Source organism: Marmota flaviventris, chromosome X (genome assembly GCF_047511675.1).
Source record: "Marmota flaviventris isolate mMarFla1 chromosome X, mMarFla1.hap1, whole genome shotgun sequence".
NCBI classification, from domain to species: domain Eukaryota; kingdom Metazoa; phylum Chordata; class Mammalia; order Rodentia; family Sciuridae; genus Marmota; species Marmota flaviventris.
Window position 1 is genome coordinate 133,907,598 of NC_092518.1, and position 51,107 is coordinate 133,958,704.

Sequence of the window (51,107 nt, forward strand, 5' to 3'; positions counted from 1 at the left end):
AATGATGCTCCTGAAATTTCCTCAGAAATTTCATTTCACTATGGATGAAATCACACGGGTGAAATGATGCTCAAGTTGAACTCAGAAGGTGAACTTGCTCTGAGTGCAAGTGCTCCCAATAGAAGGGAACTAGCCTCAGAGCATCTCACTGTGTGCAAGAGATTGTGAGGTTACTGGGCTGTGAAGCAGTCTTCAGCCATGAGTTGGGAGGCCATGGACTCCCTTGGATTGTGGAGAGCATAAGCTGAAAGGCAGCTTCATGCACTGTCACATGCCTTTGAGAATTGACTTGCTTTGTGTCTGCCTTTCAGCCACCCTACATCATGCAGCAGTGCTGCCGAGATCATGTCTGTGCTTTTCTTCCACACAATGAGATATAAACAGTCAGACCCAGAGAACCCAGACAACGACCGATTCATCCTCTCAAAGGTACGTCGGCAGGGGAACCCTGGGCCTGTTCTGATGCTTGCTTCTTAACCAGTTTTTAAGTCATCATGTGGCAACAGGCCTAAAATGGGCCCTGTTTATCATGTTGGTTCTTTGTGTACATCATAAAATCCTGCCACCTGAGGGGGGCTCTTGTCTCCATCAAACCTAAAAAGTGAAGCCTTGAGGAAGTGGGCTCACTTGCCCCACACTTCATGGCCAGAAGGCAGCAGAATTGGTCTGAGTGTTGAGCCCAGGCTTGGTCCATGACATTGTAGGTCATCAACTCCAAGGGCATGCAAGGCAGCTAACCAGAGCTTGTTAAAGGAGGCAGGAACCATAGAGAGGAAGACAAACCTAGAGACATGATCAGAAGAATCTTCAGCGGCACAGTTCCACTAGGTGAGAAATACAAAATTGAAAGGGAATCTGAGGGCACAAAGCATGTGGAGAATTCCAGGTAAGGTCAGAAAGTCCCAGAGAGCAGTGGAGAATGGGAAACAGGAAAGAGATCTGAGAATGACAAGTACCATTCATTTATTCATGGTAGTGATGAACATGGCACTGGTCTGTGAATGAAGCTGGCATTTGGACAGAGGAGACAGACGAGATACAAACCTGGAAATAGATAGCAAATCTGATGAGGCTAAGCATTCTGGAACAAAGTAAGGTGGAGGGAGGGGGTAGAGGGCACTGGTTGAAAGAGAATAATCCAGAGACCATGATACTGATGTTTGAACAGCAATTTATAAAGTGAGAGAGTGAACTATGCTCATATCTAAGCACAAGCACTTGGGTAGCAGCAACTACAAGTGCTAAGGCCCTGAGGCAGATATGTGCCCATTGTGCTTAAGGGACAGCAAGAAAGCTAAAGTGCCTGGGGTAGTGAGAAGGCAAGTAGGAGGTAAGGGGGCTGAAGTGGGCAAGCTGGTGTAAGAACTTGGGCTGTTAGCATAGATCTGTTAACCTGGTTTAAGTTTTTGTTGTTGTTTGTTTTTGTTGTTTTGGGTTCTGGGGGTTTAACCCAGGGAAACTTTACCACTGAGCCAAATCCCCAGCCCTACTTATTTTTGATACTTTATATCAAAAATATTTATTATAAAAATATTTATATTATATTTTTATATTTTGACAGTTCTCATTAAATTGCTTAGGGCCTCAGCCTCTGAAGTTGCTGGGATTACAGGTGTGTACCACCATCCTGGCTTAGGTTTTTTGTTTTTTTAGTTGTCAATGGACCTTTATTTTATTTATTTTTATGTGGTGCTGAGAATAGAACCCAGTGCCTCACATATGCTAGAGTACTTGCCTAGCCCCTGGCTTAAGTTTTTTTTTAATATTTATTTTTTAGTTGTAGTTGGACACAACAACTTTATTTCATTTGTTTATTTTTGTATGTGGTGCTGAGGATCGAACCCAGGGTCTCGCATGTGCGAGGCAAGTGCTCTACTGCTAAGCCACATCCCCAGCCGCTGCTTCCCTCTACCTTAAGTTTTAATAGACTCCTACTGGTGGCTGGGTTGAGAATGTCTGGGTCGGGGAGGCAGAAGAGGCCACTGCATTGACAGGCAAGGGATGTCAGTAATTAGGCTGAGATGGCAGCAGCAGAAGCTATTAAATAAATTCAGTATATCTGGAAGCTCAGGAGTGGGGCATGTCCCGCCAGAGCAGCAACCCTTTTTCATGGGTCACATTCTCTTCATGGCACAGGGATTTTGGTACATGCAAACTGGATGTTAGCAGAGGTGTGGCAAAGTAGTAGTGGAAAGTGATCTGCTTATAGTAGTGGCACTTCTGTATGACCAACAGTTCACCTGAGTTTTACAAACCAGGAAACTCACAAACTTTAGTGTTGGGGGTTTCTATTTAAGAACCCATATTTTCTTTTTTTATATATTTATTTTTTAGTTGTAGTTGTCTTTATTTTATTTATTTTTATGTGGTGTGAGGATCTAACCCGGGGCCTCGCACGTGCTAGGCAAGCGCTCTACCTCTGTGCCACAATCCCAGCCCCAAAGAACCCATATTTTCTAAAAGATTGCACATGTGGTTTTTGCATGGCTGGAACAAAGGCCTTGGGAAGATGCCTTACATTTTCTGCTTTGCAGTTAAGTTCCCTCCTCTGTGTTCCCAAAATTCTAGTCACCCTCCCCATGCTGAATTCTGTGGTTACCTGGGCATGGCATCTTTTTTGGGGGGCGGGGTCCCTGGGATTGAACTTGGGGGCACTGGACCACTGAGCCATATCCTAGCCCTATTTTGTATTTTATTTAGAGACAGGGTCTCACTGAGTTGCTTAGTCCCTCACTTTTTGCTGAGGCTGGCTTTGAACTCTCAATCCTCCTGTCTCAGCCTCCTGAGCAGCTGGGGTTACAAGTGTATGCCACCATGCCCAGCTGGCATCTTTTTTTTTTTTTTAAGAATTAAAAAAAATTCTTGGGTTGTAGATTGACGCAATACCATTATGTTATTCATTTATTTTTATGTGGTGCTGAGAATTGAACCCAGTGCCTCACACATGCTTGGCAAGCACTCTACCACTGAGCCACAACCCCAGTCCTGGGCGTGGCATCTTTGTCACTCCAGTTTCCAGCCCAGACTGGGTGGGGCTCAACCCATAGTCCTCTTATGACATTGATCTGAGACTCAGGGTGCATGTGGGCGTGTCAAAGAGGAATTCATTTAGCCTGGTGGGATGGTCAACAGGAGTGGCTTACATTCAGCACTGGAAATCTGCTTGACATTCTTGTCCTACAGCTGCTCCTAGGTTCATTGGGTCCCTTTTCTCTTACAGAGACTGTCCTTTGTTGATGTGGCAACAGGATGGCTTGGGCAAGGACTGGGGGCTGCGTGTGGGATGGCATATACTGGCAAGTACTTTGACCAGGCCAGGTAAGGCACTTACCCATATTCACTCCACTGCCCCATCTTCTCACTTAAACTTTTCAGTTCAATAGTTTGGGAAGACAAATGGTTTTTAAAGCTCATGTTACCAAGTATTGGAGCAGTAAAGAAATCAGGTTTCTGGAAACTGTCTTACCATTCCTGGTTGGGGTCTAAGTGGTAGCTGCAGTACAGGTACCTCTGTATTAGCACATAGATCTTTCCTAAGTAACAACTTTGTGTTTTCCATCTCTGGTGATCTTTCCTCTAGAATGAACTCATTAGTGGGTTTTTCTTTGCATAGGGCCCCTGAATGCTAATAACAAAGGACGTTTTTCTGGGTTGGTTCCCCCTTTTTCTTTTGTTTTAGTTGTAGATGGATGCAATTCCTTTAATTATTTGTATGTGGTGCTGAGGATCAAACCCAGTGTCTCACACATGCTAGGCAAGTGCTCTTCTAGTACTGAGCTACATCTTTAGCCCTGGTTCCCCCTTTTCAAAGACAAGAAAATCAGTCTCTTTCTTGAAAGGTTGCTGTTGCTGATGTGGGAGCAAAGCAGTGGTGATGTACCTGGTCCAGTTCCATGAGCACCCACGTCCTCTGCTGTGTATAGCAGGCCTGAGTCCAGAGCCCCTCGGGTTCAATTTCTCCAGGGTGGGGAGCTTCTGTCTCCTTGGGAAAACAGCCACCTAGCTCCTCAGATGGGGAAGAACCCTAAATGATCAGTTCCCCTGGGCTCCATGGCGACTCTGGAAGCATTTCATTGTGCTTCCTCTAGTCCTTAGGCTACCCTGCTCCATTTCCCATAGGTCTGAAATTTTTCATTGGTGACTGTTTCTCTTTTTCTTATCCTGGAGTTAACTTTTTTTTTTTTAACTTAGAGCATTTTAGTGAGATCTGAGGTACATACCCAGCCTTTTTTTTTTTTTTTTTTTTTCAAATTTTGAGACACGGTCTTGCTAAATTTATTAAGGCCTCACTAAGTTGCTGAGGCTGGCCTCAAACTTGTGACCCACCTGTCTCAGCTTCCTGAGTTGCTGGAATTATAGGCATGCACCACCATACATGGAAGAATGTTTTGATTGTTATAGTTATTGTAGATAAATTGTAATATCAGAAATAGAAGGAAGTGGTACTGGGCGTGGTAGTGCATGCCTATAATCCCAGCAGCTTGGGAGGCTGAGGTAGGAGGATTGTGAGTTCAAAGCCAGCCTCAGCAATTTAGGAAGGCCCTAAGCAAATTAGTGAGACCCTGTCTATATAAAATATTTAAAAGGACTGGAGATGTGGCTCAATGGTTACGCACCCTTGGGTTCAATCCCCAGTACAGGAAGGAAGGGAGGGAGGGAAGGAGGGAAGGAAGGGAAGGAAAGAAATAGAAGATAGTGGTACTTAAAAATGGAATTTGCCAAGAAAATTTAAGTGTATATGTTGTTTGGGAATTTCAGGGAACTGCTTTCTTCCCATTCCCCTCTTGCCTTTTGCTTTCTGATTGAGAGAAATAGCAGAAGCAGCTAAAAATAGCCTCAGAGCTGGAATGAGAAAGCTCACCAAAGGTGATGACCATCTCATGAGGCCCAAGCATTTAGAATGTCCTTTCTTCAGCTGCTGAGTATGCTTAGAATTGGTAAGGAGAAAATAGGCATAGGGACCTGATGATCTGAAGTGGCATCTCCAGTCTTGTCCAGTCTGTTCCTTTGTCCCTGTCCCTGAAATGCATTTGTTTGAGTGGTCCAGGTAAGCCCCCAGCAGGATCCTAAACTTTTCTTGGCTTGTTCCAGCTACCGTGTGTTCTGCCTCCTGGGAGATGGTGAGTCGTCTGAAGGCTCTGTCTGGGAGGCATTGGCCTTCGCTTCCTACTACAGTCTGGATAATCTTGTGGTGATCTTTGATGTGAACCGCCTGGGACATGGTGGCACCTTGCCCCTTGAGCACTGCATAGAAGTCTATCAGAAGCGCTGTGAAGCCTTTGGGTAACCATACCTTTTCTTGCCTTACCTTCTTTCTGTCCTGCTTCCCTTCTTCGTTGTAACCTGGTATCCTTGTTAACAGGTGGAACACTTACATGGTGGATGGTCGTGATGTGGAGGCACTGTGCCAGGTGTTCTGGCAAGCAGCTCAAGTGAAAAGCAAGCCCACTGCCGTGGTTGCCAAGACCTTCAAGGGGAGGGGCATGCCAAGTAAGTGTTTCTTTCCTACTTGTGTGTATTCAGAACATTGGTGTGCACAGCAGAAGGATGCAAAGCAAATGCCTTTTCCTTAGTGAACAATGATAACACCTGTAACATGTGCTCAAGACTCCTCTCTTGCCCTCACTAGATAACTCTGTCTGGTTAGGGTAGGAGGCGAAAGCCAGTCAACAGTGATTTATCTACCTGTGTGAAGGAGTGGCTAGGAGAAGAGTTCACTAAGTGTTCATTTATCTACAATAACTATAACAATCAAAACATTCTTCCATGTGTGGTGGTGCATTAATTGGAAGGCTAATGCGAAATGATCTTCACTGTTCCATTCATAGAATGATAAACTGTGCTACATGTATGAGCAGCCCCATGAATAAGAGTATGCATACATGTATACTTGCTTTGGCCCAGGCCATCTAGAAAAACACAGGGACTTGGTGAAGTATCACATCTTGAAATGGCAGCTGTGGAACTAGGATTGGGGGAGGAAGGTAGGGTTTTTTTAAAACACATTATTTTAGTTAGTTAATGGACCTTTATTTTAGTTATTTATATGTGGTGCTGAGAATCAAACCCAGTGCTCACACGTTAGGCAAGTTCTCTGCCACTGAGCTACAACCCCAGCCCAAGGTGGGTTTTTTTTGTGTTTTTTTTTTTTTTTTTGGTTTGGCTGGTTGGTTTTAAAAATTTTTTTTTTGTAGTTGTACATAGACATCATGCTATGCTGTTTGTTATTTGTTTATTTTTATGTGGTGCTAAGAATTGAACCCAGTGCCTCACATGCGTCAGGTAAGTGCTCTGCCACTGAGCTATAGCCCCAGTCCAGAAAGGAGTTTTAAAAGACTAAGTCCTTGCATACTTAAGGCTGTCTGAAATTGTTCAAGTTTAGATTTCTGGTTTCTTTAAACAATAATATAGATATTTTAGAATAAAACCAGTCCACAACTCTTCCCCCAAATATAATCTTACTGTGGTTCCCCCAGTTCCATAAATAACATTACCAGTGTTTCCTTGGCAGAACCCTGGGCACTGTCCTTGACTCTCCCTCTCCCCTATGTTGTCACTCCATATATGTGATCCCTTAGAGTATGTAAGATGTGTTTTCCCCTCCCCATCTCAACTGCCACAATTGTTGCCAAGCCCCCATCATCTCTTCTGAACTGCAACAACATCTGGAGGGGTCTGTCTACTTCCAGCTTGCTTCCTTCCAAGCCAGTCTCCACATTGCTACCACAGTGATCTTTATACAACATGACTAATCATTTACTAATCCAATCCCTTCAATGGTTTCCCAGGTTGTGTTGGATAAAATTCAGACTCTTTATACCCATGAGCCCTCCACTCCACAGTCTACCCTTTCTGTGTTTTCAACGTAATCTCCCACATTCTTCTCTCCATTTACCGAATATGGGCCAATGGCCCCCTTTAAAGTCACATGGCCTTTGTTCAGGCTGATCTCTCTGACTGCAGTACCATACTAGGCCCCTCTATGCCTGGTTCTTAATGGGAGTCCTAGATTTAACATTTTTTAATCGTAAAGCCTTTCAAATGACCTAATAGATGCTCATTAAAAGTTTGGAATGAATGGCTTTTTTCTTGCAGATGTTGAAGATGCAGAAAGTTGGTATGGAAAACCAATGCCAAAAGAAAGAGCAGATGCAATTATCAAATTAATTGAGAGCCAGATACAGACCAACAGGAGTCTTGTACCACAAACCCCTATTGAGGATTCACCTCAAGTCAATATCATGGATATAAAAATGACCTGTTCACCTGCTTATGAAGTTGGCGATGTGGTAAGCAAAATGTGGGTGATTGACTAAATCATGTATATCAACATGCTTTGTTCTCTTTCTTCCTAAATACATAGTATTCTTGATTTATCTTAATATCAATGGATAAACCAATTGTGTGATAATTACTTAATGGTTATAATCAGTAAAGATGGGTTTATTCTCTTTTTTTATTCTTTGCTTTTATACTTACTTAGGTCTGAATTTTCATACTGATCAATTCCTATTTATTACCATCCAGGGCCTTATGGCTTTGTCTTGCTTCCTTAGTTCAATTTTTGCCCTGACAGTCCAACTATGCACAAAACTACCATGATTGTGTGTCTGCCTGAGAAGGATGGGCCAATCTTTTGAACTTTATGCTGGATTACACAAGAAAGCAGTCCAATTTATCAAACAACAATTCTTCAAAAAGGAATCAAGTTATGTGTAAAACCCTAAACATAAAGCCTTATATAAAAGTTTTTGGTGTGTGTGTGTGTGTGTATTTATTTAAGACAAGGTGTTGCTATGCTGCCCAGGCTGTCCTCAGACTCCTGGGCTTGAATGATCCTGCCTGAAGAGCTGAACTGTAGTTGTACACCACCATGCCCAGTGGGTTTTGTTATTTTTATATTCTGCCCTGTGGTATACTATAGCAGACCTAAAAAAGGTTGGGTCTTCAAGACAGAAGAAATAAGGCAGCAGGCCTAGGTGGAAATATTTTTAAGGCATTTAAAAATATTTTTTTTTAGTTGTAGATGGACGCAATACCTTTGTTTCATTTATTTGTTTTTATGTGGTGCTGAGGATCAAACCCAGTACCTCACACCTAATAGGCAAGTACTCCACCACTGAGATACAACCTCAGCCTGGAAGGAAGTATTTTTTGACTCTTCTTTTATTTTCCCTATTTATTTGCACAAATTTTGAGTATTGGTTGTTTTATTTTTATAATATTTATTTTTTAGGTGTAGATAGACACAGACACAATACCTTTATTTTTATGTGGTGCTGAGGATCGAACCCGGGCCCTGCCCATGCTGGGCGAGCACTCTACCGCTGAGCCACAATCCCAGCCCCATTTGGTTGTTTTCTTAACCTGATAATATAGATTAAAACCAGATGAATTAACCACTTGAGAAATTAGGAACGAAATTAAAAAGCAGAAGGGTACTTTGGCAATGTGTCTTAATACTTCAGCTCTTCATACCCTTCAAACTAGCTGTGCAACTTATAGGGATTTATCCTATAAAAACACATATCTGTAAGCATGCAGATATGTCTATTGGAAGGAATGTTGATTGCAGTGTGGGTTCTGATACCAAAATTGGAAACAACCCAGCAAGAGAGGCTGAGCTTGCCTAAATTATTACTAGAAGTTTTTGAATGAAAAGTAACATATGATTTTATTTTTGTGTAGAAAATCTTAAAAGGAGTTAGCACATTATTTATTATAGGACATAAAAGTGTATTTAGAGGAATGACATCAAATTGTTAAGTGTTTATCTGAAAGAAGGGATTATGGGAACTTTTAATTTTTTAAAGAACTTATGAATAGGAAAAATGTATTAGGGAAGCAGAGTAGTTTGTCAAAAATCAGCAAATTAGCTGGATGCAGTGGCACATGCCTATAATCCCAGTGGCTCAGGAGGCTGAGGCAGGAGGATCTCAAGTTCAAAGCCAGCCTCAGCAGTGGTGAGGTGCTAATTAAGCAACTCAGTGAGACCCTGTCTCTAAATAAAATACAAAACAGGGTGGGGAAGTTGCTCAGTGGTTGAGTGCCCCTGAGTTCAATCCCCGGCACCCCTGCCCAAAAATCAGTGAATTAAAAAAGAAGACACATTAATGTGTGATTCTAAAATTGGTCCTTTGGGACTGGGGCTGTGGCTCAATGGCAGAGTGCTTGCCTAGTATATGTGAGGCACTGGGTTCAATCCTCAGCACCACATAGAAATAAACAAATAAAATAAAGGCATTATGTCCATCTACAACTCCAAAAATCAAATTAAAAACAAAAGAAGTTATAAAACTGGCCCTTTGAATTACCAATATAGCAAACAAGCTATTAGCTAGCCTCCTTGATGAGATAAAAGCCATAAATATATTAAATTTAGTCTTGGGGCTGCGGTTGTGGCTCAGTGGTAGAGTGCTTACCTAGTATGCATGAGGACCTGGGTTCAGTCCTCAGCACCACATAAAAATAAAAAAAATATTATGTCCACCTAAAACTACAAAATAAATTTAAAAAAAATAAAATTTAGTCTTTGGGAAAAGGCAATAAACACAGATACAGAGAACACATAAAGAATTAAGAGAGGGGCTGGGATTGTGGCTCAGAGGTAGAGCACTCGCCTAGCACGCGTGAGGCACTGAGTTCGATCCTCAGCACCACAGAAAAATTAAAAAAAAAATAAAGATATGTATCCATCTGTAACTAAAAAATATTAAAAAAAAAAGAATTAAGAGAGGGGGCTCAGTGGTAGAACACTCTCCTAGCATGTGTAAGGCACTGAGTTTGATCCTCAGCGACACATAATTAATTAATTAATTAATTAAATAAATAAGCAAATAAAATAAATAAATAGGTGTCGTGTCCGTCTACAACTAAAATATACATATATATTTATATATGAATAGAAAGCTATACAACTCCATGCTAATTGGTATGAAAACATGTTTAAAAGGATGGGGGCCATATTTTAGGAATGCATGAAATATCAAAAGTTGACTAAAAGAGATATAAAAAGCTTAAATCTGTCAATAGCCATAGGAAAAAGTCTTGAGAAAACTGTCCAAGATAATACCTCTGAAGCATCAGGTTCACCAAATTTCAAGGGTGACTTATTTTTAGCCTTCAAAGAATAGGTAATTCTTTAGCTGTTTCAAACCTTTCCAAATTTGAAGAACAAAGTATCATCTCAATTCATTTATGAAGCCAAAATGTAACAAAAATAGCCCAAAGAAAACTATAGACCAATTATAAATATCAGTGCAAAAAAAAACTAAGTAAAACATTAACCAAGGTCATGTGCATTAGTACATTAAAAGAAGTTTAAGACAACCTGCACAACTTAGCAAGACTGTCTCAACACTCAATTTTTTTTTTAAATGGCAAGTATATAAGTTTGATGCAATGGCATGTACCTATACTCTCAGAACTTGAGAGGCTAAAGTTGGAGGGTCCCCATTTTTATAACAAAGGTGAATAACTTTCAAATACCATTGTAAAGCCCAAAAAATCGAACAATTAAAGAGTCAGGGACTGTTTGACCTAATAATACATCAGTGAGTTATACAAAGGAGGAAAGAAAAACCTAATTATTTTTATATGTATTAAAGAAAGTAAAACATTAAGTAAAATTTCAGCATTCATTCCTGTTTGAAAAATTGCTTAGGGCTGGAGATGTTGCTCTTCAGTATAGTGCAAGACTAGGTTCAATTCTAGATAAATATATTGTAAATCTGGAGCCCCTTTTTAGTTTTAAATTTTTTTTAGTTGTATGTGGACACAATATCTTATTTATTTTTATGTGATGTTGAGTTTCAAGCCCAGTTCCTTACACATGCAAGGCAAGTGATCTACCACTGAGCCACAATGCCAGCCCCGGAGCCCCTTTTGTACCTAAAGGTAAAAACATTTTTAATAATCTTGCAAAGAGATTTAGCCCCACTCTGGAAATGTTAGTCACTGTGGTTAAATGAAAGAATAAAATAATCAGCACCAACAAGGAGAAGGTAAGTTTCATATTATTTGCAGATGATAGAGTTATATGTCTGGAAAACCCAAGAGAACCAGAAATGGTTAAAATTAAGAACAAAGACCAGTGAGAGAGCTTGTAGCAAAACTAACATACAAGAATCAATTCTTGTCAGTAAAGGGGGCAGAGAGAGAAGAGGGGAGGGGAGGGGAGGGGAGGGGAGGGGGGATAGTAGAGGATAGGAAAGACAGCAGAATACAACAGACACTAGTATGGCAATATGTAAATCAATGGATGTGTAACTGACGTGATTCTGCAATCTGTATATGGGGTAAAAATGGGAGCTCATAACCCACTTGAATCAAATTGTGAAATATGATATAACAAGAACTATGTAATGTTTTGAACAGCCAACAATAAAAAATTAAAAAAAAAAAAAAAAAAAAAAAGAATCAATTCTTTTTATTTACCTTAATTATTTTTTTAAATTTATTTATTTTTTAAATACACGACAACAGTAGAATGCATTACAATCCTAATTACACATATACGGCACAATTTTTTGTATCTCTGTATATAAAATATGTTCATTATACAAAATACATGTATGAAGATTTGAATTTGGTGCCAACATACCTTATATACAAACAGATGATATGAAAGTGGTATATATGTGTATTAAGAATTGTAATGCAAAAAAAAGAGTACATGTATAATGGCATAAATTGGTGTGAACATACTTTACCTTAATTATAATTGGTTATTAGGTATGATGGTAAGAAGATGATCCCTTTATAATAGTAAAATGGCCAAAAATAAATTTAGATATATAAAATCTGTATTAATATGCTTGTGCAACTAGAAGCCTAAAAGAAGATCATGTGCCTTTGTAAGAAATGCCCTAGACCATTTCTGTAAACAGGCCTCACGAAAGCCTTATTTTTAAAAAATTTATTTTTTAGTTTTAGGTGGACACAATATCTTTTTTATTTTATTTTTATGTGGTGCTGAGAATCGAACCCAGTGCCTTACACATGCTAGGCAAGCACGATACCACATGAGCCACATCCCAGCCCTCATGAAAGCCTTATTGCCATTTACATCTGGAAAGGGGAACCAGGTAGCTGAGGGACAGGAACAAAAGGAATATAGCCTCTTCATTTGATATCCTGTTATAGCTTTTGAATTTTATAGTGTGTGTACACATTGCCTTTTTTGTGGTGCTGGGGCTCTAACCCAGGGCCTCATGCATGCTAGACCTACGTCCATAGCACCACATTTTCTGTTTAAAATCTTTTTGTGGGGGAGGGATACTGGAAATTGAACTCAGGGGCACTCATCCACTGAGCAGCATCCCCAGCCATATATGATTTTCTGTGTCTGGTCTCTTTGACTTAGCATAGTGTTTTTGAAGCTCATTCATGCTGCAGTACTTTGTTTCTTTTTATGACTGAATAACATTCCATTTATAGGTATACCACATCTTGTTTATTCATTTATCCATTGATAGACATTTGGTTGTTTCTATCTTCTGAGTATTGGGAATAATGTTTCTTTGGACATTTGTGTCCAAGTTTTTGTATAGGTTTACATTTTATCTTGGGAATATACCTAGGAGTAGAATTGCTAAGTCATATGGTAATTCTGCACTTAACAGTTTGAGGATCCAGGTGCAGTGGCACACACTTGTAATCCCAGCAACTTGGGAAGCTGAAGCAGGAGCATCACAAGTTCAAAGTTGGCTCTGCACAACTAAGCAAGACTGTGTCTCAAAACAAAAAATAGAAAGCTTTGGGCATGTGGGTCAGTGGTTAAGTCCCTCTGGGTTCAATCCCTGGTGAAAAAAAAAACAGTTTCAGGGATTGCCAAGCCTTGTTTTGGTTTTTGGTTTGGTTTGGTCGTACTGAGGATTAGGTGCTTTACCCCTGAGCTACACCTTCAGCCCTTTTTAATTTTAAATTTTGATACAGGGCCTTGCTAAGTTGGAGGCTGGCCCAAAACTTGTGATCCTCCTACCTCAACCTTTAGAGTCCCTGGGATTAGGGGCATACATTACTGTGCCTGGATCCTTGTTTTTGTTGTTTTGGGGTTTGTTTGTTTTGTACTGGGGGTTAAACTTGGGCAGTCGACCACTGAGCCACATCCGCAGCCCTGTTTTGTATTTTATTTAGAGACAGGGTCTCACTGAGTTGCTTAGCGCCTTGCTTTTGCTGAGGCTGGCTTTGAACTCACAATACTCTTGCCTCAGCTTCCCTAGCTGCTGGGATTACAGGCGTGCACCACCCAGCTTGGTTTTTTGTTTTTTGTGGTGCTGGGGATTAAACCCAGGACCTTGTGCATGCAAGGCCAAGTACTTTACCAACAGAGCTATATCACCAGCCTTGTTCGGGGGTTTTTTGTTTGTTTTTGTTTTACCTTATTTTTTAATATAAAAAGTCCATATTGTAAAGATGCCAGGTCTCCCCTAAATTAATTTATAAATTCAGTTCAATCTCAAAGTATATCCTAATGGAATTTTTTATTATTGGTGTCATGATTCTAAAGTTGATATTTTATAGCTTGCAATTAGTTTCCAATTAGTATTATCAGTTTTATAATTAAAAAGCAACAGAGGCATCCACATTTTAGAAAATGAATTTAAAATTTTTAATGAACTATCTGAATGGGACAATAAATGTAGTTAATTCAGATGTTTCAAATAAAATGCCATCTGTGAATTTTTAGACAGTAAACTAATTAATGTAGCAAAGTTAATTGAAGAATGAAGTAAAAAACTACAATGTCAGAAATCTTCCTGTTGAGTTGTGGAGTGTTTTCCTATACGGCAAGTGGGGCTTAAGAGTATGTGAAATAAAAAGAGATTATTTAATTTCTTCATCAAGATAACAATTTGTAATTCTACAAAATTGTGCCTGCCTTCTAAGTGCATTCCAAGAAATCATGCCACTTGACTTTCTTCTAGGTGTCTACTCGAAAAGCATGTGGTTTGGCTCTAGCTAAGCTGGGCCATGCAAACAACAGAGTCATTGTGCTGGATTGTAACACCAAGAACTCCACCTTCTCTGAGATATTCAAGAAAGAGCACCCTGAACGATTCATTGAGTGTTTTATTGCTGAGCAAAACATGGTGAGTGTGCTGTGCCACCCTCTTGGGGCTTCTCATTGACCATCAGTGGCCCACTGGACACAGAAGATCCACCCTGCATTACTGTTTTTCTTTCCATTTATAAAAGCTACAGACTGGAGACAAAGTCCCCTGAGAAATAGGAGGCAAGTAGCCAGATATAGTTAAGAGGTGGCCTCCAGGACTGCTAAGAGAGGCATGGTAGATTGCCCAGCACCCTCTGGACATCCTGTCCAGGTAGGTAGACAGCAACAGTTCAAGCACACCAGGCCTAAAGCTTCTTGAGCTTCCTATTATCTTTTTCTATCCAGGCTAGACCCAATAAGTAGGCAATCCTTTAGCTACTCAGGCAAATACATTGACATGCCAACAAGAATGTGGTTTCTCCCTTCCTACTGGGGCCCAGGGCCTTATAAAATCATGCTTTAAGAATTAGTTGCTGGGGCTGGGGATGTGGCTCAAGCGGTAGCACGCTCGCCTGGCATGCGTGCGGCCCGGGTTCGATCCTCAGCACCACATACAAACAAAGATGTTGTGTCTGCCGAAAACTAAAAATAAATAAATAAATAAAAATATTAAAAAATAATAATTAGTTGCTGCTGGGCATGGTGGCACAGGCCTGTAATCCCAATGGCTGAAGAGACTGAGGCAGGAGCATCACAAGTTCAAAGCCAGCCTCAGCAACTTAATGAGGCCCTAAAAAAGAAACTTGGTGAGATCCTATCTCAAAATAAAATATAAAAAGGGCTGTGGCTGTGGCTTAAAGGTTAAGCATCCCTGGGTTCAGTCCCCGGTACAGGGGGGAGAAAAAAGGAGTTTCCAGCATTTAAAAATCAGAATATTTTTATATAGACTCTAACTCTCTAGAGTCTTTTCACAAATGGAAAGAGCTGCCACCATGGGCTGGTGTGCCTCCCTGATGCCATTTGGCTGGAGCCAAGCAGTAGTCCTAGCATTCACAATCAGCTTTTCATGGTTCCCATGCTTTTTTGGCCTACTCATTCCTTTATAGTCATTCCCTGGCCCTATCAGTACCAGAGTTCAAGCATCTCTGTTTAGTAAATAAAGTCATCACAATTGTAAGAATATGTATATTTGTTCATGGGTCTCATTAAGTTGTTTTCATTTTGAATGAAAAAAATATGGTCCTTAATTTTCTGTGTCAAACCTCCTGTCAAAAAGATTGTCCCTGACTCATTGATTCCTTCAGCTAATCACTGTGCTCTGTGCCTAATGATACAAACTCACAGTTGGGAGAAAACAGAAAAGAGGAGGCCAGAAGGTGGTATTTAGTATCATGATGTGGTTATGTTGAGAGTGAGGGTTGATCAGGGACAGCCTCTCAAGAGAGGTGATATTCAAGCTGGAACTCAGGTGACAAGGAATCAGTTGTGTACAGATGCGGGGGATAACATTCCCAGCAGAGGGTCTGGCTAGATAGATGTGAGGCAGGCCACAGTCTGAAATGCTTAAGGAATGGAGGGAAGGCCAGAGTGGCATTGTGAGCATAGAAGGAAATTGTCTCAGATTTGGTCTTGAAGGACCAAATCATAGGGTATTGTCAGCCACTTTCAGCAACCCTGGTTTTCTTGCAGTTTTCTGGGAAGCCATAGGAAAGCTTAAGCAGAAAAGGGACAGGGTGTGTTTTTCGAGACTATGCGACGTGATGGAGAGGTTGTTGGAGCTAAGGGTGGGGAAGAAACTGGAACATGGCTGTGTAATAGCTGTGGTCATGGGAGAGAAGTGGACTCATGAGCCTTCCCTGACAAGAGATCAGCAGCATGCAAGAGGCCAGGAGTTCCTAGGAGAGAGTGGTGTCACCTCTTGAGATGGACAAGACTGGGTGAGGAGGGGATAGGAGCTCTCTTTGGGCCCTAGAGGTGGGGGCAGAAAGTGGTATCTTCAGACATGTTCGCTCTGTAGCCACTGAATGTACTTTCTTTTTTATTGTTTTTTTAAAATAAATGACAGTGCAATGCATTACAATTCATATTACACATACAGAGCACAATTTTTCATACCTCTGGTTGTATATGAAGTATGTTCACACCAATTCATGTCTCCATACATGTACTTTTGATAATAATGATCATCACATTCCACCATCATTAATAATCCCATGCCCCCTCCCTTCCCCTCCCACCCCTCTGTCCTATGTAGAGTTCATCTATTGCTCCTATGCTCCCCCTCCCTACCCCACTATGAGTCAGTCTCTTTATATCAGAGAAAACATTGAGCATTTTTTTTTGTATTGGCTAACTTCACTTAGCATTATCTTCTCCAACTCCATCCATTTACCTGCAAATGCCATGATTTTATTCTCTTTTATTGCTGAGTAATATTCTATTGTATATATATGGCACATTTGCTTTATCCATTCATCTACTGAAGGGTATCTAGGTTGGCTCCACAGTTTAGCTATTGTGAATTATGCTGCTATAAACGTTGATGTGGCTGTGACCCTGTGGTATGCTGTTTTAAGTCCTTTGGGTATTGTGTCAAATGGTAGTTCCATTCCCAGTTTTCCAAGGAATTTTTATACTGCTTTCCAGATTGGCTGCACCGATTTGCAGTCCCACCAGCAGTGTGTGAATGTGCCTTTTTCTCCACATCCTCGCCAACACTTATTGTTGTTTGTCTCCATAATAGCTGCCATTCTGACAGGAATGAGATGATATCTTAAAGTAGCTTTGATTTGCATTTCTCTAATTGCTAGAGATGATGAACATTTTTTCATATATTTGCTGATTGATTGTGTATCATCTTCTGAGAAGTGTCTGTTCAGGTCCTTGGTCCATTTATTGATTGGGTTATTTGTTATTTTGGTGCTTAGCTTTTTGAGTTCTTTATATACTCTAGAGATTAGAGCTCTATCTGATGTGTGAGGGGTAAAAAATTTGCTCCCAAGATGTAGGCTCTCTATTCACCTCATAGATTGTTTCTTTTGCTGAGAAGAAACTTTTTAGTTTGAATCCATCCCATTTATTGATTCTTGGTTTTAATTCTTGTGCTATACGAGTCTTATTAAGGAAGTTGAGGCCTAGTCCCACATGATGGAGATTAGGGCCTAATTTTTCTTCTGTTAGACACAGAGTCTCTGGTTTAATTCCTAGATCGGGCCTAATTTTTCTTCTATTATACACAGAGTCTCTGGTTTAATTCCTAGGTCCTTGATCCACTTTGAGTTTTGTGCATGGTGAGAGATAGGAATTTAATTTCATTTTGTTGCATACAGATTTCCAGTTTTCCCAGCACCATTTGTTGAGGAGGCTATCTTTTCTCCAATGCATGTTTTTGGCACCTTTGTCTAATATAAGATAATTTTAATTTTGTAGGTTAGTCTCTGTCCTCTATTCTATACCATTGGTCTATCAGTCTGGTTTGGTGCCAATACACTGAATGCATTTTCCTAAGCTACATATCCCTCTGTCAAGTTTTAAAGTTAATATCTGATTTTTTTTTGGTACCAGGAATCGGTCCCAGGGATGCTTAACCACTGAATCACATACCCAGCCTTTTTTTATATTTTATTTTGATACAGGGCCTCACTATTTTACATAGTGCCTCAATAAATTGCTGAGGGTGGCTTTGAACTTGTGATCCTCCTGCCGTAGCCTCCCAAGTCACTGGGATTACAAGTGTGCCCACCCTGAATTTTTTTTTATATTTATTTTTTAGTTTTAGGTGGACACAATACCTTTATTTTTATGTGGTGCTGAGGATTTAACCTAGTGCTTCATGCATGCTAGGTGAGCACTCTTACCACTGAGCCACAACCCCAGCCACCTGAATTTTTTTTTTCTTTTGAGATGGGGTTTCACTAGGTTCACAGGCTAGCCTTGAATTCCCCGGACTCAAGTGATTCTCCTGCCACTGTCTCACAACTAGATAGGTCTACGGGCATAACACAACTGTGTCTGGCCTAACATCTGAATTTTTTAAAATATTTTTTTAGTGGTAGTTGGACACAATACCTTTATTTTATTTATTTATTTGTATGTGGTGCTGAGGATCCAACCCAGCACCTTGTACATGCTAGGCAAGTGTTCTGCTAAGCCACAACCCCAGCCCTAACATCTGAATTTTTAACCATAAATTAAATAGTTGGAAATGATATAATTGTCTGTTTATTAAAATTTGTGATATTTCAGTAGTCAAGTTATCCAGTTAAAGGTTACTCCAAGATATTTTTCTTTAGAAATTAAATCACTTTTTCTACTTGAATTTTTTTTTTAATTGTATTTTTTTTTAATTAATTTTATTTTTAGTTTTTCGGCGGACACAACATCTTTTGTTTGTATGTGGTGCTGAGGATCGAACCCGGGCCGCACGCATGCCAGGCGAGCACGCTACCGCTTGAGCCACATCCCCAGCCCTCTACTTGAATTTTTATTTGCATTCCTTCCCCCCAATATCTTTATTCCTAAAAGCCTTTTATTTTTTAAAATATTTTTTTATTTGTAGATGGACACAATATCTGTATTTATTTATTTATTTATTTTTACGTGGTGCTGGGGATTGAACCCAGTGCCTCAAACATGCAAGGCAGGCACTCTACCACTGAGCTACAACCCCAGCCCAAAAGCCTTTTATTGATTGTCTTGTTCTCTGGAACAAAAATACAGATTGATAGCTTTTTAAAATTTTTCTTTTATGAATAGGCCTCTAAGCATTAGAATTTTTTTCTTCTGGATTGAGTTATGGTTGTTACTATTTGTTAATATACCTGTGGATAAATATAATTGAATAAGACTTAGAAGAAATTCTATTAACTTTTTTTCATTTTAATCATGTAAGTGCTAAGAAACCTTATTCACATAAACAAATTTGATTAGGAATGTCATTCAGTTCCTTCTCCATTACAAACCAAAAAAATCACATAATGATCTTTCATTTAAAGTTGTTTGTAGCCAGGCGCAGTGATACACAACTGTAATCCCAACTACTTGGGAAACTGAGACAGGAATGTCACCAGTCCAGTTCCAGGCCAATCTGGATAAGATAGTGAGACCCTGTCTCAAAAAAGTTGTTTGTAAAAATTATTTGTATAGTTGATAGTTCCATTGCGATCTCATTCTGTTTTGTTAAAAAGAATTGAAAACCACTTGACTTGTGAAAGGATTTGTCATCTGATTATTTACATTCTTTGCTTTATTAGTGCCGGCATAATTATTTCCAAGTATCCTCTTTAATTCAGTTGGAGGTTTACTACTCCAAGTGTTGCTCTCTATAAGATTGAAGTGGGTGAGAACATGCCTTTTGGGGGTTAGGTTGTTGGTAGGTGATTTTTAGAGAGACAGTATAAAAGGAGCCACCAGCTGTTTCTCTAGCAGATGAATGTAACCCAGTTGCTACACAGTCAAAGATCTTGCTTGCCTGCCTTTGAAACCAGCTACAGTGACACCCACCTTGGTAAGTCCTTATTTACTCCTGGAGATGTTTGTATTCCAATTTGAAGTCTACTGGGATACATGAGCCTGGAGTTGCAGAGACAGAAAGGAATAGTAAGGAATAAATTAGGGGTTGTTAAAATGTGAGTATCAGAGTAACAAGAGGTGCACAGTCCAATGAAGCAGCAGGACTGGTCCCATTACAACCTCACGGAAACCTCCAGCAGAACATGCTTTGAGAAAAGAAGGGTGACTTCTTGAGCCAAATGCTTCTGAGAGGCCAAGTGAGATGCCAGCTGAGGTCAGGAGACCACTCACATTTGGCAGCCTCAAGGTCATTTATGGGGCTGGCAACCTAGATGAAGTAGGCTATGGAGAAAATGGGAGATGAGACGGTGGGGACAATAACAATAGATGACTTTCTACGAAGTTTTCTGTGAAGTACATAGATGTGGGACAGTCTCTGGAGGGAGGATGAGGCAGAATAGGAGAGTGGCAATGGAAGGTATTGGCGGGTATTGACTGGCAATAAGATGATACAAGAGAAAGGGAAAAACGGATTGAGTGGCATGGGGGGATCGTTGTGTACTTGGAGACACCATGTTGGAGACACTTGAGAATGCAAGAGAAGAATGGGATCTAGGATAACCAGTAGGCAGGCCCTTCTCAAGGAGAGGCAGGTGAGCCAGTAGGAAGGGATGGGGCAGATGTGAAACACTTCATCTCTTCATTTCTCGTTCCTCAGAAGGTATCGAGATAAGGGTCCCATAAGAGCATGAAAGGCAGGGAATGAGGGTACAAAAGGTTTGAGAAAGAAGAGAACAGAAAAGAAACATGCTAGGACTGCAGCGCAGTCTTAAATATCCAGAATAGGAATTATCATAGGGACTTTGCTATCTAAATTAGGTGGGAAAAGGGTCCAGGAATGTTCTAATTCATGTTCTCTGTGTTGCAGGTGAGCGTGGCACTGGGCTGTGCCACCCGTGGCCGGACCATTGCTTTTGCTAGCACTTTTGCTGCCTTTTTGACCCGAGCATTTGATCAGATCCGCATGGGAGCCATCGCTCAAATCAGCATCAACCTTATTGGTTCTCACTGTGGGGTATCCGTTGGTATGAGTTCTGAATGCCATTATCTTGATAGCTTTCTTCTTCCTTTTCAGAGAAACCTTAGCACATGATTGCTTAAATCTTGCATTCTTTTATGGTTCCCTGAAGTTTGACTCTTCAGGACTTGTTATTTGTTTGGTTTGGTTTGGGTTTTGGTGCTGAGGATTGAACCCAAGAATACTTTACTGCTGAGCTACATCCCTAGCCCTTTTTATTTTTTATTTTGAGACAGGTATCACTACATTGTTCAGGCTGGCCTCCAATTTGTGATCCTTCTGCCTTAGCCTCCTGAGTTACTAGGATAACAGGCATTTGCCACCAGGCCCAGCTCAGGACTTCTTTTTTAAAAACTCTATTGTGCAGGCTGGGGTTTTGGCTCAGTGGTAGAGCGCTTGCCTCACATGTGTGAAGCCCTGGATTCAATCCCCAGCACCACATAAAAATAAGTAAATTAAATAAAGGTATCCTGTCCATCTACAACTAAAAAAAAATTTTTAAATCTCTATTGTGCTTTAAATGCTTCGAATACTTAGGTAAACTTTGAGGCGAATCTCTTGGTGTTACTGTAAAGTGCTCATTCTCAGTCATTGAGAAATAAGTATCCTGAGGCCTCTTGGATGTCTTACTGCATATAAATAAGGACAGCACAGAGTCCCAGAATTCTTTTCTGCACTTTGCCTGGTCACCATCTTTACTGGGATGAGAAATGTGGGCAGAGGAAAGAGAAGAAGGTTCTGTCTGGATACCACTCAGATGGAAGTGGGGCTGGAATCACCAAAGTACCTTTGTGCTTTGGGCAGTGGGAGCCCTTAAGGAACAAAAGGCAGGGAAATAGACTGATGGAAATCATTTCAGGAGCAATAACCTTCCATGGAGGAACAGAAGGACACAACAGGAAGTAGGGAAGCCCACAAGAGGGTTGAAATAGGGTGGGAGTTAGTGTAGGGTGGAAAACCAAGGGTGAACCTGAGAGAGCCTGGAGAAAAAAGAAAACATTGCCACAGATTGGAGGGTCTGCAGCTGTATGAAAATCTGAAAGCAAGTCTCACTTGGGAGATGGCAGGGAGTCATGTTCATGAATGGTGGAAATGATGGAAAGATGATTCACCTGACCTGCTTGGTGGGACAGGTCATCTAGGCAGATTTAATGCTTACATTTGCTGCTATAATGCTGAAGAAGCACACTGGGGAGCCATCTAAGCAATTCCCTAGGTTAGTTAGATTGGATTAAGAAGGCTCTGGATAGAGCTAGGAGTCACAGCTGGGCAGGTGGTTGCAGGTGCAGATGTTTGTCCAGGGAGGGAGCAGAGAACCAAAGCTGCTGAGGCACAGCAGCATTGAAAGGTGGGCAGGGCTAGAGGCCTGGAAGAGAGTCCCAGAGTCTTTTCCCAGGCTTGGGTTCTGTGTAAGTTTGAAAATCAAGTCAGCTACAGGGAGAAATGGCTCTTAAGTCCAACCCAGAGAGGATCTAGACTTCTGGGGGTAGGCCATTGTCCCAGGCAAGGCAGTGTGCACAGTGGTGTCCTCTTCCTTGCTGGGAAGAGCTAGACTGCAACTTCATACATTGCAGTTTCTCTTTCAACAGAATTTCTGACCAGGAACCGTTTCCAAATACATTCTAAGGCACACTAAGTTATAATAGCACCCCGAGGTGTCCTCAAAGGTGTGTGGCATTCAACTACTTGGAAAGCCTAGAGAAATGGAGTCAGAAACTCCAATCCACAAAACCCAGTGTCTTTTTTTTTTAATTTTAATATTTATTTCTTAGTTCTCGGCAGACACAACATCTTTGTTTTGCATGTGGTGCTGAGGATCGAACCCGGGCCGCACGCATGCCAGGCAATCGCGCTACCGCTTGAGCCACATCCCCAGCCCAAAACCCAGTGTCTTAAGGGGGAGAAAGTAGAAGAGCAGAGAAGGAGGGTCAAAATGTGAGGGGACCTTCCTAAGTAGAATAGGAATGATTAGAGACTCAGGCCAATTCAGGCCACCAAAACTCAGGGAAGAGAGCATCATGTCAACTTAGACAGTATTAGTATCAAGTGACAGAGATCAGTCATTCTGAAAGGTCAATTGTGAGCCTAACCCAACTTGATTCATCTAGATCTCAAGGGAGATAGACATGTGAAAGCTCAATATAAATTATAATGAGTTACAGCGATATCAAAGTTGGACCATTTTGGTGGGCTCTGCTATTGTTTGGGGCACCCTGTGGCAATGAGAATTGTTACCTCTCAAGAGCAGGTAAGCAGGCAGAGGGTAGCTTATTGGAGGTGTTGTGCTCATATTTTTGTTGGGCTATGGTTTTCTCAGGTGAAGATGGCCCCTCCCAGATGGCCCTGGAAGATCTGGCCATGTTCCGAGCAGTTCCCAACTGCACTATTTTTTATCCAAGTGATGCTGTCTCCACGGAACATGCTATTTATTTAGCAGCCAATACCAAGGTATGTTTAATGGGATACTGGTTGAGACAGAAAATGCTCTAAGGGGCTGGGGATATAGCTTATTTGGTTGAGTGCTTGCCTCACATGCACCAGGCCCTGGGTTCAATCCCCAGCACCAGAAAAAAAAGGCTCTGCTCCAAGTTTAGTACTGATGGGATTTTCCCCCTTTTTCATGTCTCTGAGGGGCAACCTCTACTCTCATTTCCACCACAGCCTTGTTTTGCCTCTTGTGAACTTTCTAGAAATGGAATCAGATAACAAGGATGAAATCATAAAACAATCTCCAAGATATAGTAAATAGGGGCTGAGGATGTAGCTCAGTGGTGATAGTATTATTTTTTTAAGTATGATCTTTACAGCAACAGGTAATTTTGTGCACAGACACACTGGCATTATAACAGATTCAAACCATATGAAAGGGGCTGGGGTTGTGGCTTAGTGGTAGAGCACTTGTCTGGCACATGTGAGGCACTGGGTTCGATCCTCAATACCACATAAAAATAAATAAAGAACTTTAAAACATGATATGAAAGGATGCTGAACAGAGCTTGTCTGCCTCTCTGGGTCAAGGCTAAGGGCAAGAAATGGGAAGCACTTTGGGTATTCTAAATGGGTAAGAGGTTTAACAAAGCATGCTTATGAAATCATAGGAGTGGGATCCAGGTGGTGTCCCAAACTGTGGAGTATTCACCCACCAGTGTAGCTGCCACTCTGAGGCCACTGCTAGGCCTATGGGACTTAGATATACCCAAGCTGGGTGCAGTGGTGCACATCTGTAGTTCCATTATAGTTCTACTCAAGACCTGGAGTGGGAGGATCCCTTGAGTTTGAGACCAGCCTAGGAAACGGCAAGACCCTGACTCAAAACAACAAAAACAAGGCACACCCAGTTGCCTCAGCCAGGCATAAAGAAGCCACTGCTTCTGCCACCACTGCCTCTTAAAATCTAGAAAACTAGAGAGTGGACAATAGGTACTAGTGCAGACAAACCCCAGGATGCCCAGCTCTGGCTCACTGTTGGAAACAGCTCAGAAAGCCACATATGCTCCCCTTGGGAGGTCTTGTATAATAACATTAGATGGTAGAGTTAAATTCCTGTCTAGACCCTAGCTGTAAGGGAGCTTAGGGAATATAATGTCAGTATTTTTCCAACCTGTCCATGATGTTTACCAGACTCCCTCAGCACCTCTGGCCCTGTACCTCACCTATGCCTCTGCACAGGTAACATTGGCACACTCAGGACAGAGTGCATGAATTTCCTTTCTGAACATTCACAACACATATGCATAGACATTTCTATGATTTTTTGAAGTGGGTTCACATCATACATATTATTCTGGACTGACTTTTTTTACTTGTTTTGGGTTGGGGAATTTTTATTTTATTTATTTATTTATTTTGGTTTTTGGTTTTTGGTTTTCTTGGTGTTGAATGGAACCCAGGGCCTTGCACATGCTAGGCAAGTGCGCTACCACTGAGCTACATCCTCAGCCCCTATTTACTATATCTTGGAGATTGTTTTATGATTTCATCCTTGTTATCTGATTCCATTTCTAGAAAGTTCACAAGAGGCAAAACAAGGCTGTGGTGGAAATGAGAGTAGAGGTTGCCCCTCAGGATGAGGGGAATGACTGGAAGGAGACATGAAAGAACTCTGAGCTGATGGATGTGCTGGGTGCTAGTTACGTGGTGTGTGCCCTTTGCCAAGGTTCAAGGGGGCTACACTTAGCATTTGTGCATTTTTCCTTTAGCTAGGTTATATCTCAAGACACACAAAATAAAGCTGCTTTATAACATGAATGAACGAAAGCAATGTTTTCTTTTAAATATTTATTTTTTAGTTTTAGGTGGACACAATATTTTATGTGGTGCTAAGGATTGAACCCAGTGACTCATGCATGCCAGACGAGCGCTACCACTTGAGCCACATCCCAAGCCCAACAAAAGCAATGTTTTGCTCTCCCCAACCCGTGTGGGCAGCTGAACTTAAAAGTCACTCATGTAAATTTCCAGGGACACCAAATAAAACACAGACACACACTTTACCTTTAAACAAGCTTCAGGATGGCTTCTCCGCTCGCGGCCTCAAGTTCCCCAACTGGGAGAGCAAGAGAAAGTCACCAGGGGCTGGTGAGAGAGAGCAAGCACGTTCGGAAGTGGGCTTTTATTGGGGGACCCTTAGTCTTAGAAAGTTCTATCCAAAAAAGGCCAGAAGGGGCAGGGTCACAAGGGATAGGTGAGTGTAATTCAACCCAAGGGGTGACACCTACATCTGAAGACATGCCTTAGACTTCCTGAGCTGGGACAATGCCCAAGTTATCATGAAATGTAGTAATCAGTTGGAGCCTCTTGCTTCAGAATGGAAGGCTAGGGTCATTCAGAGTGGCTCCCCACAATGTTTCCTGGCTGATGTTTTAGTTTGTAATGCATCATTTATATATTAATGTAAGTTAGCAAATACTTTAACTAGACATTTGAGATTTTATTATGCTCCTAAATGTTTATGTATGCAAGTTGATAGTAAAACTCTATTTACACATTTTATTGGGAAAAGGTGAGTCATTTTACATTCATATGTTTAAGGTCTTTCTAACAATGAAGTATTACAAGCTATATGGTGGCAAAACTTAATTTTTAACATTACATTATGGGCTTTCTAGTCAACATGAATCAGTGCCTCTGTCCTGAGTTTATTTCGGTGGAGACAGAACAAGTCAATGAGAATTTGGGAAATGTTTTCTAAGTTAATAAAAGGGACAGTTTGGAAAGCTTGTCACTAAGGGCATCTGCCAGGGTCCCACTTGGGCTATTGCCTGGCCCAGTAGCACAGTCCAGTTCACTCGTGGTTGTACATGTTTGTCCCTTGCTTCAAAATGTATGGTTGATTGTTTAGTAGACACTCAGTCTTCCTCTTTCCCACTTCCTGATGGTTTATGGGAATTTATAGCTTGATTTTATAAATTGTGTGTCTGGTTTACATTATGCCCTAGGGAATGTGTTTCATTCGAACCAGCCGGCCAGAAACTGCGGTTCTTTATACTCCTCAAGAAACCTTTAAGATTGGACAGGCTAAGGTAAGGCTCAAGTTCTGCAGTGTTATCCAGTATCGTATTTATGTATTTATGTAAAGAGAACTGTTATAAACCTTGCCCTAGGCATCCTCACAAACAATAATTTTTTTCTTTTTCTTTTGTTTTTAAAAAGTCAATTGTGACGGGGCTAGGGTTGTGGCTCAGCGGTAGAGCACTCACCTAGCATGTGTGAGGCCCTGGGTTCAATCCTAAGCACCACATAAAAATAAATAAATAAAATGAAGGTATTGTGTCCAACTACAACTGAAAAAAATTTTTTAAAAAATCACTCGTGACCTTTGCCTGATTTTCCTTAGGAAGGAGCCTTCTGACAGTTTAGTTTGACCTGCACTTTTCTCTTTTCCAAATGTAGTCTTTTTGTTGAACTCTTATAACAACTCAAAGGCACTTGAGTTTGTTGACTGTAATTTTTCACAGTCTCAAATTAAACAAAATCAAGAAAAACCAGTCCAAATGAGTAATATATATCTGCTAGGTTCATATTTTATAGATCTAAGGCCAGGTTTTAAAAAAAAAAAAACATAAACCATTTTGCTGGGGGAGATTCTTTGACCCTGTGGTTTATTTTGTGCATGGAATATAGCTTTATCTGTAGGCCTCATGATTAAAGCTTGACATTACTGGGCACTTTGCATAAAATCCCTGGGAAACTCAGATTATCAGCCCTTATTGTAGATGAGGATCAGAGAAAGTAAACACCTTGCCCAAGGCTTCACAGGTCCTGAGCACCAGGACCAGGATTCGGGCCCAGGCATAAGCTCAGCCTCTCTGGGCCTCTCCACCAAATTGTCCACTTCCTGCTGTGCCTACCTGTCCAAGATGCATATGGGGAAAATTAGAAAAGACTGTGAAGAAAGTTTGTGACTCTACTTACTACCTACAGAGTATTATGGGCATTTTGGCATGTTTCCTTCCTGCTTTCTTCCTAGGCATATGTATATATTTTACACAATTGAGATCATACTTTAGTAGAATACACAATTTAAAATGCCATTGCTCTCTCTCCTTTTTTTTCCATTTAGGGATACTGGGGATTGGACTCGGGCAGTCACCCACTGAGCCACATCCCCAGCCCTATTTTGTATTTTATTTAGAGACATGGTCTTACTGAGTTGCTTAGGGCCTTGCCATTGCTGAGGCTGGCTTTGAACTCATGATCCTCCTGCCTTAGCCTCTTGAGCCACTGGGATTATAGGCGTGCACCACTGCACCCAGCTGAAGGATCTTTCTTATATCTCTTTTGTCTTTTTGTTTCCTAAAATTTTCTTGGTCCTGAGGAAAAAAAATAAATTTTCTAATGGTGAAGGATGAAACTTTAAAGTGTGTATGTATGTATATGGTAACATGCATGGGCATGGGTAATTAAATGGTTGGGTTTTGCAAAGTGGACATAGATGTGTATGTACATATGTATATATGTGGTTTGGGCTAGGGGTACTGGTGATCAAACCCAGGGCCTGTACATGCTAGGCATTAAAGAATCATTTTATTTATGCATTATATAAGAACTTAATAATTTGTATTGTAAGTCAAGAGAAGACAAATTTGCAAAAAAAAAGAGTATGTCAGGATTTTAAATGCATCTGATTCAGCCTTTTTTCTAGTGAATTATTAAGGAGTGACATTATTAGCATTGGGGAATAGCAGTGTAGCAGAATGCCCTCTGATTTGAGATATGCTTTATTATTTATTTATTTCTTACATACATGACAATAGTGGAATGCATTGCATTCATAATTAGATGTAGTAACCACAGTACTTTGTTTTGTTGGTGCTATACCAGGTTGTCTGCCAAAGTGTCAATGACAAAGTCACGGTTATTGGAGCTGGAATTACTCTGCATGAAGCCTTAGTGGCTGCTGATGATCTCTCTAAACAAGGTCAGTTGGTTGTTTCTGAACATTGAAGTTCATCCTTGGAAGAGGCAGGACTTTGCCTACCTCATGTGCCCCAACAGGTTTATTTTTGTGCCTGCATATTCTATATTCTAAGTCTGCTTCTTACACCAAGCTGGTATTACTTTCTTCAGATATTTTTATCCGTGTCATTGATCTGTTTACCATTAAACCCCTGGATGTTGCCACCATCATTTCCAATGCAAGAGCCACAGGCGGCCGGATTATCACAGTGGAGGATCACTACCTAGAAGGTGTGTGCAGGCATCATGAATGTGTTTGAAAGTTTATTTTGGCAAGAAGTGTTTTTTGTTTGTTTGTTTGTTTGTTTCCTTGATTGGAGATGTTCCATGCTCTTGGGCATCAGTGCCCATCTACTACTCACCCAAAGATAACATTTTTTTGATAGTTCTGGGATTGAACCCAAGGCCTCACACATACTGGACATGCATTCTATCTCTGAGCCATATCCCTGGTTCACAACATACCTTTATTATTGTTCTTTGCAAGTGTATTAATGTAGGGATCTTCTCACCCAGCCCATAATGCTCTTGTGTGTCCCCAGCACACTGTCCAGTCACCAAGGTGGGTTGTTGGCAACACAGAGGAGTGGCTAACTCAGTACTGAACAGGGAGCAGTCACAGAAAGCTTTATTTACAGTTTAATTTTGAGTTTGAATGATTAGTAGTTTACTTGCCATCTCCCAAAATAGTACCTTGCAAAGAATAAAGTAAATGCAGGAAAAGAGCATATGGTAGGGAGGGAGAGAGGGCTGAGTGACACTTGGACTTGAGAAGGTTAACCCACATGATGTGATCTGATGAGGAGCTTCATATGTTCTCATGATGGCTCCCAGGACCACATCCTGATGGATGATTCTCTGGAAGCACTCCCTGCATGTGGCACCCAGTTGCCCTCCTGGTTGAGGTTTATCACAGGAGAAGGGCATGTGGTGGGTTCCACTAGTATAGGAACCTTGGTTGAAGACTGGAGAAGTCTACCTCACTCCCTGCCATGAGACACACAGAGAAAAACACTTCTCATGTGTGCTATATCTATCCAGGTATGCCTCTTAGAGACTCAGAGCCCTGCATTTCTATTGGGGGCTGCTCACATTGACACCCTCTGCCAGGCACATAACAAATTTCCAATTCTTGGCAGAAAAGTGGGTGCTTGCTTAGTCCATGTTGTTCTTACAAATAGTCCAGACAGAGGGACCACTGCTATCAGCAGAGAAATCATCCCAGCAGTGCAAGCTGCTTGCACCAACTGAGGGCCTATCTTGCAAGCTAATAGCCTCAGACCTGCTTGTCTGCACAATGAACCTGCACAGTTCATTGGTTCATCTTAGTGGTTTTGACATCCTTCACAGTTTTGAGAATCTGCTCCATAGACCCTCCCACATCCATGGAGCCTAGGTTGACAGTAGACCCTGTTATATGTGGGGGTGGGAGCAAACTGGAGTCTTGGAATTTAAGATGAGAACTCCTTAGGCCAGTTGGAGAAGACTATGTGATTCAGTGACTAGGGAAAATATTTCCCTGTGGGAGCCAGCAAGTTCAAAGGTCTGTATATTTTGTAGCTTTAAGGCTCACTAGCTACCTCCAGAAAAGTTCCTAATATCCCTTGCTTCCCCAGGTGGCATTGGGGAAGCTGTCTCTGCAGCTGTCTCCATGGAGCCTGACATCCTGGTTCATCAGCTGGCAGTGATGGCAGTGCCTCGGAGGGGGAGACCCAGCGAGCTGCTGGATACATTTGGAATCAGTGCCAGACACATCATCGTGGCTGTGAAATGCATGTTGATGAACTAAAATAGCTGTTGATTCTGTCTTAGAAGACTGGCCTCTGTACCTTATATTTAGGCTTGTTCTAAAACCATTGTTGAAACTCTTGACCTTTGCTCTCCTTAAAGCCAGCTAACACCTTTCTTCATTCCTAATTCACAAATCCCAGTTAACCACTTTCCTTTTCAACAATGACTATATATATACATGTCCTCCTTTTTGAATCATTAAAGTGGATTATAAATTTTAAGTGACAAGAAATAGCAACCATCTGATATTAAGTTTCCTACACATAAATAGGTGAGGATCACTGTAGAAGTGACAGTTTCGTAAATGTATTTCCCTCATAAGAGAACAAAATTGCATTGAATTGTAGACCACAGTAGCCCTGGTTTCATATACTGCCATTCCCAGTTTGAGATTCCATGTGCTGCCTTCTTACCTGCAGTTTCCTGGGTAATGTGTGACTTCAGCTGCACCAGAGTTTCCTCTGTTGTTTGCCTTCATCTCCCCACCACAATTCAGAGGCTGTCGAGCAGCAGCCAAAGCTGTTAGGATGTCCTGTGCTGCTTGTGGTGACTGTTCTGTGAAAACATGAGGGCACAGCTAGACCTGTTCCCTATACTGTTCAAGTCGTTGTTAATAAAGCATTTCAAAAGCAGCTGCTTTATTCTGTTTGCGCCTTCCATGAGATTTGATTTCTCCTTGAATAAGAGAGGTCCTAAATATGAGAGGAGCTTCTGTCTAAAACAGATGGAGAGAGCCCTAGCCCCAAGAATAAACATGGAAAAGGATAATAAGCTAGCCTGCAGAATCCTCACTAGAGAATCATGTATGGCTTGAAAATTCACCCCTGAGCCAACTCATTCCCAGCAGCCAGAACACAAGAAAGGTACCAGCCAGATAAAGATGGGCCTGAGTTTTAAAATCATACCAGGTGTGCCTGGTATATCATATTCCTTATTTTTATTACCGCCATTAAGTGGTCATCAGGGATTTTTGGAGTCTTGACTGTTGTGCCCAAGGAATTGTTTTAGCATGAGCTGTAGAGACCAGCGTAGGAGTTGGAGTCCTCAAGGCCTACTCATTTTACTCCTGCCCTTCTGTACTCCTGAGCTAGTTTCCTGGCCTGTAAAATGAGTATAGTTATTCTACTAACTTCATAAGATTTCAATATTATTTTGTAAAGGTAACATGATAGACGATGATTATAGAAAATTGATAAAATGCAAATGATCGATTTTTTTTACATCACATTTCTCACCATCTCAGGGTAATTGTTTCTCATGCTCCATGCAGAAACATGCATGATTGATTCTGTCTTAGAAGACTGTGTACAGTTCAGTGCACAGCCACAGCAAGTTAATTTTAAAACATTCTATTGCCCACCCCCCTCCAAAGAAACACTGTGCACTTTCTTACTTTCCATGTAGCCAGGCATGATGGTGCATGCCTGTAATCCCAGCAGCTTGGGAGCTGAGTCAGGAGGATCGCAAGTTCAAGGTCAGCCTCAGCAACTTAACAAGACCCTGTCTCAAGAAAGGGGCAGGGGCTAGGGATGTGGCTCAGTGGATAAGTGCCCCTGAGTTCAATCCCCAGTACAAAAAATTGGGGGGCTGGGATGTGACTCAGTGGTAGAGTGTTTGCCTGGAAAGCATGAAGCCCTAGGTTCAGTTTCTAGCCCCACAAAAAATGTCTTCATGTAACTTCCCAGTCTGGCAACCACTGATCTACTGTTTATGAATTTACCAATTTTGGATATTTCATAAGAATGGAATCTTACAGTATGAGGGTTTTTTTCTGGTTTCTTTTACTAAACAGTTCATTTGAGGTTTATTCATGTAGCCAGTGTCAGAACTTTATTCATTTTTACAGCCATATAATATCCTGTTCTGTGGTAGACCACATTTTTTTCCATTCATCAGATGATTGACATTTCGGTGATTCTGTTTTCACTGCATAATGCTTTTGTAAACATTCACATACACAAGTTGGGGTGTAGAGTTGTATTTTCACTTTGGGTAAGTATATGGCTAGGAATGGAATTGCTGAGTTGTATGGTAATTGCCCTTTTGAGTGTCTTGTCATTTGGTGTGTGTTTAGTTTTGAGAACAGTAAATGAAACAATGACTGGAAGGTACTGAGTGATCTATAAAGCATTACATATTATAATCCATTATTAATAAGAAATGGACCAGCCAGATAAAGATGGCAGTGTAAGGGCTGGAGATGTACCTCAGTGGTAGAGCACTTGCCTTGCATGTGAAAAGCTCTGGGTTCAATCCATATGCTGTCCTGAGAGAAGCAACCCACCAGGTACTCTGGTGTCAGCTACCACCTGACTTTAATCCCCAGATTGTTGCTTGTTGGTAGCAGGGTCCTACTAACCTTTTTTAAACTCCATTTTTTCATTTGTAAAGGGGGGATGACCATGGTATCTGTTCACAGGCTGAAGTCAGGATTTTACATTGCTATGGAAATGTTCACATTCAGGCCCGCCCTGCCCACTGGTAGGTTCCTACTTCCCAACCACGCCCTAAGTTCTCACCAGATCCCAGCGGTTCCACTCCATCAGCTCATCCCTACACTCCTTGTCAGGGATTGACTGTATTGGGGTGGGCAGCAACTCTGATCTGCCTTCCCTATCCATTTCCAGCCTTCCTCCTCTATAACCCTAGCTACTGGCCTGCCCCTTCCCCCGCCAACCACCTATTCCCTGCTCGGACTCCCTCTACCCACCATTTGACTCTGCCTGGCGCTGGTACCTCGCGCCCGCCTGCCTTGCGCCTGCCGCTCATGCCTCTGGCAACCCAGCCGATCCATGTACGTCATTGGCTTTTGTCCCGTCACTCACTCAGCCACAACCAATCAACGTCACTCGCACCACCAGGGACACACACTGACAGACCCCAGATTTCACACTGATTTGCCGGGCTGGGCAGGAACCTCTCTCACCCCCTATCTCTCAGTGCACCTAACCGTGGGGTTTGAGCAGTGGCGAAGGATGGAGGGACGGCTAGAGCAAAGGGAAAACTGGGATGCAGAAGGTTACGGAAATATACATGGGCCAGGCGCAATGACGCAAGCCTGTAATCCCAGAGGCCCAGGAGGCTGAGACGGGAGGATCGCGAGTTAAAAGACAGCCGCATCAATTTAGCGAGGCGCCAAGCAACTTAGTGAGAGCCTGTCTTTAATAAAATATAAAAAATGCGGGGGCGGGGGTGTGACTCGGTGTTTACGAGCCCCTGAATTCAATCCTCGGTACCAAAAAATAAGACGTACATATGGGGGCTGGGGATGTGGCTCAAGCGGTAGCGCGCTCTCCTGGCATGCGTGCGGCCCGGGTTCCATCCTCAGCACCACATACAAACAAAGATGCTGTGTCTGCCGAAAACTAAAAAATAAATATTAAAAAAAAAAAAGTACATATGGGGCACATGGGACCTGTCTGGACTCCAAAAGGGCGATAAAAGCAAGTTCCCTTTCAGTCAGATCTCCAAAACAAGACCTCAGAGTTGAGTTCTACCACCACAGTTCTTGCACCACAAACAGCACCCAGGGATGCTCTGACTTACCATGGGAAATCATAGGAGCTTCCACCTGCCAGGTCATGGTGATAAATTTCTCATACAGACTCAGATTGGGATGAGAAAAGTTGCAGCTCTGGGATTCAGGAAACATGAAATGACCCCATACTTGATTCCCTATCTGGATGAGGAAAACAAGCAGCCAAGTCAGACCACAGGAGTAGGTCTAATGGCAACAAAGGGTAGTTGTACAAGGTCTCAAAAGTAAGGAATGAGCCCTTGAAAGGCTCTTGCCCAGGAAAAGCTGTCACACACCTTTCCAGGAAAAGAACACCAGTCCCTCAACTCAGGAAGTCAAGTGACTTTCATTGGTAAGTGAGGTTCAAAGGGACTTCTGCCCAACAACAGCCTACATTTTCACAGGAGAAAGGTGGCCAGGCTGGAAATTCAAAATATTGCCTTCTGAACACCAAATACTTAACCTTTGGGTTTGATTGTTGGAGTTGTCAGTCCTACAAGAACAAGGAAAAAAAGGATTAAAAAAAAATATATATATATATAATATATATATATATATAATACATATTTATATATTTATATTATATATATTATATACATTTTATATATATATATATATGGTTGTAGGTGGACACAATACCTTTATTTTTTTTATTTTTATACAGTGCTGATGATCCAACCCAGTGACTCACGCATGCTAGGCGAGAGCTCTACCACTGAGCTACAATCCCAGCCCCTAGGAATAGGATTTTGAGGGCTGTTCAGAGAGGCCCCTGGTCCTCTTACTGTGACTAGAGCTGACAGTTAAGGAAACCCAAGCTGGGGGTACTGGCACATGCCTGTAATTCTAGCAACAGGGGAGGGTGAGGCAAGAGGCTCACAAGTTCAAGGACAGCCTCAACATTTTACTGAGACCCGGCCTCAAAATAAGGAAAATTTAAAAAAGGGCTGGGGATGTAGTTCAGTGGTAAAGTGCCCCTGGGTTCAGTCTCCAATACAAAAAAAAAAAAAAGAGGAACCCAATCTCATCCTTTTTTTCTTTTTTTTTTTTTAAGTTGGTGTTATTTTATTTGGACCTTTATTTTATTTATTTATATGTGGTGCTGAGGATCAAACCCAGTACCTCACACATGCTAGGCAAGCGCTCCACCACTGAGCCACAACCCCAGCTCCTCATCCTTTCTTTACTACACATAGTCTAGTACACATAGAGGAATTGTCCCACACCATCGAGCTCATAGGCATCATGACCACCATGAGGGTCATGCTACCTCAGCAAGAGAAAGCGCCTCCCAGAAGTAAGAGACTAAATAACAGTGCTTCATGCCCCCAGGAAGGGCACTAGGGAACTGCTTGCTGCCCCCGATACTGCCTGGCCTTGGCCAGCAGGAAAAGTCCATTCCTCCAGCCCAGATGACACCCAGGGTCTTCTGGAACAAGGCAATGCTCAGGACCAGCACCTTCTCACCTCACTGCCACAGTTCAGAGAAGCCAGGGATGCGGGTCTCTCCTGGCTGTACATAAGGCGACGGGAAAGGTCACACGGAGAAGAAAACCCCCAAGAATGACCAAAAGCATCTGGGAGGTCATACTAAAGGAGCAGGCAGGTTCCATGGGGCGTAAGAAGATGCAGAGCAATAATTCCCTGCAAATGTGCTGAGGTGAGAGGCTCATCCACAGGTGGCCGGGCATTTGCTTTGAGTGTGGCACCTATGATCGATGGGGGAAGGCCACTTGCAGTGTGCCATAGTGGGACAGAGTTGTCTGGCTGACCTATACAAGATAGGAAGTCAGATCCTGTGTTAGCCATTGTCCTTAAAGCCAGCTGCTGGAAACCACGGACCCTGCCATTTCATTGTTCCGGCCACAGGCAGAAGCCACCCATGGCTTTCCTCTAAGCCCCTGCTCCAGGAGATGACTCAGGATTCAGGCTGCTCTGCAACTTGCACACCTGGAGTCCAGGGCACTCCCGAGGCCAGGGGAGAAAGACCAGGGTGCCCCACGATGTGTTTGCAAAACCCCGAGAGTCTTCTCAAAAGCTTCTTTCGCCCCACAGAAAGGCAGAGGTGAAGTCCAAATGGTGAAAGAGTGGAACACAGAATCAGTCACAGGTCTGAAAACAACAGAAGGAAATATCAAATAGTGTTATAGCATGGGGGACATCCTGGACAGACAGACCACTCAGAAATCATCAAGTACTAGTTTCATAAGTGTGTTCACATAAAAACCGGAGACTTCTCATGGGCCTCACACAGCAGAGCTGTTCAGAAGAGACAGAATGAGAGAAGACAGTGCCTGCTATGCTCAAATTCGGGACCCCCAAAAGACCACCAGAGACCAAGATCGATGTAAGCAGCAAAGAGGTGTTTATTGTGAGCTAGCTCGGTCCTCCGCACGCACACAGCAACTGGTGACGCTGAGAGGCCCTGAGCCCAGGGTTTGCAGCAGTTTTATACACTCTTTGGGGAAGGCAGGGACTTCACATACATCATAGCATCTCTTAGCAAATCATGACACACCACGGGGGGGAAAAAATCAAACAACTCTAAAACATGATTAGCACATTCACTGGCGGGAACAAGTTGGGTAGGGGTGATTGATTACTACAAGAGGGGGATTCGTTTGAACTGATTGGTGTTCGTGCTGAACTACACAGTTCCCCAACACATTATCGACCACCATAAACTACTGGGAGGGTCATCTGGCATCCCAGGTATTTCCCTGTCTCATGCTGATTGGTGGCTGCTAGGGGGTTGCTATGGGTCCCCACCTAGCCTGACTGAGTCAGGGTGGAAATGTGCCTAAGAGTGCTCTGTGGGTCTTTCCAAGGACAAAGGTCACGTCCCTTCCTTGGACAGGCTTTGCTCTGAGGTAGAGGCTGGTTTTTCATGCCAAGATAAGTACCCCAGCCACAGCATGTGACGGGCACCCTCAGGGCACGGGCAGTTAGTTCCCTGACTCAGAAGCCCAGATGGGGGATGAATTTAGGATGAGGGAGCGTGCTCAGCGTGGAGCAGGAAAATGCAAAATCCAACACAATAGGATAGTACCTTACACGGGCAGAATGGCAAACCTATAGCGAGTGAGCTTTGGGGATAAGAGAATCCTCTGGTAGTGCTGGTGGGGATTTAAACCACCAGCTGGTCTTGAAGGATGAGGGGTGACATCCTTTGAAATAAGGGCACGGATGCCCTTTGAACCGCAGCGTGGACTATTGCATAGCAGTAAGAGGGAGAATTCCTGGCGCACGCAATAATTCCCAAGGTTCTGCCGCGCGAACACCAGCCCACCCAGAAGCTGTTGCAGGCTGCACATGTGGTTAGGTTGACGCAACACTCTTCCGGGGACGAAATTGTATACATGGGGAACAAGATTACTGGTTGCCACGGACTAGGCGGGAAGAGGGGGTCTTTTAAAGGTCAGCGGCTGGGGGCTGTGTCCTGGCGGGGGTAGTGGTGAGAGGAACTTGGGCAATGGACGACTGGACTGGCCCAGCGCCCCACGCCCGCACAGGAGCGATAGCCGGCGCGGCTTCCTCAGGCTTCCGAGGCTGCATCACTGTCGGGCAAGATGCCCAGGCTGGGGGAACTGCGGGGAAGAGTCACCCGCCTCCTGGGTGTGCTAGGCAACTTCCGGTGAATCAAGAATTCCAAAGTCCTAGCGCAGAACCCAGAGACGGCCCTGCAGCGTTAGGTGCGCAAGGGAGAGCAGCGCAGCCGCACTCAGCTGCAGCCCCAAGCACAAAACAGCCCCAACGCACTACAGCCCCGCCTGTGGGAGCGCGAACGCGACGGGGTGGACTCCACTGAGCAGAAGAGGCGTCCGTCACAAGAAGGGGGGCGGGACGCCCTTGCGAACTGAGCTTCCTTATTGGTGAAGCTAGCCGGAATGGTAGGGCAGGAGGCCGGGAGGGACCTTCCGGTGGGTGGGGCAGCAGAAGTGGCGTGAGGCGGCGGGGGTGAGGGGCGTGGCGCGGTGATGTTCCCGCGCCTGCGGCTCCCAGGCCCCCCTTCCCCTACGACCCGGGCGCCTAGACCGTCCCTGCGGAAGGAGCCGAGGGGAAGCCTCCCTGCTCGCGGGATCCGGGGCCCGGGAGCCCATGGGCCGCGATGAGCCCGCCCGTCCCGTTCCCCCACGGGTCCCCGTTCTGAGGGTCAGCGCGGCCTTCTAGAAGGTCCGGGACGGATTCGTAGCGCTCCCAGGGAGATTGGGAGACGGGGAAGGAGAACTGGCGACCTCACGGGGGCTGGCGGGGTAGCACGGCCGCCCCAGCTCGGGCCACGCCCACTCGGGCCCGAGCTCTCTGGCGCCGCCTGTGGTGAGCTTCACGGCCCCGGGGCCCCGACGTGTGGCGGCCCCTCTCTATCCCAGCCCGCCGCGTTCGCCCAATGCTCCTGAGCGTGTCTCTGGGCGGGTTCGCTGCCAAGCACGGACGCCCCCTCCTCCTGCACACAGGGTGCTGTGCACAGTAGGGCGGAGCGGGCAGCCTGGTCGCGGGAGGACGTGGCGCCTGTCAGAGGCGTCTGTGCACGCTTCTGGAGATGGGGACGCAGGAAGGTGACAGTCTCCCAGTGTCACTCGACAGGGTGGTCTGCCACGGGGGATTGCTGTTGTGCGCCAGGACGACCAGTGGTTGGGCACCGGCTGGGGCCCTCTCACTTCCTGGGGAGGTAGGTCAAGGTGAGCCCCGCAGAGGAAGCCCTGCAAACGGGAACCCGCCCTCCCTCCGCCCTCCCCCCCGCCCCTCCCCGTGCTTCCCACGCTGCAGCGTGCCTGGGAACACCTGCCGAACTGGTTCCCGCTAAGGAGCCTGGAAAGGCTGGTTGCCGCCTTCCTTCCCTGGCAGGCGGAGCCTCCCAGCTTCTGGGTGTTGCTGCACAGGCCTTCCCGCGGCGTGGGGCACGGACACCCACCGCGAAGACTGCTGGGCTCCACCACACTGCCCTGGTTGGTCTTCCTGCAGGTCCAGGGGCTGCCTGTAGTTTAGTCACCTAGCTGAGCACTGAGCGCCGAGCGAAACGGCAGTCTTGGAAGCCCACGGTCTCCAAGAGAGTCGCTTGCCCGGTGTGGAAGCCCTTTGCGTTTCCGTTCCTCTCCTCTGTCCCTATTGCTACTTGGTCATCTGCCTTTTTGCTTGTTGGTTGGCTCCAGGTCTCTACCTGGTAACACAGGAGCCCTCGATCACATCTTGAAGCTCGCTTTCGCCACTCTGTCAAGCCTTTCACACACTGGTTTGAGAAGTTGTTGGGGGTCAAGTAGAAAATTTTAGTCTTCGTATCATTGCAATTCCCAGGCTTTTCCTAATGGTTTCTGGGGTTTCTTTGCCTTGGGCTAACTGGGCAAGCTCCCCCAGTTAAAACCCTGTGCATCTGGCTTTTATGTCCCAGGTCAGGGGGCCCCCTGGAGTTTGGCTCTGGCTCAGGTCTCTTGGGTGTGGGTCTTGGTGGTGGTGGCATGGAAGTGCTGTCAGCTGGGGTTAGCAGGGGGCCTTTAATGCCTCCCTGCAGGGCCTCTCCCTAGGGCTGCTCAGGCCAGAGCTTTCCCAGAGCCAGGGATCAGAGAGATGGGGAGGGAGAGGGCAGGAGGGAGCACCCCAAGGCCAAGCCACAGTCTTCTTGGGACCTCATCCCCTGATGCCCTTCACCCCTGCTGTCGTTTTTTAATTGGTCTCATAGGTCAAACCAGGATCAGTGCGGGATAGGAGAATGTATGCAAGGAAAGAGGTTGTTCCCACCTGGCACTATAAAGCACAAGGTGGCTGCTGGCGGGCACCTGGGCTCAGGGACTTGCATGTGCCACTCCAGGTCCTAAGCAGGTCCAACTCTGGAATGTGTCCCAGGTGTAAGCCCACCCTCAGGACCCAGATTGAGTGGCTTTCCCATCTTTGAGTCATCGCAAATTAAAACACAGACGACCCCAACAAGGAAGGAGGATGTGCCCTGGAGAGCCTGGTGTGACCCTCACACCTTCTGTGTGTGCTCTCTGGCCCATGCTCACGGAGCTTGTGCCCGCCGAGCTGGGTAAATCCTGTCCCTGCAGTTTGTCCTGATGACAGGCTCAGGAGGTCCTTTCTTGTCACAGCAACTTGTTCAGCATCCCAGGAATCCCCTCCAAGCCTGGGGGGCTGGACACTCCCCGCCACCTGCAATGTCCCACCCAGGGGCTGGCGAAGCTCTGCCTGAGGTATGGGTGACGTTTCTGCAGCAGGCTGGGCCGCTCCTCTGCCTCCACCCCAGAAGGAACCATGAAGGGCAGGTGCCCAGGAGTGGAGAGGTGTGTGCCTCGTCGTGGCGCAGGCACAAAAGTCCCTTTCCTAGGCGACTGCCTCACGTTGCCCAGGTCCTGGGCACTGGCATCTCAGTTGGGGCAGTTGGCAGCCTGGGAGGTGGGGACGCTGAGGGATGAGGTGAGACACAGGGAAGAAACTTCCCTCTGGCCTGAAGGAGGCCGTTGGTGCCTCATCCTTCCTGGTCTGCACTCGGTGGAGACTTCTCCATGGTGCTCCTGGTGGCTCTGAATCTGTCAGTGAGCTTCCCTGGTGGTGAGTGCTTTTGCTGTGGGCTGTCACCGCTGGGCAGCACCCGGACCCTGGCAAACAGCTCCTGGCGCTTTCCCCAGCTGCCTTGCACATCTGGACCTCAAGGTGGGCCCTTCTTGTGTGGATGTGTTCTTTTTTTTTTTTTCTTTTTAATAAGTTTTTAAATTTATTTTTATGTGGTGCTGAGGATCAAACCCAGTGCCTCACATGTGCTAGGCAGGCGCTCTACCACTAAGCTGTAACCCCAGCCTGCAGATGTGTTCTTGGCATATGGGGACAGCCCCTCAGCCAAGATGTCGGGCTAAGGGTCCTGGGGCTCCTCAGGAGGACACGCTCGGCTCTGTGCACACGCACACTCTGGGGTCGGCTCTGCACACGCACACTCTGGAGTCAACTCTGTGCACACCCACACTCTGGAGTCATCTGTGTACTTGCTGTCCTGTGCATCCCTCTAGCCTCTGAGAGAATGGAGCCAGCTTTCCCATCCTTTGAGGCTCTGCAGGGAGAAGCTTTGATTCCTCTGCCTGGGATGATCTCAGGGAGCCTGGTTGGAGCCACATCTTCCCAACCCCAGCTGCCCTACACCCTTGCAGGGGGTGGGGGTCGGGCTCTTAGCAGCCTGCTGTGCAGAGGGGAGAGCCAGACCCCGTCCTGATGCGCACAGCTCACCCTGACTTAGCCTAAAGCTGCCTCCTCCTCACCCTACTGCCCTGCCCCCCTTAAGGATCCTGGAGGAGCTTCCCTAGAGTATCATAGCCTGTGCTCCAGACCTGTGGGGTCACCAGCAGCTGTCCCCATGGGCCCCCAACTCTAGATTGAACCCAGGGACCTCTTGGGAGCAGCATGCCTGCCCCCTTGGCACCTGTATCCAGGGCCTCTGGAGCCATCTTTAGTCAGGGGCCTCCACTCCTGTCCCTAGGGAGACCTAGTGCCCTGGTCACAGCTGGAGAATGGGCCCTGGGACTCTCTTCTGGGCTGGCTCCCTTCTGCTCCTGGCATCTGTTTGCCAGCAGGCCCAGACAAGGGGTGTGCTGGGGCTGGGCCACCACCTCTTGGGCTCTGTGCCCAAGGTGGCTGGGCCTTTGAGCCCTGCCTGTCTCCTCCTAGCATGCCCAGTGGGTCCTCCTGGATTTCCTCAGTGTGGCTGGCTCACAATCAGGATGGGGCCTGCACACGGGTTCCCATCTACCTGCCCTCCCCTGGGAGGCCCCTGGCCAGGACGGGTCTCCAGTCTGTGTCCCTCCTGCCTCCTTGCCCTGGTGGCCTCTTCTAGCTCACTGCCTGGACTGGCCTGTCTCCTGTCACCAGGGGCATATTCCACCCCCTTGGCCCCTGCCACCTAGTTTGGCATTTTCTTCTTTTCCCCTGTGTCTTTACCCTCCAGAAGTGATGTGGAGGGGAGATTGGGGAGTTCTGGTTTAGCCCCGCTCAGCTTGGCATGTTCCTTGGCTCAGGCCCAGCAGGCTGGGGCTTGAGAGGATGCAAAGCAGGGTTGTCTCCTTGAGGTGGGGTCAGTGCCGGTGCTGGGAGGAGGTAATAGGTTGGGTGTGGCTCCATGGTGTAGTGTCCTGGGGACACCAGGGCTGGAGGGGGAAGGACATTCCTGAGGAGGACCTCTCATCCCCTAGGTGGCAATGGATCTCTCTGTACGTGGTTCTGCTGGTCCCTGGCCTCTCCGTTTGGGCAGCTTCTAGAGGCTTCTGGAGTGTGGGATACCTTCCCTACCCCACCCCTGCCATTGATCACAGTAGGAGTAGTAGCAGGGCTGGGCTGAGGTTCTGGTTTTATCCAATAGTTTCCTGCCAGCCTCTAGGGTGGTATCTTCTTGGGACTGGTGAACTGGAGCCTAGTGAGCAGTCCCACCCCAGGTGGAAATGAATAAAAGAATGAAGTGCTGTTGTCTTCCCTTTGTTCCCTTGGCACTGGGGAGTGTCTCATTTTATTGAGAGCCACAGGCTCCGACCCCTGGTACTCTCCTCATGCAGGGGACACTGGTGTCAGCCTCGCCCAGCAAGTGTCTTCCTTGCTTGTTTCTGGCTCTGTTGTTTCTTGTAGTTAGGCAAACCTTGGACATCTTTGCCTTTCCTGTGGCATCCCCTGTTCTTGTCCATGTGTCTGGGGTAGAGGTTCCTCCTTAGGAGTACAATTTTGGTCTTGTCCTGCTTCGGTGCTCCCCCAGGTCTCCTTCCCCATCCTCCTGTTCCAGTCATCCTCTCCCCCATCAACTATTAAGACTCTTTCCTGGCCCAGCAGGTGCTAGCATGAAGGTAAGATATCTCTCTGGGCAAGCAGCACTGCCATAGGTTGCACCCACATGCTAGCAAATGGTAAGAGTTTAGACTGGACAGCAGCTAGCACAGCCCCTCACTGAGGCCATGGATAGGTGCTGTCCCCTTCTGTGTCCCCACATCTGCTGGATCCCTATGGAAGTGGAGAGCAGTGGAATGAGTGAAGACACTGAAATTTTCAGGAGCCCTGCAGGGAAATTGCAAGATATTTGGGAACTTTTGGGATGTGCCTGGAGTAGCCCCTCAGAGATCTTAGGGGAGGTGCCCCAGAACTATCCAGAGTTTTAGGTGGAGTCCCCTAGTTCCCTCAGCTCACAGAGCCTTCATAAGCATTGGGGTTGAGGTCCCCAGAGCACTTGGATGATGTCTGGAGCACTCAGGTAACCCTTTGGGGGTTCCACCCTTTTGCCGAGGATTGGGTGCAATTACAGAGTTTGGGACCCCAGAGCCCTGAAGAGCCCTGGGCAATGGAAGCCAAGCCTAAATGGGAGACCTCAGAAGTCCAATGAAGCTCAGGAACTCAATGACTGGCATTGAGTCCTGGGGAAGGCCCAGAGCCCTAGGGAGCCCTCTAGTTTCTCAGGTCCTTGGCAATACACGGATGGAACTGGCAGCCCTTGTAGAATGAATGAATGAAGTGGGGGAGATAACACATGAGTGGTCACCGTTTGCTTTCTTCCCTCTCTTCTGACATGCCAGACACCATAGTGATCAATTATACCCAGCCTCCTACTCTGTCCTCCTCACCTGCAACAGATTCAGTACTCAAGACCTAGTGGGCCATTTTGTCCCCAAAGTCTCCATATCTCTTCCCCTATTCTTGGGATTTTCCAGGCCCAGCTCCTGTTACTCTTGTGCTGTTCCTTCTCTCCAGAACAGCTAACTCTTCAAAGGTTTGGGGATGTCAACCTTGCCACTACCCCAGGTTCCACATAGGTTCCCATTGGTCTCACCTGCTTCTACCCAATCCCCAGCAGGGCTCCAGTCCAACACAACAATCCTGAGCAGTGAGTCGCTTCCTCCTCTCAATGTGCTTGAATATGTGTGTGTGTGTGTGTGTGTGTGTGTGTGTGTGTATTTATTTAAGTACCAGGGATTGAACTTGGGAGTACTCAACCACTGAACCACATTCCTAGCCCTATTTTGTATTTTAGAGACAGGGTCTCACTTGAGTTGCTTAGTGCTTCACTGTTGCTGGCTTTGAACTTGTGATTCTCCTGTGTTGGCCTCCCAAGCCACTCGGATTATAGGTATGTGCCACTATGCCTGGCTCCTTTACATTTTAAATGTACAAGAACCATGTATTACTTTTGGGATCACAACATTGTGGGAGTCTATGATGCAGCAATGAGAAATGGTCAGGAACCACTGTGAGGGTTATTTGCTCTGCTAAACTCATCATGTGGCCATAGCCATGAGCCCTTGCATGTGCAGGCTCTGCATGGTTACTATGCCCGGTTGAGTCCCACCACTTGCAGCAAAGGAGCAGATTACTGAAGCATGGGCCCCATCCCTGGCTGGGCCTCTGCTTTCCTGCCCTCTGCTAGCAGTGTGAAGCCAGACATGCAAGGCATAACATGGATATTGCATTCTATCCTGAGTTTTTAACAACCTTTTTTTTTTTTTTTTTGGTACCAGGGATTGAACCTGGGGGCATTTAGCCACTGAGCCACATCCCCAGCCCTTTTTTATAATTTATTTAGAGATGGTCTCACTGAATTGCTGAGGCTGGCTTTGAACTCATGATCCTTCTACCTCAGCCTCTGGAGCCTCTAGGATTACAGACATGTGCCACCACCCCTGGTTTATCACCTTTCAAAAATACATGTAAGCTGGACATGGTTGCACATGCCTGTAATACCAGCAGTTCAGGAGGCTGAGGCAGGAGGATCACAAGTTCAAAGCCAGCCTCAGTAACTTAGTGAGACCTTGAATCAAAAAATAAAGAGCTGGGGATGTGGCTCAGTGCTTAAGTGCTCCTGAGTTCAATCCCTGGTACCAAAGTAAATAAAAATACAAGTAAATGTTGATATTATAAAATATACAGTAAGGACAAAAAACCTGGGAACTAAGTAGGAATACAGACAGGTGAAGAATTTGATTATCCACAGATGAGGGAACACTGCAGTCTTTGGAGCTTCCCCACCTTGTCATTAAAGCAGCAACAATCTCAGAAGCTGAGGAATGACCCACAACCGACCTTTCCATCCCTGGGCCCTCAGATGCTGAGGTTGTCTGGTGTCAGCTTTTCCTGTTGAAAACACCTGTGGACAATGTTATACATGCAGTTTTACCCACATTTCAAGTGGGTTCTCATGTAGTTCGTTGGATGATTGTCACTTTTATAGGTAGTTACAAGTGATTTGGGAATAAAACCCACAAAACACAAACATACATATCTATGGGTAGCATTTGATCACTTCCCCAAAACAAAAATGCAGAACCAAACAGGCAAAGCCAGATAGTAATCCTTCAAACCCAAGTTCTAGAGCCCTTATGTCATGGGAGCCCAACTTCTCCCTCAGTAGGAAAAACCAACAAGTTAAAAATAAACAAGTCTTTTTATTACGTATCCACGAAAACAAAGTCAGGGAAGCCTTTGGATAATCTCCCCGACAAGGTGACAATGAACAGGAGGCATGCATGACAACAATTTTATTCTCCTCTGGAGGAATGAGCTCTTGCTCTCCTGGGCCCTAAGGATTAGAGGCAAGCAGGGCCAGAAGGCTCCAGAGGAAGGCACACCCAGGCCTAATCAGCTGTGGAGGGCCAAAGTCTGCTGCCTCCCTGGCAGGATGAGGCAGGGGGTGGGGTGGGGGGAAACACTGCCCTGGGCTAGGCCCAACACCCCCAAGCTAGAACACACAGAAAAGCCCCACCCCCACCCCCAGCAAACACTGCTAAGGCAGTCAGCCAGGACTTCCAAGAAGAGCTGGCTTAGAAATCAAGACTCAGGGATCCATCCAGAAGGGGTTGCCTTCCTCGGCCTGCATGGAGTAGTAAACAAAGAGCAGGAAGGCAGCAAACACAAGGAAGAGCAGCAGCTGGCCCCAGAGTGGGACCTGTCTATCCTGGCCTAGATCAGCCACAGGGGCCTGCTTTTCTGGTCGGATGGCACGGCGAGCAAGCCATGAAGGGGTGGGAGAAGAAGATGAAGACACAGAAGAGGTGGAGGTTGTAGGATAATAGGATAGGCCCAGGGAGCTCCTGGAGACGTTGGAAACAGGACGGTAGTGTGCGATGCTCTGGTAGGTGCTGTCCCGGCCATATACAGGGCGTTCCCTGTAGCAAAAGAAGGGAGCAGGTAGGCCAAGAGAGCCTCGGTCTAGAGACTGCTCCTGTCTCTAGACCTTCCTAGTACTCACCTATCCTTGCCCTCCTCTTCAGAAGAAGAGAAAAGATTGTCATCACGCACCTACAGAACAGAGTTGGGGTTAGGGCACTGGCTGGCAAGGACTGACCCTGACATATCCATTAGTCTAAACGTTCCTGACCATCACTTCAAAGCCAGACACCTGCTTCCTCCAGAACCACTGGGGGTTCCTTGCCTTTTCTGTGCAAGGCCTTGCCACTTAGTGACTATCCCAGCTGCCTGTGCCACAGTGCCCTCCTTTGTTCCCTAGGATTCTCAGAAAGTTTGAACCTAGAGTCATACCAGGGTGCAGGTCATGCCTCATATGCTCTAATGAAATGCATTTTATTGTTTATTTGGAGTACTGGGCATGGAACCTTAAGCAAGTGCTCTTCACTGAACTACACATCCTGGCCCTAATCAAATAGTTTGTGCAAAGTACTGTTCTGGGGATGTGCAAACAGCTGTAGGCTGACCCTGACCCTAACCCTAACCCTAACCCTAACCCTCTCTGGAGGAGTAGGGAGCTCCCATTTGCACCCATCAGCTTCCTGGATTTGTCCAAACCCAGTTATGATCACCTCAGGCTGCACCCAAGGTGTGCTTGACAACTAGCTCACCTGGTGGTGGAAGGTGTCAGCATCTGAGAGTGAAGTTACTGGTTGGCGGAAGCCCTTGGAAGTGCCCAGAGACTCAGGTTCTCCGTAGGTCCTGGTGGTCAAGTAACTCTCCTCATAGTAGTCATCATTATAGCCTTGGGAAGGGAAACAGTGTTGGAAGAGACAGTGATGTCCTCCACCTGTGCGGATGGTCCTAATCTGAATCCCATTTGGGGGCCTGCACCAGTTCCTCCCCTCTAGGGTTACTCAGGAGTGCTAGACAGGGTGGGGTGAAGGTGTCAAGGCACTCGCCCCACCCGTCTTACCCTTGCTTTGGTAAAGTAAGGCATCCTCTTTCTTGGGCAGATCATACATATCCGAGTCCATGGATGCTGAATCCAAGTCTGAATTGAGAAGGGAACAGGACCATTTGCCCCCAGGCTTCCCTTCCTTCTCCCTCTAGTCTAGTGCCCCTGCCACAGTCTCACGACCCCGTCCTCCCGGTTGCCCAAGTCCCGTCCCCAGGAGTAGTCAGCAGGGCTCTGAGACAGAGGATCTCACCCGAGAAACGATAGGAGAATGAGGAGGAAGACGAGTTGGGAGGCGAGAGCCTCCGCCTCTGGGTCTCATACTCGAAGATTTTCTTTTCGTAGAGCTTTCGAGTGGAGCCTGGCCAGACACGGGGCGTGGAGCGGTCAGGAGTGCGGGGCGCAGAGCGTGAGCCCAGGGAAGGCCATGCGGAGAGCGCGGGGGGGTGAAGGAAGGCGGGGAGGGAACCCGAGGGGAAGGAAGGGGTCGGTGGGGGCGCCAGGCGGAGCGCGGGGTCCCGGGAGAGGTCCCGCGCGCCACCCGCCGCCGCGTACCCACGACGGGCCCGTGCGGGATGTTGTACTGGCGCAGTACTGCGGCCAGCTCGGTGTCCGACAAAACCGCGTAGTCGTCCATGGCGGGCGCGGCCGGCACCGGAAGACGAGTAGTGAAGGCCTAGGTGCTGCCCAGGCCTGACTACACAGGCCAAGCAACCGCTGCCTAGGAGTGGGGCAGGGGCAGGGGCAGCGCCAGGCGCCTCGGGAGCGGCCGCGCTTGCTGCACGCCTGCGTCACGGTCACGTCACAGCGGCGGGCCTCACAAGCTCTGCGCGCTGCGAGGGGCGGGGACAAACCACCCGAGCAACCGGTGCAGACCGGTCTGGCTGTGGGAGTTGGCACGGCGGGGCGTCGCGCTGGGGGCGGGGCGTCGCGCTGGGGGCGGGGCGTCGCGCTGGGGGCGGGGTGTCGCGCTGGGGGCGGGGCGTCGCGCTGGGGGCGGGGCGTCGCGCTGGGGGCGGAGCTTACAAGCTGATACAACACAAAAGTGTGCAGGATTGGCTAGAGCAAGAAGAGGGGCAGGGGCTGAAGGCGAGCCAAAGAGGCTCAAGGGCGTGACATGCAGGGAGCCACACCTACCTAGCTGTGAGGGCGGGTGCTGTGCTCCTGGGGCAGGGTTGCAGGAGCTGGCAGTCAGCCAAGATGTACCGCGCTGGCGCGTTTGGGTTAGGCGCTTAAGAGGGGCAGACTTGCGCTACCCAAACCAGCAGAAACCGGCGGGGATGTGGGAGTGGGCGAACTCTAGCATTTACGGTAGCTCTCATCCCTGTCACTAGGGCTTCACCTCGTGTCCCCCGTCCCCCGCTGCAGGGCTTAGGGTCACCCGGCCGCACCCTGCTCAGCAGCAGTGGAAAGTGCCCAACGTTAAGAGTGAGCCCTTCGTGAGCGCCGGGCACGCCTGAGCGCTTCGTGTGAGCAAGGCCAAGAAAGCCGCTGCCTAGCAGGGCCGCGACCCTACGCGGTCCCCTCGCACATCCCTGGCCCCTGGCGGGCCCTCTCAATCTGCTAGGCCTTCGCCTGCGCACCTGAGCCGGCTGGTTCCCACCACCTCCCTGCCTGCTCTCTCGCTCCACCGCTCTACCCGGGAGGAAATGGGGCACTGGGCCAGGAGGCCACCAGCACTCTAGGAGCAGCAGCCTTCGAAGGGGCCCAGGCGTGCCAATGGGCACGGGCAGAGGGTGCCATGTGATGCGTGCAACAGCGTGTTCCCGCCTAACACCACCATAAAGTCCACCTGGGGCCCTGGGGGCAGTTGCCTCTCTTGGTCTAATGGCCCCTGAATCCGATGGTACCAGTGGTGACCAGGCAGGGCACAGGGGTGTGGCAAACCATGGAAGGTTGCCAATACTTGCTGAGAATCCTAAACTAACAGTTGGCGAAGGCCTTGATCAGAAAAGAACTGCCTGTTGGAAAATGGAAAGATGGCGACAGTTATATTCTAAACAAAGCCTCTTGATGGAGTGTGGGGCCATCTAGGGTGCTCTCACTGGGCAGACCTAGAGCTGGGGGGAGCATGAAGAGATGAGGTGCTTAGGATGCCTGGTCTCTTAGATGATGCCTGATGACAGGGGAAGAAGAGAAGAGAGCTTTGGACATGTCCAAGCTGGCTGATCCAGCTGGTGAGGGTCAAAGGACAATTTTCCATGGAGGTTTGTAGAGGTGGACAATCAGGCAGTATTGAAGAGACAAAGCTCTGTTTTGACCAAACACAAAGACATTAAGGAAAAAGAATTGCTCTTCTCTTAATTTTAGAGGAAAGACAAGGCCTTACTCTCCCCTGCAATGTGGGAGGAGGTATATGGGTTCCCAAAGACACTGTGCTGGCATTAAGAGATAGGAAAGCCTTAGCTCCTTTCCCTTTCTCTCTCTCTCTCTCTCTCTCTCTCTCCTTTTTGGTACTAGGGACTGAACCCAGGGGCACTTAACCACTGAGCCACATCCCCAGCCCTTTTAATTTTTTAATTTTGAGATACAGTCTTGCTAGGTTGTTTAAGTCCTCACTAAGTTGCTGAGGCTGGCTTTTTTTTTTTTTTCTTGTTTGAGTTGTAGATGGACACAATACTTTTGTTTTATTTATGTATTTTTATGTGGTGCTGAGGATCAAACCCAGTGCTTCACACATGCTGGGCACATGCTCCACCATTGAGCCACAACCCTAGCCCTGGGGCTGGCCTTTTTGAACTCGAAGTCCTCCTGCTTCAGTCTCCAGAGCTGCTGGAATTATAGGCTACAGACATGGTGTACACCGAGCCTGGCAAGCCTGCTCCTTTTTTTTCAAAGCAGAGGCTGGGACTGGGGGTGGGGGGTGGCAGAGTGAGCTCTGGGCCATTCAGCAGCATGGATTTTTTAGTTTTGGCAAAATCAGATTCCCCAGCAAGTCTCCAAGCCTTCTTCTGCAGTTCTGGCCTCTCTCCCAGAGATCTGTGCATACAAGTGCTTGCTCAGTCCTCCCCCTGCCACCCTCCCCATACAGATTCAAGCTGTTTCCTTATGAGGTCAAGGAATTCTAGGTTTGCTTTTTCCCTAAGGAACACCCCCCCACACCTGCCTCAGCACTGTGCTTTGTATGCCCCCCATTGCCGCAGCATGAGGTCCCACCACAGATGGCATCAGGAAGCTGAACTGTGATGGTCCCCCTGTACCCACCCTGTAGGTACCTGGAGCCTAAGTCTAGCCCCAGGGCAGTGCAGCTCCATTCCAGACCACTAGAAGCCAGGCAAGCCCTTGATCAACACAGCTAATAGGCTGTATCACCCATCATAAAGAGAATTAATCAGGATCCTGGGGTAAGGGGAGTCTTGCCCAAGGGCCCTGAATGCAGCAATTCATTCATGGAAGTATCTTCCCCATGGTCATCTGGGCATTGACCTGGCCTAGTCTCAGACTTCTCTCAGGCAGAAGTTATCAAAGAGGCTGGAAGGATATGTAAAGGCATTGTAAGTGCCTGTGGGGAGTTCTTCCTAGGAAGGGCATGGAGAGTAGACATTGGGGTTCAGCAGATGCTAAGTCAAAATAAGCAGACAATTTTTCTTTTAAGCATGGAAATGACTTTTAATCAGTATGTTGTATAACTTGCAATCCCAAGAAGATTTCTAGTTATAGGGGAAAAAAGTCTACATGAAAACATTTCTTCAACACAGGAGAAAATGTTTTTAGTTTATTATGAACTTCACCAGGAAACAGTTGGTGCTATATGAACCTTTGTGCCCCCAACACCTGGAAGAAGTTGAGGCAAAGAACCGCTTGTGTTTAGAGCATGTGCAGTGTGGGGAGGGTAGGATAAAGAGGGTAGTGTAATGGGGGTCCTGAGACTCACCATACAGCCACCAGTTCTTTTGCACTCCCCCCATCTATTCTACCGCTGGCTCTGATTGCCATGCCTCTGGATAGGTGGGTTTTTCCTCCTGGAAGGACAGCCTTGAACTCCATAGCAGCTACCTCAGGGGCCTGAGCTCAGCCTCCTTGTTTAGTAAGTGAAGTTAATCCACTGGCCTTCCCAGTGGGGGCTTCCAATGTAGGGAGCAGCTAGAGAACCTGGCACTGTTGGGAGGCTCCCATAATGAGTCAAGGTGTGAAATGGCATTGACAGCACAGCTAGTAAAGGCAGCAGCAGATGGGGAAAGCCTGGAAGGCCACCAGCACCTTGCTGTTTGTGTGAAACAAGATTGCCAGATTCACTTAGCAGATGTAACCAAACTCTTTTCTTTCTTTAAAAATTTTTTCCTTTCTTTTATTTTTTACTTCTTCTCTTCCTTTGTTTCATTTTTGTTTTCATAAAATAGAATAGAAAATAGAATACACTGCAGATACTAAGGGAAAGTCTCATTTTATGAAATGTTTGTTTCAATCATACATGTGTGTAAGTGTGTGTAAAGGTATGTATACTGGCTCAGGAATGTAAAATGTAGCTCCTATTGATTGTTGCAGACAAAATGTCGAAATGACATTGTTTTTGTGGCCTCCCCCTAGGAAGTGACATTTTAGCTGAATCTGAAGCTACCAGGAAACAGGCATGTAGAAGAGGAAGAGGAAGCCTGGCAATGCTAGGGTGTGGCTGTGCCCACCAGGTTCACAGACACTTTGGCTGTACCCCACTGCACACTTCCAGGCTTTG

The 51,107-nt window shown here is 45.8% G+C and overlaps 2 protein-coding genes and 1 long non-coding RNA gene across 3 annotated transcripts; 2 read left to right on the top strand and 1 right to left on the bottom strand.

Annotated features, from left to right (window-relative positions):
* Positions 1 to 330: 330 nt before the first annotated feature.
* On the top strand, positions 331 to 29,832 carry Tktl1 (transketolase like 1). The gene is made up of 12 exons (XM_027921760.1): positions 331 to 429; positions 3,221 to 3,318; positions 5,092 to 5,283; positions 5,363 to 5,490; positions 7,096 to 7,289; positions 13,929 to 14,093; positions 20,436 to 20,592; positions 22,903 to 23,033; positions 26,024 to 26,107; positions 27,909 to 28,005; positions 28,155 to 28,274; positions 29,660 to 29,832. The coding sequence occupies exons 1-12, from the start codon at positions 346 to 348 to the stop codon at positions 29,830 to 29,832; spliced, it is 1,623 nt and encodes a 540-aa protein (XP_027777561.1). The 5' UTR covers positions 331 to 345.
* Positions 29,833 to 37,676: 7,844 nt separating this feature from the next.
* LOC114080174 (uncharacterized) lies at positions 37,677 to 38,422 on the top strand. Its single transcript, XR_003580578.2, has 2 exons — positions 37,677 to 38,020; positions 38,314 to 38,422. It is a non-coding gene; the product is annotated as an uncharacterized lncRNA (long non-coding RNA).
* A 6,296-nt stretch (positions 38,423 to 44,718) lies between these two features.
* On the bottom strand, positions 44,719 to 47,235 carry Emd (emerin). Its single transcript, XM_027921674.2, has 6 exons — positions 46,991 to 47,235; positions 46,689 to 46,796; positions 46,454 to 46,531; positions 46,149 to 46,282; positions 45,542 to 45,591; positions 44,719 to 45,458 (listed from the first exon to the last, which is right to left on the bottom strand). The coding sequence occupies exons 1-6, from the start codon at positions 47,070 to 47,072 to the stop codon at positions 45,128 to 45,130; spliced, it is 783 nt and encodes a 260-aa protein (XP_027777475.1). The 5' UTR covers positions 47,073 to 47,235; the 3' UTR covers positions 44,719 to 45,127.
* Positions 47,236 to 51,107: the final 3,872 nt, after the last annotated feature.

Coding starts and splice junctions, on each gene's coding strand:
- Tktl1 (XM_027921760.1), top strand. CDS start 346: ATGTCTGTGCTTTTCTTCCACACAATGAGATATAAACAGTCAGACCCA. Junction 14,094..20,435: donor TTATTGCTGAGCAAAACATG/GTGAGTGTGCTG, acceptor TCTGTGTTGCAG/GTGAGCGTGGCACTGGGCTG. Junction 23,034..26,023: donor ATTTAGCAGCCAATACCAAG/GTATGTTTAATG, acceptor ATTATGCCCTAG/GGAATGTGTTTCATTCGAAC.
- Emd (XM_027921674.2), bottom strand. CDS start 47,072: ATGGACGACTACGCGGTTTTGTCGGACACCGAGCTGGCCGCAGTACTG. Junction 46,283..46,453: donor CTTACTTTACCAAAGCAAGG/GTAAGACGGGTG, acceptor TCCCTTCCCAAG/GCTATAATGATGACTACTAT. Junction 45,592..46,148: donor CTGACACCTTCCACCACCAG/GTGAGCTAGTTG, acceptor TCTGTTCTGTAG/GTGCGTGATGACAATCTTTT.